Raw genomic sequence first — 70,603 nt, 5'->3', positions numbered from 1 at the left:
AATTTCAATGCTTATGAGATTTAAATAAAGAGTTAGAGAAAAAAAAATGTAAAACTGGAGTGGCTAGTCATACTGTTATATTGCAAACACTGATAAATAGGCTTTTCTTTCACCCAAATTCATCCACTAATTTGGAATTCAACTACATGGAAACCTTTAAATTACCAATATTTACGGCATAATCAAGAGATTGTGGTTTTTTAGAGTTTGTATTGTTCAACTCCAATAAAAGCAAAATCGTGTAAAAAAACAAAGAGAGCAAAACATCACTTGTTCATTCAATACTCATTTGGCTTGTTGTGAGAAGCCAAAAACCAAAAACATTGAGAGCCATATCCAATCCCATCATGAGATAAAATAAACAAAAAAATCCAATCTCATCAGTATGCAAAAATTCAAAACCTTAGAGCAGAGGAGATGCCGCCATGTAATCCCTCAACTGGTATTCAAAGCTCGAATAAAAAAAAAACGCCTTTCTTCAACCTTTAAATTTTTTTTTTTCAATTCAATTTCAACCACCAAAAAAGGTATAGGCTTTTTATTACCTGAGAATGCTCTGTAGACGATGAGGCAATAAGAGATCGAAAATGAAAAAGCTCATTTGCTAAAACCAACTTCCATGACTATAATAAATAATGCATCGCTGAAGCAAGACAAGATATAGGAAGAGGAATTCAAAACCGAAACGGGAAAATCTGAGTTGTGGTGATTCCTTCCTTACCACTAAATTAATACCAAATTCAAGTTCGTAAAAGAGGCACAAAAGTATATACAGAGCCGTTGGTTTTGAATCTAATCCAAAAGTATATACTCACTTGTTGGTGGTGGAGATGCCGTACTTTTCCTGGAGCTTGGCGAGGTCTTCTTGGAGGGCTGTTAGTAGAGGACGATGAGGTAGCGATTGGCGACGTTGAAGCCGGAAAGGCGGTCGACGGTGGCCTTGGCGTCCTCAGGGATGTGGTTGCAGACTTTGTGCTTTCACAGGTGTTTTTGGGGGTTTTGGGGTTTTGGGGGGACGTGGTTTCAGACCTTGTGCTTTCATTGTTTCACAGGTGTTTTTGGGAGGGTTTTGGGGTTTCAGCCTGTCCTTTAGGGGTTTGGTTCGTTCAAATCAGTAATTATCTTAACTTTTAAACTATAACCACTTACTGTTGTAATTATGTTTCGACCTCTTCTTTTCTTTGCCTTTTTTTTTCCCTCATTCCATTTCCCTCCTTTTTCTATATACAAGTTTGGTGCCGCTCGGTATTCTATATCTTTAATCTATATTCATACTTACTAAATAATTTAAAATAAATTGTCAAATGTTAAAAAATCAGAAGGAATATGATAGTAATATAGAGGTGGCAATTTTACAAAACCACCTTATTTTTTCAATTCATTAATAAATTTCATGAAGAACTCATCAATACATTAATTTAGACTTTATAACAAAAGTTGTTGATTAAAGAACATCATAAAATCGACTAATTTATTATTTTTATTTATAATATCTTAATAATTAAATAAAAAAATTTGTAACCAACGATTTTCCAAACTTATTTTAAGATTTTAGTAAAATAATTATTTTTATTAAAAGCAGATAGCCCATCAAAACCACAATAATTTAATTAAATAAAAAATAAATTGTAAATTAATTAATTAAGTAGTAATTTATTTTATCTTTTAGCTAATTAAAATAGTGCGGACGTGGTGGACTATTTAAAGAAAAAAAAATGTGAGCTATTCTTTAAAAAAAGATAATGATAGAGTGTTTGACTACTTGTTTAATTGTCTCATAATTAAATTAGTTTTTAATGTTTTGACTATTTTTCTTATCAATTAATTTCTTTTTGAATGACTACTTGATAAAATTGATTTCTTGGTAAATTTCAATACATTTTAAATAATTAGCATGCAATAGTTGATATCGTTTAAATATTAAAAAAAATGTGTCATATATTATATAAAATGCCATTTTTCCTATCCATAAAGTTAAAATATAAGTTAAGCACCTTGAAATGATAATTTAAATTGATAGTCAATGGTTATCAATTACTTTAGCCAAAAATTTGTAAAGCATTACAGTAAATTAGTTGTAATTTTCTTACTTAAGAAAAAATAATTATTCCAAGCACCTAAATAGTCAATAACACTTTTAGCTTAATATTCCAAGAACAATAAAATTCTTATAAATAGCAAGAATAAAACTATAAACTTATTACAATAATGTTCCAATAAATTTAAATCTTGATGATCGTTATAGTTGAAGAATGAATGAACATAAAGTGCTCATAAACCCGTCAAGAATCATCATGGTTTGTCGGTTCGGCACCACAAAGAAGGAAGGAATTTCGTGAGGTGCGTGTGCCTCATGGTAATTCTGTGTACCGTGAAGATGGCAGACGGAAGACTTCCTTTCGACACGTAGCGGAATCGACAGAGGACGTGTCGAAAGTGTGTCAGCGTGTGTGTGCCATTGGAGTCGAGGAAAGTGTGTCATGCGTGTGTGTGTGTGTGTAACGTAAACAATGGTGTTTTTTTTTTATTAAATCTCAACCGTTAGATCATCAACTGTTATGATCTGGGCGGCTGAAAAAATTTGGTCGTTATTTGACCGTTTGACCTCTGAATTTACACAATTTCTTATATTTTAACGCACTTTTTCTTTATCCTATAAATACATACCATTTCAAACCATTTTAATCCATGGTTTCAAATGTCGACGAAAATCGTCGATTTCTGGCGAAAAAGTCGCTGCCGGAAGGTCTCAGGCCGACGAAAGGTTTTTTTCGTTTCATCGTCGTTTTTTGTCGATTTTCGTCGTTTTTCATTTTTTGTCGTTTTCGTCGATTTTCGTCGTTTGTCGTTTTGTCTATCGTTTTTTTGCTGTCGTTTTTTTTTTTGCTGCTATCGTTTTTTTTTTTTCTACCGTTTTTTAATGTCGTTTAAAAAAATTAAAAAAAAATTATATATATCAATAGCCCACATTTATAGAATATTATATATATTTTCTATTAGAAAAGATTATATACCTAATGTATTTTCTTTATATATGTTTAAAAATTTAAAAATATATGTATGTATTACATGTATATATTTTAAATATATTTTACCACATTTTTTCCATTCGGTTTTCCATCGGCTTGTCGGTTTTTCATGGAAAACGGTAGATCGAATGTCCTTTTCCACATTTTTTCTTTTTGGTTTTCCATCGGCTTGTCGATTTTCCGTAAATTAGGTGGCTCGAAACAGCAACGAAAACGGCATTTCGAACCTTGTTTTAATCACAACTCAATCTCTCAAACTCTCAAAATCTCTCAAATTCTCTCCAATTCTCCACAAATATATTATCTAAGTTTGTATTCTAATTTTATTTATATAGTTATGTCTAAAAAAATGGTATATATTTAAGTTTCTATTCTACTTAATTTTAGATACATAAGTTTGTATTTTATTTTATTTTTTAGATAATTAAGTTTATCAATTTTTATTATATACTTAAGTTTTCATTCTATAATAAGCAACCGAAACTCTAAGAATTGCTAAATAGCCAACCTTTTGTAATTTTTTTGTAAATAGCTACCTCAACTTATTTACGGCATTCAAAAACACAAAAATACCCAAAAACATTCCCGCCTATTTTGGATTTTTTTTTGTCTTTTTGAGTATCGTAAATAAGTTAAGGTGGCTATTTACAGAAAATTTACAAAAGTTTGGCTAATATACAAAACGTTATAAGTCAAATGGTTATATAGCTAAAAGACTTTTTTTTATATAGTTACATTTATAAGAAAAAAAATTTGTATACTTAAGTTTGTATTTTGATTTTTTTAGATAATTAAGTTTATAAAAATTTATTGTACACTTAAGTTTGTATTATAATTTTATTTATATACTTACGTTTATAAAAAAAATTATTATGTCTGGAGAGTCATCATCTCACCGAGGTTCACTAGAATCGCGTCGAAGTTCTAGTCGCGCTCTCACGTTGTCGCAATCACAACAACAAGATGAGCAACACGAAGAGGTTCAACAACCCTCTCCACCAAACCAATTTCACAAAACTGACTAAACCTTTCTCAAAATCTCAATTACATCAAATTCCAACGACCGCAATGGCATCCACCAAATGTCCCTCAAGAACTAGCCTGATTCACCCCTGATCTCCCCTTATCAACCTGAATATCTACCACGATTTCTTTTACAACAACTTCCACTTCATCCTCGTCCAATTCACGAACAATATCATACACAACATCTTTCTCCTCACGGCCAAACTTCTAGCTCTCACCAACATCCACCCGAAGACCCTTACCTCGTATACCAAGACCAACTTCGTAGATTTCAAGACCAACAACACGAGACACCTCCGCACAAGCCACCTCCTCCACCTCCTCAACACGAGCCACCTCATCCATCACTTCAAGACGAAGCTCCCGAAGCACAACAACCTCCAAAGCTGAAGACGAAAAGAAAATCTCGTTCCGAAATGTGGAAATATTTTCTCGAGATCAACGACGACGAAGGAAAGAAGGGTCTATGTAGCGACTGCGGGAAGCATATCAAAACCAACTCTTCCTCTCATGGTACTTCCTCGTTGTGCCACTATTACAAGATGTGGATCTTGAAGGGATCCTCATCTCAGGTAAGTACCCACGATCCCATAGAATTTAGAAAAGATCTTGTAAAATACATAGTTTCTACCGACCAATCTTTTTCTCACGTAGAAAGCGAAGGCTTTGATAGATTTGTGCATTACCTAGTTCCTGGTATTAACATTATTTCAAGAAAAAATCTTTGAAGTGATATTATGATAAACTTTTTGGAAAATAAAGACACACTTAGAGGCTACTTCATGTATGCAAAGTTTAACGTAGCGCTCACTTCTAACATATGGTCGGGAAATGCCAAAATGGACTACATGTCTGTTGTAGTTTATAACATAGACGAGGGTTGGAATCTAAACAAGAGGATCGTAGCCTTTAAAAAAATAGAGGGTAGTCATACAGCTGATGCCATACTAGGAATCCTGCTATATGTAATAGAAGAGTGGAATTTTTGTGATAGAATCTCAATAACTCTAGAAAAAGCCACCAACAACGACGCCATGGTGAGAGCTTTACGCCTTAAGATACCCAATCAAAAGTGTCTTTTACACCAAAGGTGTGCTACCCATATCATAAACCTCATAGTGAAAGTTGGGCTTAAGCATTTCGATGAGTGTATCAATAAGATTAGAGAAGCCATAGCTTGGATAAACAGTTCAAACCAAATGGTAGACGACCTCAAAATGAATTTTTTATTTAAAGGTCTTGACGAGAGGCAATTTCACACCGATAACAGGATTAGGTGGAACTTAACATTTTTAATGTTTAATTATTTCTTTGCCGATAGATATGTAGAGATTACACGTGAATTCATGAACAGAAACGGATGCCATGACATAACCAAAACAGACATCGCAGTGGCTAAAGTCTTTACAGTATTTAAAACGCCGTACTGGACAAGAATATGTTATACATGATCATGCTAGGGTGGTGGAAGAGTTTTACTCCTTTTTCAGCTTTTACCAGCAACAAGCTCGAGCGTGTCCCGAGCCGAGTCCACCCCAACACTCATCGAAAAGCAAATGAATGTTCAGAGATATAGCACGTTTTGCCCCAGGCGGAACTTCATCTCCAAGATCATCACCAACCCACTGAAGATACATCTTCCAATGACGAGATCGCGTTATACGCCTCTCAACAATTTGCCTCCATGAACCAAGACGACCTCAACTTGCTAGCGTGGTGGCGTTTGTTGGAAATTGAGTAAAATTAAATATGTGTTTTAATTAGCTCAATTTAATTTGTTCACTAAAAGACAAAATAGTGTGTTGTTGATTGAGAAAGTGAGTTTGTGTGTGGGAAAGAGTCCCACATGGAACAAAATACTAAGGTGAATGAGAAAGTGACGATCTGGACTGGACGAAGTGACGAAGTCATTTCAGCTCGACTGGGCGAGGTCGACTGGACGAAGTGACGAAGTCATTTCAGCTTGATTGGGCAAGGTCGACTGGACGAAGTGACGAAGTCATTTCAGCTCGACTGGGCGAGGTCGACCTCCAGGTGAGCTCGACCTCCAGGCGAGATCGACCTCCAGGCGAAACGGCACGATCCGCGAGCTTCTCGCGGCGATTCTCGCCAACGGTCGCGTCTCCTCATTTAGTAGTTATTTTTAGTTACCGTTCGAACTAACGGTCACGTCGCTTCGAAACGAGCTATCGTTTGGCCAACGGTCGTGTCGTTTGCGACTATAACCGTAGTTCGACCGAAACAGTGCGTCTGTTCGTCGAACCTTTTCGCGAACAGGTACGATTGCTTATATAATCCGACTTTGGATTCAGTAATCAACACAGGGTTTTCGAACCAACTTTCTCAATTCTCGAAACACTAATCCAGAAACACAGTTCTTGCTTATTTTCGGATTTTCACTCTGTCTTGGTGCAGTCCGAACCAGGCTTGTCGTATCCTGCGGTATTCTTGTACAAAAACCTTAAGACACTTTGGGGTACTCGAAATACTATAAGGAAAGCGTTCCTATGCGTGATTCAAGCCTCGAAGTCTTCAATTTCGAAGAATTATCTAACAATCTTATAGTATCTTGTGCTATGGCTACCGAGGCGTCTGTTTCAAGTCTGAAAGTGATGAGCCAGGACTTCGTCGAGTTAGATCGCTTCGACGGCATTAACTTTACTCGCTGGCAAGACAAGATGCGTTTCTTCCTCACCGCCATGAAGATCTTCTACGTGCTCGACCCGACGTTGGTGCCCATCCCAGAGCCGACGGACGAAGATGATGACGAACTCAAGGCGGACCGGAAGAAGCGTCAAGAGGATGAGCTGCTGTGCCGGGGTCACATTTTGAACACATTGTCAGACCGACTCTACGATCTCTACACCGACAATCCATCGGCGGTCGAGATATGGAAGGCTCTCGAGTACAAGTTCAAGGCCGAAGAAGAAGGTGCCAAAAAGTTCCTTGTCTCGAGTTACTTTGATTTCAAGATGTTTGATGACAAGCCTATACTTGCTCGAGTTCATGAATTGCAAGTTATAGTCAACAAATTGAGGACTGTGAAGATAGATATTCTGGAGTCTTTCCAAGTTGGTGCAATTATTGCGAAGTTGCCCAATTCGTGGAAAGGCTATAGGAAAAAACTTCTTCACAACACCGAGGACTTCTCTCTGGAGCAAATCCAGAAACATCTTCGAATCGAGGAGGAATCGAAGATGAGAGAGAAGACGACGGATGCCGGTACTTCCAAGGCCAATGCGGTGAGCGCTAAAGGCAAGAGGAAGTGGAATGACAAGGAAGGAATTTCGGGTTCCAAAAAGGACTCGAAGAAATTCAAGCATTCTGGTCGAGCTGGGTCCGGCAACAAGCCCGTGTCCAAGGGGTCCAAAGGGGGCTGCTATGTGTGTGGCAAACCCGGGCACTATGCTCGAGATTGTCGACATCGTAAGACGGATGTGAAAGAGGTCGACGCCACTATGACCGATACTAACATAGTCGCTACGTTGAGCGAACTCATGGCGGTCAAAGGCAAGGTTCAAGGGTGGTGGTACGACACTTGTGCTACCGTTCACGTCGCCTATGATAGGGCTGCCTTCAAAACCTATTCTGAAGTCAACGATGGACAAGCGGTTCAGATGGGAAACGAGCATCGCTCTCAAGTTGTCGGCATCGGGAACGTGGATCTCAACTTCACCTCTGGGAAGACGGTCACTTTGACCAATGTTCTCCATGTTCCGGATATGTGTAGGAACCTAGTTAGTGGCGATCTCCTAGGCAAACCGGGGATCAAATCTGTATATGAGTCGGGCAAGCTTATCTTGACCCGTAATGGTGTATTTGTTGGCAAAGGCTATTCTAGTGAAGGGATTGTCAAACTTTGTATTATTGACAATGTTATTAATGAAATTTCTCCTTCTGCTTATATGGTTGATTCCGTTTCTTTATGGCATAGTAGATTAGCACATATTGGTTTTAGCACTATGAAAAGATTAATTAAATGTGGTTTAATTTCGTGCAAATCCGATAAATTAGATAAATGTGAAATATGTGTGAAATCTAAAATGATAAAGAAACCGTTTTATAGTGTAGAGAGAAATTCTAAGTTGTTAGATCTTATACACTCTGATATATGTGAATTTAATGGCATGTTAACCCGTGGGGGAAATAGGTACTTTATTACCTTTATTGATGATTGCTCTAGATTTACATATGTGTATTTATTGAAACATAAAGATGATGCTTTCAATGCTTTTAAGGTGTATAAGGCTGAAGTAGAAAATCAATTAGGAGTTAATATTAAAGTCATTAGAAGTGATAGGGGCGGTGAATATTTTCCTAGTGATTTTAATGCTTTTTGTGAAGAAAATGGTATTATTCATGAATGTTCCGCACTTAGAACACCCCAACAAAACGGTTTAGCCGAACGTAAAAATAGGACACTTCGAGAGATGATAAATGCCATGTTAATGCATTCTGAATTACATTTTAGTTTGTGGGGTGAAGCTTTACTTTCCGCATGTCATATTTTAAACCGTATTCCTTTAAAGAAAACCCAAATATCTCCATACGAGGTATGGAAAGGGCAAAAACCTAATATTGGGTATTTCAAAGTGTGGGGGTGTCTAGCCTACTACAAAAACATGGATCCTAAAAGGACCAAGTTGGGTCCTCGAGGGATACGAAGTGCTTTTATTGGCTATGCTACGAATAGCAAGGCATATAGACTTCTAAACTTAGAGTCTAATGTCATAGTAGAATCCCGAGATGTGGAATTCTTTGAGAATCTTAACTCGAAAGGAAAAGAATCTCAAAATTCCACTAATGAAGAACCTCGACTAGGCGAGCTCGATCTCCAGGGAGGATCGACCTCAAGGCGAGCTCAAATCCCAGGCGAACTCGACCAGCAGGAAGGCTCGACCTCAAGGCGAACTCGAACCTCAGGCGAGCTCGACCTCCAGGCAGGTTCGACCTCCAGGCGAGCTCGACCCCAGGTGAGCTCGACCCCAGGCGAGCTCGACCTCCAGGCAGGCTCGATGCCTCGAGAGGAAAGTTCTTCTAGGGTAGTTGTAGAACAACCCGAACTTCGGAGAAGCAAAAGAGTCCGTAAGACTAAGGAAATAGATTCTCGCCTCATTTCTTTTTACCTAGTAGAAGGAAATAGAGAGAGTTTTGCTCGAAAAGTTCCTATTATTCTTGTTATTGAAGATGATCCTAAGACTTATAATGAAGCTGTGGCTTCTCGAGACTCTGCCTTTTGGAAGGATGCTATCCAAGATGAAATGGATTCTATTATGTCAAACCACACTTGGGAGATTGTCGATCTACCCAAAGGATCGAGACCTATTGGGTGTAAGTGGGTGTTCCGAAAGAAGTACCATAGTGATGGTACTCTTAACACTTACAAGGCTAGATTAGTAGCCAAAGGATTTCGACAACGGGAAGGAATTGATTACTTTGACACATATGCACCGGTAGCGAGGACAACAACAATTAGAGTGTTGTTTGCCTTGGCTTCTTTGTATAACCTCAATGTTCATCAAATGGATGTCAAGACGGCATTCTTAAATGGAGATCTCGATGAGGAGATTTACATGGAGCAGCCGGAAGGTTATGTGCTTCCGGGTAATGAACAAAAGGTTTGCAAACTTGTTAAATCCTTATATGGATTAAAACAAGCACCCAAACAATGGCATCAAAAGTTTGACTCAGTCATACTTTCGAATGGTTTTGTTCCTAACGTTTGTGACAAGTGTTTGTACTCAAAGGTGCGTGGTAACCTTGTGATCTTCTTATGTCTCTATGTTGATGATATGTTGATCATTAGCAATGAGATGAAAGGAATATTAGAAACGAAGAGGTTTCTATCTTCTACTTTCAAAATGAAAGATCTTGGACAAGTTGATACTATCTTGGGTATCAAGGTTCGTAGAACCAGTGGGGGTTATGAACTTAGTCAATCACACTATGTTGAAAAAGTGCTTGATAAGTTCAAACATTTAAATTTCAAAGAAGTGAACACCCCATTTGATCCAAGTGTAAAACTTGAAAATAATGATGGAAGGACTGTGGCTCAATTGGAATATGCTAGTGCGGTTGGTTGTCTTATGTACTTGATGCAATGTACTCAACCAGACATAGCATTCGCCGTTAGTAAAATGAGTAGATTTACTAGCAATCCAAGTGCCGAGCATTGGAAGGCCATTGGGAGAATTTTTGGATTTCTTTTGAAAACCAAAAATCTTGGACTTCAATACGGTCAGTTTCCTGCCGTACTAGAAGGATATACTGACGCAAGTTGGATATCGAGTGTCGGAGATAACAAATCTACGACAGGATGGGTGTTTACACTTGCCGGTGGGGCGGTTTCTTGGAAATCAAAGAAACAAACTTGTATCACTCATTCGACCATGGAATCAGAGTTCGTGGCTCTTGCTTCCGCAGGTCAAGAGGCTGAATGGTTGAGGGATCTTCTTTTAGAAGTTCCATTTGCTAAAGACAATATATCAACCGTGTCGATACATTGTGATAGTCAATCAACTTTAGCTAGAGCATACAGTGAAGTGTATAATGGAAAGTCTAGACATATTAGTCTTAGACATGACTATGTGAGGAAATTGATTAAAGATGGAATCATTTCGCTCACATATGTGAGATCAAGCTTCAATATTGCTGATCCGTTCACTAAACCTCTTGCAAGAGATTTGGTGAAATCGACCTCGAGAGGTATGGGTCTTAAACTCCTTGAGTAGCGATCTGACAATGATGGCAACCCAACCTAAGGTTAGGAAATGACTAACAATAGGTTCAATGGGTACGAACAAGTCATTGAATTGGATATTCGTAACATTAGATAATAATGTTGACTGTTACAATCGGGAGGTTGAGTTTCTTAACTCTTAATGAAGTTCAGTCTTGAGGACAAGTATCTATACGTAACAGAGATACTGTAAGAACTTCACCTATGTGAATTTCGGGATGGTGCCGTCCCAAAGTGAGAGTTGGAGTTTTCTCTCATGAAAAATTCACGAGACAGGATGAGCACATGGCCATTAACGGTGCTAAGCGTGTGATATAGGCGAAGAACACTAAAGGGTGTGTGTTGAGTAACACCGATTTTATCACAAGGAAAATAGGTTCAAAGCCTGGCTACCTAATTTCCGATAAAGTCTTGTGTTGCTTATACTAAGGATAAGTTCAAATCGAAAGATATTTATCTGTACTAACACTCTTTGTTTCTTTTCTGGATTCTATTTTGACTTTTCTGAACAAGTGGGGGATTGTTGGAAATTGAGTAAAATTAAATAGGTGTTTTAATTAGCTCAATTTAATTTGTTCACTAAAAGACAAAATAGTGTGTTGTTGATTGAGAAAGTGAGTTTGTGTGTGGGAAAGAGTCCCACATGGAACAAAATACTAAGGTGAATGAGAAAGTGACGATCTGGACTGGACGAAGTGACGAAGTGACGAAGTCATTTCAGCTCGACTGAGCGAGGTCGACTGGACGAAGTGACGAAGTCATTTCTGCTCGACTGGGCGAGCTCGACCTCCAGGTGAGCTCGACCTCCAGGCGAGCTCGACCTCCAGGCGAGATCGACCTCCAGGCGAAACGGCACGATCCGCGGGCTTCTCAACTTATCTAACAGCGTTAACACGAGCACATGTTTCCGATCTTATCGAAGATGTCTCAAGATGTACATTTGGTCCTGGTTTCAACGGTGTGTCCGAGTATGCATTTAGTAGCTCGGATTGCATCATTGATGATCGAAGGCAGATTTTGAAACCCGAAATGGTCAAGGCTCTCACCATATATAAAGATTTGTGTCAACACGAACAACGTTCTCAAGAAACATTTGTAAACATTGATCTTGTTGATAACTTTGATATGAATTTTCAAAACATGACTATTAATGAAACGTAGTCTTATTGTAATGTTTTACCCATAATATTGTTGTAATGTTTTTACTTTCGTACTTCTCTAAGTTCGTCATTTTTTCTGTTCCAAGATTTGAACCGACCGTAACCTTATCTATAAGCTTGTAGAATACACATGATTGATGACACTTTAGCTTATGTGTGACCAGCTCTAGGGATGCAGACACTTTAACTAAACATTTATTTTTAAAATTTTTCTACTTGTAAATTAAATTTTATTTTCAAATTAAATATTTATTATTTTGAAAACATATTGTTTATAAATTAAGTATTTTTTATTTATAAACTAAGATATATTTTAAAAAATTATTTATTTATTATATTTGAACTTAAAAAATTATTTTATGAATTGTTTAATTTGTGAATTAAAATTTATTTTTAAATTAAATATTTATTATTTTGAAAAAAATTTGTTTATAAATTAATATATTTTAAAAAAAAAATTATTTATTATATTTGAACTTAAAAAATTATTTTATGAATGATTTATGTTTGTAAATTAAATTTTTTTATTTTAAAAATTAAAATTTATTTTATTTGACAACTAAATGTTTGTTTTTAAAAATTAAATAATTGGAATTTATGATATGTTTGTAAATAAATCAGCGAATTCAATGACTTATTTGTCAATAAATCTAGTGATTTATTGATATTTTTTCTATAAATTAGCAAATTTAATAAAATGTTTGTCAAAATCACCAATTAATTTGCTAATATGTCAGTAAATCAAGTGACCACTCGACGTGTTATCCGACACTCAACATACGTCTGTTTGTTGAGGTGTAGAGTCACATCTCGTTCTATGTGGGGAAAGGGTAAAATGTGAGTGAGGTGAGAGATGTTGGAAATTGCATATAGCGATTTAGAAAAACGTACGTTTGACATATAGCAAGTATTGTAGAATAAAAAAAATTTAATTATCTTATAAAACTCGGGTTTAATGAAATCTATACATGATGCAAGAGATTTGACCTTATAAACCGTGCTTGGATCTTGTGGAATAGGGATCCCCATCCTTTTAACATATCCTCCTTCAACTTCTTAGAGTAATCACAAGAAGAGTCTTTAGCTATAGAAGGAAAACTATGTATAACTTATGTGTGGGGCATAAGGGAAGTCTATAGTCTTGAAATCAATTTTCAAAGGCTCTAAATAACTTGAAATTGCTTGACCAAACTGGAGGTCGAGTGCCAAAAATAAAAATAAAATTATTTAATTTAGAAAAGACAATAAAAAAAAAAAAGTGTATTGAGTGTGTTTGGTTGTGGCATATGACTTGCTATTTATTGTCGTGGTAAGACTGTGTTAGGTGTCCTTTGATCCACACAAAATGGAGTCAAAGCTTGCCACCTCTTCTAGGTCGAGAATGCTTCTCATTCTCTTCATTTCTTCAAGCCACGCTTCTACAGACTTTCATTGTTTAAGGATCCAACCCATTGAAGTTTAAGCACATTATTAAATAATTGAATTATCATGGATTGACACATATAGAAGAAAATGATGTCTCCTCTCTCCTATCTCATTTCACTGCCCTTTTGTCTCTCTTTCTCTGACCATCCTTTTTCTCACAAAAACATGGCCGGAAGTAATGTGAATCTCTTTGTCGACAAGTTTAAACTTGAAAACAAGGAATTTAGATATTCGATAGGGAAGGATGGCAATATAGTGAGAATTCAGAAGGATTGCAAAGGAAAGCTCTTCAGCATTTTTGTCCAGAGAAAACAGCAGCATGGATTCGAGACATGAAGGTGGAGATATCAGAAGCCTTTCAGTCAACTTTTTCCGCAGATGATTTTCTATCAACAACGTTTCTCTCATCATTGACGTGTTAGAGAATCAGAGGGGAAGGTGCATCAGAATTTTGAAGGTAGTCAATGGTGATAGGAAGATCATTCTCGTTCTTGAAGGTAAGAATCTAAGGGTTGGCAGCTTTTCGCTCGCTCGCTCTTCAAGATTCTCAAAGACGTGAAGATTGTTCAGCGCGTTCCGAACATCGAAGTAGAGAAGATGGTTTACGGGAGACTTCCCCGCTCTCGATGGTGAACAAACGGAGTTTTAAAGAGGTCACAGTCGGCAAAGTCTCTTTAGTACTCTCTTCCGAGAGGAAAAGAAGTCCTTGAACATCGCAACGCAACGTCTAGGGATGCATGGAGTCCAGAAAAGAAGGGAAGAGTGAGTTTATCCACGCCCGAGATTGGAGTGTAGCCGTGCTTGTTTGTAGACATGAAGGTGTGGACCTATGGAAATATATTTTCCAAGAGATCCAGAAGAGGCTGGGAAAAAACCTTTCAAGGTCTCCGGTAGCAGGAAACAAAGTAGTGGTTTGGAGCACTGACGAAGAAGAGACATCCGCCCTCCTTTCGACTCCGGTGACCGTAAAAAAGAAGAGAGAAGTCGCCAGCCTTAGTTCATGGTCACCCAAAGAACTGCAAAGGGATCGAAGGGTGTTTCTAAAAAATAGTTGGATCGGTTTAGAGGGTCTTCCTCTAGACCGCTGGAACCATGACAACTTGTATGAGATCAGAGCCAGGCTAGAAGGCTTAATTGAGATTGCGAGAGATACTCTCGATTTCTCATGTCTACAATACGCCAAAATCAAGTGTAGAGGAAACACCTCTGGTCTCCTCGAACCGGAACTCTACCTAGGAAATTCCCTGCGCATGGGTATCTTTAATCTTGGTGCATCTACAGGTTTTTTCCAGGAGCCACCAGAGGAGGAATCGCCGGCGACAGCCCCTGTATGCGCACCTAGAGTCGATCCAGTGACTGAGAAGGGGAAGCTTCCAGTATCCTCGGGAATTGACGCTAATCATTTTTCTCTCGGGGAAAGAAAAAAAAATCGGTGCAAATAATGTCAACCTTCATGCCCCAAAAATAGACGCGAGAAATGAAGGAATATCGGCTATTAATAATAATCTTTTTTCTTGAGAAACGTGTGTGTTTTTTCCCAGACTTGCGGATTGGCGATAACTCCTCGCTTTCTTCACGCGCCCCAGAGAACAAGGAGAATGGTTGTTGCTCTTTTGTAGGCTCAATCACATCCAAAGGCCTATCTGATAAATCTGAAGTTTTTCTTAAGACTAAGTCATATTTGGGCTTTTTAGATGATTCAGTTGGGCCTACATGTTGTGTTGAAGTCAGAATAGCCAAGTTAGCCTATGTAGGCCCAAGCTACACTCGAGACCACGTTAAAAGGAAATAGAGTCCCAAAGCGAAGTTCGATTTCAGAATAGCCACGATCTCAAAATGGGAAGACTTCCTGTCCCAAAAGAAGATTGCCCCAAGAATCCGGAAGATAGGAATCGACTACGATAGCGACTCAGAATTGATGAGAGATCGAAACCACGAAATGTTTTTTTTTCTAGGCCCCGTCGAGAGGATCAAGAGGCTATGCCAGTTTTTCGCCTAGAGACGGACTGTGATTATGCCTCCGAGTGCGTCGAGATCGCAGGGGAAGAAGAGATCGGCCTGGAAAAAAGTGATGGTGAATCTGACCTGGATGGAGGTTTGTCCGAGGCTTCTTTCTCGTCGTCTGGCCATGAAGAAAATCTAGAACCGGATGAATGTTTGGACGGGCTATCCCTAGTTTTTGGTGAGGACCAATTGGTTTTGGTCCCACTTGAAGATGAGGCGAGTCTGTCTCCGAAGATACCAATCCCTCTCGATTTAGCTTGCTATCCGAGGACGCAGTTTTACCTCAGCAGGGTTTTGAATCCCCATAGCAGAGCTTCGAGGCGTCTGGTAAACAAAACAGAATCAAGGGCCGAGACCGGGAACTTCGAAACTTAGAATTTGAGATATCCTTTGGCAAAGCTAAGGAGTCGGGGCTTAAGTCAAGTCATCAATGATGATTCTCTCTTGGAATGTTAGGGGCTCGGGGAACTCCTAGAAGAGGAGGGGTATTAAAACTTTGGTTTGCAGCATGATACCGAATATTGTGGTTTTCCGAGAGGTTCGTAGATCGAAAGTGGACAGAAGTTTAGTGGGTAGTTTATGGACTTCCAGATTCAAAGAATGGATTTATCTCCCCGCGCTTGGTTCACCAGGAGGCATTCTTGTGCTTTGGGACTCAAGAAAAATCAGTGTCTTTAGCAATCTTATGGGGTCCTTCTCGGTTTCCATCGAGATAGCTAGAGGAGAGTCTTCTTGGTGGTTTTCGGGTGTCTATGGGCCGTGTCACCAAGGGGAGCGTGGAGTCTTTTAGGATGAGTTGGTTGGGCTCGGGGAAATCTGTGGGGCCGATTGGTGCATAGGGGGAGATTTTAACGTGGTTTGCTTTGCCCACGAGCATACCTCGCCGGTTAGGGCTAGGCGGTCGATGAGTCTGTTCAATAAGATTATAGCTGATCTTCTTCTTCTTTATCCCCATCTGGCGAACAGGAGTTTCACTTGATCTGCGTTCCGAGGCGTCTCGATTTGCTCTCGCATTGACCGATTTTTGTACAAAGAAGGATGGAAGGCCTCTTTCCCTTTTTATGTGCAAGAAACTCGGTTTCGAGGAGTTTCTGACCACTTCCCCATCACGCTAAAGTCCTGCCCGGTAAAGTGGGGTCCTTGTGCTTTCAGGCTCGACAATTCTTGGTTGGCCAACAAGGATTTTATCAGACTAGTGAAAGAAGAATGGGGCAGAGAGCTTCAGCCTGGCTGGGAGGGGTTTTGTTTCATGCGAAAACTCAAAAATCTTAAAGATAAGATAAAGGAGAGGGCGGCAGAAGAAAGGTCTAAGGTGTCTGGTCTCAAGTTGTATGTGTAGAGAGATATTTAGAGGCTTGACATAGCAGAGGAAGAGGCAAACTGGTCGACGGATTTGCGTAACGAGAGATCTCTTCTTAAAATCAAGCTCGCCGGTATTCTAGAGGAAGAAGAGAGAGCCTTTAGACTGAAAGGGAAGATCGCTTAGGCTAAAGAAGGGGACAACAACTCTAGACTCTTTCACTCTCTCATGTCGGTTAGAAAAACAAAAAGCGTTATTCGGAGGCTCGAAATAGTGGATGGCTCTTTCATCGACGATGAAAATCTCATCGTTGAGGAGATCAATGGTTTCTTCACCAGGCTGTTCTCGGCCAACCCAGTGGTTTCGATAGAGTGGGACAAGGTGGATTGGCAGCCAATCAATTTAGAAAGCGCGTCGGAGCTGTCTCGACCCTTTGAAGAGGAAGAGATCAAGGCGGACATCTTCGACTGCACACGAGGTAAATCACCGGGGCTCGACGGTTTTTCAATCGACTTTTTCTAAGATTTTTGGGAAGTGATCAAGGTTGATCTTGTGAAAGTTTTCTCTGAATTTTGGAATAGTGGGGTGGTTAATAAAATTACCAACGAAACACTCCTTTGTTTGAATCCTAAAAAGGTCAATTCGAGCAAAGTGAAGGATTTCGGACCTATTAGCCTAGTCACGAGCCTTTATAAAGTCATCACGAAAGTTTTTTCTGACAGAATCTCCTCGGTTATGGAAGATACGGTCAGCGAGAACCATGGGGCCTTCGTAAAGGGCTGTCAAATCACGGATTTGATACTTATAGCTAATGAGGTTGTGGAAGAAACTAGTCAAGCCCGGAGGAAGGGTGCGGTTCTCAAATTGGACTTCGAGAACGCCTAGGATAAGTTAGTTGGGTTTTCTTGGACTTTGTTTTGGAGAAAAAAGTGATTCCCGATGGAGAAAAGGGATAAGGGGTTGTGCTGAATCGGTCTCTTTCTCTGTGTTGGTAAACGGGAAGTCTCGTGACAGATTCTTCAAGTCAAGAGGAATCCGGCAGGGGGACCCTCTCTCTCCATTCCTCTTTGTCCTTGTGGCGGACGCTCTCTCACGCCGCATCTCCAGAGGAGTAAGTAGAGGATTTTTCAAGCCTCTTGGGGTCGGGTCGGGTGCTCTCAAGATGTCTCACCTCCAGTTTGCAGATGACACGTTGATCTTCAGTGATGCCGAATCGTCGAACTGAGAAGTCCTTTTTTCGATTGTCAAGGAATTTTGTGAGGCCTCCGATTTGTCCATCAACATCGAAAAAAGTAATAACGTTGGAATCAATTGTTCGGATAGAGAGATTTCGACGATCGTCGGGGCTGTGGGGTGTCAAGTTGACTCTTAACCGATCTGTTATTTGGGTATGCCATCAGGGGACAGCCCTAGACGAAAAAGATTTTGGGATCCGGTGCTGGCTAAAGTGACCAAAAGGCTGGCCGGTTGGAAGCGAGGTTTTCTGTCGAAGGGAGGAAAAATGACGCTTATTAAAGCGGTTCTCTCAGCACTTCCCACATAGTTTTTCTCCGTTTTCAAAATGCCGAAGGGAGTGGCCGACGACTTTGAGAAGGTTATGAAAAGGTTCTTTTGGGAAGGGTACGAGTCGAGTCAATCCCGAACGGCTGTGGCTTGGGACATCTATTCGAAGCCTAAAGATAAAAGAGGGTTGGGGCTTCGGAAGCATCGTGGTTAAGAACACAGCGCTCCTCGCTAAATGGCCATGGCGTTTTCCTCTTGAAGAAGATGCTTTTAGGCACAAGGTGATTAGAGCCATCTACAGCCTTCTTCCTAACGGTTGGGACCCAGGGGAGGCTATAGATCGCACTTTTCATAGTCCTTGGTGATCGGTTTCGGTGGTTCGAGATGCTTTTTTTAGTCGTGTTTCTTGGAGGGCTTTTGGTGGTTCGGTGATTTGCTTTTGGGAAGATGTGTGGTGTGGAGAAAGGTGCTTCAAAGAGCGGTTCCCGGGGCTAGCCAGGCTTTGTCCGCTCTAGAATGCTCCCATTCAAAGTTTCGTGTCCCTTTCTTCCGAGATCCCAGAGCTTGTTAACTGGGATTTTTGTTTTCCTAGGAATCTTTCGACTAGGGAATCCTGTGGAATTTCCGAAATGATGGAGATTTTGGAGTCGTTCAGGCTTTGGGAAGGAGTTGAAGATCGGCTAGGCGACAAGGAACGCTTTTAAGTGAAGTCAATGGTGGTAGATCTTTCAGCTGAGGCGTCAACGGATTCTGTCCACTTCTTTGATACGGTTTAGAAGTCTTCGGTCCTCAGGAAGGTTCAAATTTTTGTGTGGAAGTTGGTGCTAAGGAGATGCGAGTTAATACGGCAGATCGTATTCAAAATCTCTATCCTCACATCTCTTTGTTGCCTAGCTTATGTCCCCTCTGTGCTAGAGCGAGTGAGGATGCTGAACACCTCTTCCTTGCGTGTCCCGTGGCAGAGGTGATATGGAAGTGGCTCTTCCATAAGCTGGGTACTTCCACAATACCCGATTCCTTAGAAGGCTTGCTACGCATCCACGAGACGCAAGGACACAATGCCAAATGGCTCGCAGCCGCTAAGACCAGAGTTTTTTCCTCTTTGTGATGTCTATGGAATTCGAGGAATAAGCAGCTTTTCAATGAGGAAGCATGGAATATGAACAGTCTGGTTGACAACATAAATCATTGTATAGCCTTATGGCTTCATTCGAAATGTAAAGATTTTAGGGCTTTCTCTCTTTCCGATTTTGTCAGGGATTGGGCCCGTGTCCTTTAACTCCTCTGCGTAGGGGGTTGGATTGTTTTTCTTGGAGTTTGTTTTGTTCTTTTCATTGTAGTTTCTTCGATTTAGCCGTTTCTATCAATAAAAGATCAGAGTTTCTTTAAAAAAAAAATTAAATAATTGAATTACCACTTTAAGACAATTCAACAAAATGGCACATGCCTTGAATAATCAAATCAAGACTAAGCATGTCAAATGGGTATGCACGACCAAACTTAATCCATGTGATGTTATTATCAATCTATCACAATTTTACAATTCATTAATTCCATTTAATCAATCTAATACTTATAACCTATACTCTAACTTTTAAGTTGCCAATAAGACTTAATGTCAGGTATGATATGGCTTCTTGTCCGTCCTAGAGGTAACGACGACAAGTATTCGCATTAGCTTGTCAATAAGGAGTGAATATGTATGATTTTGTATGATTGGGTAGATTCCTTTATATATGCAATGTTTTTATATCACTCTCGATGCATTCACCTATTATTATACTTTCTTTAAGTGTCACTTGTACATCACATGACATAGACTCTACTTACTTAGTTTTCCGACTGATAGATTATGACATTGGTAACTTAGGTAAAAGAAAAGCTAATGCTAGATAACAAATAGTTTGATAGTAGACTTGACACGTATCTCTCGATCTATGATGCAGTAATGTGTTTTTTTTAACGGATTGAGGGAGAAATATATTTAAATTATTTTATAACTATATAATCAAACTTTTGTCTATATAAAATTTCCACGTACATGAAATACTATACGTGTTACTATGTAGCTATTTTATGTTATTCCGTTATTGTATACATCTATATGAAGGTATTTTCCGTATTATGATAATGTTTAAATATTTATCTTTATGAAAGATGAGAAGAAGCGTGTCGCAGGCAAGCTATTGCTCGCGGATTATGACACAAAATCAAGAAAAAAAAAGTCTGACAAAAAATATATATGTATAATTATATAATTATGTATGTTAAGGTATACTTTGTCATTTTCATTAAACTAGGTCCAAACCTCCTTAAAAAAAATATTAAACTAGGTCCAAACCCAATATATACGTCATTTATCGCGAGTAATTATTTAACATCAATTCAATCATGCCGTACATTTGACACGTCTACATTTGAATCATCTGAGAATGTCTGGGCCTAACCTGAAGCCCATTAAAACATGATGCCCAAAAACAGATACGTTGTAAGCTTGTAAATTCCAATCGCCACAAAGAGTAAATTCTCATCTCGGCTTCCATCTTTTCGTAAAATCCCAAATCTATCCCCGCAAAGTGACCTGACTGACTTTCCTTCTCTCTCTCTATACTCTTTTTCTTTCTTTCTTTATTCTCTCAAGCTAAACCCAGCAACCAGCGAGCACTGCTCAAGCATCGAACGGTTTTTCTCTCTTTCTCCTTGTGTCTCACCACTTTCTCTCTATAGATTCGACAATCGTACGGCCTTAAATCTCCGTCAACCATGACGTTGATGACTCCTCCGCCGCTGGATGTAAATCTCCAACCTTTTCGTATTCGTCTTGGCTCTCAATTCAATTCAATTCAATTTCATCACGTATCTCAATTCAATTTTGCGATCCGCGAAAACGCCTCGTTTCGACTGAATCACTTGTCTTCCATGGTGTCTTTCGTAGATCCGACCTTTGTTCTGAGCTTTTTATTTTGTTTTGCAGCAACAGCAACAACAAGAGGACGAAGAGATGTTGGTTCCACACACTGATTTCCCTCCTCACGGCCCTCAACCAATGGAAGGTCAGATTTTTTATTTTTTGGAATTCATTTCCTTTTCGCTTCGGTTTGTCATTTGTACTAGATGTTAATGTTGCTGCGTTTCTTTTATAACCTAGTTAAGAATTGGAATTTGATTTCACTTCTTGCTTTTCTCGACTTCTCAAATCTTGATTTTTTTTCTTTTATTTGGATTTGCAATTTTGTGACAAAAAGACCGGAGTGTGGTTATCTGATTGTTGAAATTAGGTTTAGCATTTGGCGTTGCTAATGTTGTTCATTCTTTGTCGTCTTAATTCGATATCACTTGGTTGATGGAAATATGTAAAAAAAAAACCATTTTTGATATGGTGGCCTGTGTATAGGCAATGCTGATTTGAACCATAAGGTTTGGTGTTTTTTTTTTTTTTTTTTTCAACTCTAGAATTTGAGATGCTATATCAACTATGACATTAATTGGGTAAGGGGTTAAATGTCCAATGAAAATAATGGAAATCTATATTGCGACAATGAAAGGCAGTCCGTCATGGAAATATAAAGATCTTAAAAACTATGCGAGCACGAGTAGGACAACTGAATTTTTGTATCCTTTTCCGCAATTCTTTAGAATCTTCCTCCTCATGTGCAAATTTGTTCTCTCTTTTTTAGCATGTGTCTAGAACTGCAATTCTGAAACTAAAAGCTTTTGAAAAGGCTATTTTTTATATTATTGATTCTATCGAAAGTAAATAAAGGAGAATGAGGACGTGAGGTTTTGAATCAGGATAATCTAGACAAATCTGATACAGTCAGAAGAAAAGAGTTCCTGAGTATTGGTTTTATTTTCAATTACTGTTCGTAGTTGCTCAAGCGGAACCTGCAAGCACAGTGGATGCTCAGCCAGTGGATGATCCGCCGTCAGCCCGGTTCACATGGACAATTGACAACTTCTCAAGGCTTAATACCAAGAAACTTTATTCTGATTTATTTTATGTTGGGGGCTACAAATGGTAATTGAATTGAATCTTTCTGTTGTTTATAATTGTTGTTTAAGTGCAATACCGGGTTATATCTTTGGGTAATCATGCAAATGTGCTTTAAATCAAACGTGCAGGAGGATACTAATTTTCCCCAAAGGAAACAATGTGGATCATTTGTCAATGTATTTGGATGTTGCTGATTCAGGATCTTTGCCATATGGTTGGAGTAGATATGCGCAGTTCAGCTTGAGCATTGTTAATCAACTTCATAGCAAATATTCTGTTAGAAAAGGTATACCTCCTCAATTGACGTAACTGTATATATACCTGGTAGCAGTTGGCCTATCTTCTCTGCTTTTTATATTCTTGTAGAATATGGTGTGTTTAAGTTTGGTATTCTGAGTATAGATGACCTTGGATAAGTATACTTCTGGCCTTTCGCAAAGTTTGATATATAAAAATCATATTCTTTAAATGATATTCCCATTTGTAGATGCTTCCTTCCAATAAGTCTTTTAAAAAAATGCAAGATTTTATTGAATAGAAAGAAGTAGAGATATTTTGTCGAATAAGATCGTTTTAGATTTAATATGCGTTTTTAATAAAAAGTCCCGCTGTTTCTTAAAGAGAAAGGATCGTTTTAATATGATGTTCATATATCTGTGTATATTACAGCTGTTTCATATTTCACCTTGCAGAAACACAACACCAGTTCAATGCACGTGAAAGTGATTGGGGATTTACTTCATTCATGCCTTTGGGTGAACTATATGACCCTGCAAGAGGTTATCTTGTGAATGATACCTGCATAGTTGAAGCTGATGTTGCTGTACGCAGAGTTGTTGATTACTGGTCACATGACTCAAAGAAGGAGACTGGTTATGTTGGACTTAAGAACCAGGGAGCTACTTGTTATATGAACTCTCTCCTCCAAACTTTGTACCACATCCCGTACTTTAGAAAGGTTGAGTGAATTCAAGTTTTTCAATTTATTAAATTGATGTTCTGCCTTGGGAAAATCTAAAATCTGAATTAAATTTTCAGGCTGTGTATCATATGCCGACAACTGAGAATGATAATCCATCTGGGAGCATCCCTCTGGCTTTGCAGAGTTTATTTTACAAGCTTCAATATAGTGATACTAGTGTAGCTACAAAAGAGTTGACTAAGTCTTTTGGATGGGATACGTATGATTCATTCATGCAGCATGATGTCCAAGAACTCAATAGAGTTCTTTGTGAAAAACTTGAAGATAAGATGAAGGTAAAAGAGTTCAATGCTTTTTGCATCAAAGTTGCTATTTTTTTTTGTTATCTCGCTTAATGTGGGGTTTTGGATTGTTTGACTGGGCCAGGGAACTGTTGTGGAAGGTACTATACAACAGTTATTTGAAGGTCACCACATGAACTACATAGAATGCATCAACGTTGACTACAAATCGACCAGAAAAGAATCGTTTTACGGTAATGATTGAGGTTGCTTTGAATATATCATATTTCACCGTGCATTACAGATGCTGATGGTCCTTTATGCTTGAAAACGTAGATCTTCAGCTTGATGTTAAGGGATGTAAGGATGTGTACGCATCTTTTGATAAATATGTGGAAGTTGAGCGTCTTGAAGGTGACAATAAGTATCATGCTGAACATAATGGTTTACAGGTATACATTCTATTGTTGTAGGAACAGATCAATTTGGACATCTTCACTTTTGTTTAGCATTCTTGATTTAACTTGCATTGTCCAGGATTAAAGATTGATTAATCTAGAAAACAGAATAATGTGTACTAATAGATTTATCTTATGGCTTTTCCTTACGGGAAAAATATTGGCGTGCTTACTTTTTGGAGATTTTTAAACCTGTTTTCCCCATTTATCTGATCAGGATGCTAAGAAAGGCGTTCTCTTTATAGATTTTCCACCGGTCCTCCAACTTCAGCTGAAGCGGTTCGAGTATGATTTTATACGGGATACAATGGTAAAGGTAAGGAATCAGCATATAAAAATTCCTTGCCTTATATTTTTGATTTAGATATGTATGTATACATAAATATTTTTAGTATGTGTTGTAAGTTTCAGAAATGTGTTGTTTGAGAGATTGATTTGAAGAATGCTTTGCTAAAAAGTCTATGGTTTCTTCTTAAAAAAAAAGTTTCAGAAATGTGTTCATGCAAGTGTTGTTTGATGCGTCTGTCTCTAGAATAGCTCAATCAAGAGTTGTTTACATTAGAGTTTGAAGTGCATGCATGCATGTTTAAAAAGTCATGCATGCACATGTTATTTGATTGCTTTTATCTCTAGAATAGTTCAATTAAAGAGTTATTTACATTACAAAGATATGGTTTTGGGCAGTGGTTTATATTGGTGGACCTTTTTGCTTTATGTATTCAAATCAAGTAATTGGACTTCCGGTGCATAGATATGTCTTAAGGAAGTCGTAGTAATTTGACGTGCCTGACTATTGTATAGCACAACCCATACTCACATAATATCTACTTTCTTTAAAAAGTGTTCTTTGTTTTTCTTATTTCAAATTCGCGGACTCTTAGTTTTATTTTTGATATATAGAATAAATGTTTTTTTTAGTATCTTTCCCTAGAAGCAAGTACTTCTTGTTCAAGTTTGGTTTTCGTCGATGAATTAGTACCTATGATTACTTTCAAATTGAATCCGTTATTGAATATGTATTTCCTTGGTAATTAATTGGGTGGCTTTACTACTGCAAATCGTAAGAATATGGGTAACATTTATGCCTTCAATCACATGTTCACACTTATTTCCAACAGATAAATGACCGCTATGAGTTCCCTTTGCAACTTGATCTTGATAGGGAGGATGGTAAATATCTTTCACCTGATGCTGATAGGAGCATCCGCAACCTTTACACTCTTCATAGGTACTGCTGATCTTTTTTACTAGCATATTCTAGGTTTGATCATAGTCATTAACATTTTACATCACTTCACGAACATGTGTATAACTTGAGAATAATTCAATGTTTGTCTTGCAAAATAAGGGAAGTGCAACAGAAGGGCTAATGAAATAGATAAAATCGGCTATAAACTCCTTCAACTGCTCTTTTCCATTAGTTTTCTTTGTAGTTTATTTCCTTCAGCTTTATCAAATATAGTGAATATAGAAATTGTTCATAAAGGCTTTTCTTGTATACCCAAAATAATGAGAAGACAAATTATTTTACCTTCAAACCCTTCTTTTTCTTTTTTAAATATTTTGTTTCTACAAATTATGATAAGAAGAAATGCAAGTAATGAGCTCTAAGTTTAAGACCTGTCTATCTTTCTGGTAGGGTTTTAAACTTTCTAACCCATCAGATAGTTCCTCTGTTTTTGTTTTCTTGCTTTGATTCTCATATCTATAAAAACAATAAGTTTTTGTAACTGTTTCTTTCTTTGTCAAAAGTATTCAGATCTTTAATTAATGCTACTTCACTGTTTGCAGTGTCTTGGTGCACAGTGGAGGTGTGCATGGCGGACACTACTATGCATATATCAGGCCGACCTTATCAGATCAGTGGTATGCATAATGTATTTTATTATTCTTACATGAGACATGGTCTATATTGCAACCTTAAATTTCTCTTATTAGCTCAACAGTACACGTAGATTTATTGGGTTTTTTCATCTACTTTTCTTGTCACTCAAGTCGGATTTTGCATTGTTATTTGTTCTTTAAGGTTAAAATTTGACGATGAACGGGTGACAAAAGAAGATATTAAAAGGGCTTTAGAGGAGCAGTACGGTGGTGAGGAAGAGGTATAAATGCGTAGACATTCTTTCTTGATATTCAGTTTTAGGTTTCCGACTTTTTCATTGCTAATTTTTTGTTTGTTTTTCTTGTGACTCAACAGTTACCACAAACAAATCCTGGATTCAACAATGCTCCTTTTAAATTTACAAAATATTCAAATGCATACATGCTCGTTTATATACGTGAAAGTGACAAGGATAAAATAATTTGCAATGTTGATGAGAAGGACATTGCTGAGCATCTCAGGGTAAGATGATTATAGAGTATGCACTTGAATGTTACTTTTACTTCGTTACGATGCAATGCCGTATTCATTCACCCTACATTTCAGATAAGGCTGAAGAAAGAACAAGAAGAGAAGGAGCTAAAGAGAAAGGAAAAGGCTGAAGCGCATTTGTACACCATCATAAAGGTCATAACTTAGAAATGCTGTCCTATTCACTAAAAGCAATCACAACAACATCTAATTCAATTTTTTTTTGTTGTCGAAATATGCAGGTTGCACGTAATGAAGACCTACTTGAACAGATAGGGAAGGATATATACTTTGATCTTGTTGATCATGACAAAGTTCGTAGTTTTCGCATTCAGAAACAGATGCCTTTCAACGTTTTTAAGGTACTTTGTTCTTCAGTTCACTATACATTTTAACTGGAAAATTGTAGTTTTATATGGTATTGAGTTATTGAAGGCTCAGCGAGTATTTTTCATGTATATCATCTTTCTTGAGAAATCCTGTTTTCTCCCCCAAAGTTTTTTATTTATTTATTTATTTTTATATATTTTTGTGTGCAAATATAACATAGAAGCATAGAAGTTTCATTCCAATTCCTTCAATGCAGGTTTATATACTCAAATTTATATTTTTTTTTTGTTATGTTTGTAAAATCTCAGGGATTGTACTTACAAGCGGAGTTTCTTTCAGTTGATGTTTTTTTCATCATTTATAACCATTTCCCAAACATTGTTGTTTCACTTAATGTGTAGCTTGAAGAATATTTATTTTAATCTTATCATTGCTGTTAATATAATAATTGGTTTTTTCTGCAGGAAGAGGTTGCTAAAGAATTCGGCGTTCCAGTGCAATTTCAACGGTTCTGGTTGTGGGCAAAGCGCCAAAATCACACATATAGGCCAAATAGACCACTAACAGTCATGGAGGAAGCACAATCTGTATGTGGTCATAATCGCCACTCGTCTATTCATAGGCTACATTCTGTTTTTGAGGATCTGGGTCCTGCTGCAGTTTTATTTTTTTGGCCATTTATATCGTTTTTTTTTTTTTTTTTTTATCTCATCCACAATCCAGGAAAAAAAAATGTTTTTCGTTTCCCAGGGGGGATCAATTGATCCCTAAATTGAATTGTCCATTCTAAGAGGCTTCTTTGGGAGGAATAAAATTTACTAATAGCATTCTGGGATTTCTACAAAAACCTTGAAATCATAGGAGTTCTATTAGTTTTTCTGTTCTGATGTCTACTTTCTTCTCGTTCTTGCACTAATTAGTTTATGCTTTCTACTCATATGTGTGATAAGGATCTGATTGTTGTTAGGTTGGGCAATTAAGAGAAGTTTCCAATAAGACAAATAATGCGGAGCTTAAGCTGTTTTTGGAAGCAGAACTTGGTCCGGTAATGTTTTCTCTTTGATTCTTTCATCAGCTGATTCTTTGAGTCGGAGAGACTTATCATGATAAAATTATTTGATGGATTCACAAAGTTCACTGTTTCCAATTGTCTTTTCTTCAGGATATGAAGCCAATCACTCCTCCAGAAAAGACAAAAGAGGAGATTCTTCTATTTTTCAAACTTTACGATCCTACAAAAGAGGAAATGAGGTGATCTCTCTCTCTCTCTCCCCCTCTCTCTCTCTCTATATATATATACATATATATATATATACATATATATATATACATATATATATATACATATATATATATATACATATATATATATACATATATATATATATATATATATATGCTGACTATTTTTCTACGTATCAGATACATTGGGAGGCTATTTGTGAAGGGATCTGGAAAGCCTTCTGAGATATTGACAAAGTTGAATGAAATGGCTGGCTTTAGTGCTGATGAAGAAATTGATCTTTATGAGGTAATTCTGACCCTCATTAGTCTTTTACTGTATATCTTGATCTTTCTCTGACTACTAATGTTTTTTAGCAAGTACTGATCCTTGGTTATCTGCGTGTTTCAATAATTATTTATCATTTTGCTGAACAGGAAATAAAATTTGAGCCAAATGTGATGTGCGAGCACATTGATAAGAAGACAACATTTCGTGCTAGTCAGGTAGGGTACTTGTAGTAATTATTTCCATATTTCTTTGTGGGGACAACTAGTGGTGATTCGTACCCCTTTGCTTATTAACTTTTTGATTGAGTTTGATTGGAGGAGAGGAAGGCGGGGTGATATATATTATAGAATTGATTTATTTAATGCGTAACTGATGCATTTTATTCTCTAGCTTGAAGATGGGGACATCATTTGCTTCCAAAAGTCCAATGTGGGAAGCGAGCAGTGTCGCTATCCAGATGTTCCTTCATTCTTGGAGTATGTTCGTAATCGCCAGGTACGCGACGTGTTTCTCATTCCTAGTATCAGTTGATTCTTTATCAATGTTGTGCGTTTTCTTTGTTCGCCTTTTGTAGTAAAAACTTGAGTCTGCATTATCAGTCAATGGTATTTGGTCATGTTTATTTTGTTAGTTGATGCATATAACTAGCACGTGAGAGATTTGTTATTCTATGAATTTTTTTCGTTTCTAAAAAACTAACTACATATGTTCCTTAGGTTGTTCGCTTTCGATCTTTGGAGAAACCGAAGGAGGATGAATTCCTTCTTGAGCTGTAAGTTTCACATAAACATAATTATTTAATAGTTTTAGTGGGTGCTTAAATTTGATTGTATCACCTTATTAATCACTTGACGTGTGTTTTTCTCGGGTCAGGTCAAAGCTTCATACCTATGATGATGTTGTTGAGAAAGTAGCGCAGCATCTTGGGTTGGATGATGCTTCAAAAATCAGGCTTACGTCTCATAACTGTTACTCTCAGCAGCCCAAACCCCAACCTATCAAGTACCGAGGAGTAGACCATTTGTCTGACATGCTCGTGCACTACAACCAGGTCGTTTTACCCTCATATAACATATCCAACACAATTTGCTTCACTTTTTCATGTCTAATGGTGTTCTTCTTTAATCATCAATGTCCTGATGTTTCCAAAATTGTATCGTCTTTTTAGACTTCTGATATCCTCTATTATGAAATACTGGATATCCCTCTTCCGGAGCTGCAAGGATTAAAGACTTTGAAAGTTGCTTACCATCATTCTACCAAAGATGAAGTGAGTCCTGATAACACTACATGTTACTTTCGCATGCCATTCAGTTTTTATATTTTTAGTTCATCATTTTCTTTCCTCTTACATTCTCAGGTTGTGATCCACACTGTTAGATTGGCAAAGCAGAGTACTGTAGGGGACGTGATTAATGAACTTAAAACGAAGGTAACTAAAATGAAGAGTGGTACTTCAACAGGAAAATAGGTTTTCCATGTCTTTAAACTTTTGTTTGTGAATAGTTATATATTACAGGTTATAAAAAAAATTCAAAACTTGATTACACAGCATTACATCCCTTTTTATTTTCTGTTTTATTTCTAGTAATGTACTTCTGGGGATTCTTCTGCAATACGGAATAAGAGAATTCTATTATTTTGAAACAGGTTGAATTATCTCACCCTGATGCCGAAATTAGATTGCTCGAAGTTTTCTACCACAAGATCTATAAGGTATTTAATAATAAAGTTCTGTGCAAGACTCTAATTCAGGAGCGCTGTTGCTTTATGAAGAAGGATATATATATATATATATATATATATATATATATATATATATATATATTTTTTTTTTTCTGATGAATTTATTTTTGCTTCTTAAATCTATGAATTAAAGTAGGCTATTTTTATTTTTTAAAAATATTTATTTATTTTGAGATATTAAACAAAAATAATCAGAGTTTAGATATGCTTGTGATCTAGGCGTTCTTATAGTTGGACGCTTTTAGCCCTCCATGATTTTCTTTTAAGAAAAAATGAAGTTGATTATTTTCTGTTTGTGACACGATAAACCTAATTCCCCGCTTCTTTTTCTCTTCTCTCTCCTTAACTAAATCCTCTTTTTCTCTTCGATTCTCACCCAAAATGATCTGAGAAAACGATTTTTACTTCTCACCACCCCCGTAGATCTTCCAAAAATAAAATTCCGATCTGATCTGTGCCGGTTCTCGGCTCAGATCTGATCCCACGCACCGTCCCACTCTCCCCATGCGCCCGAGTCTCCACCACGCGTGTACCCCGCTGCCCTCCGTGATTTTTTTCCAGTTTCTTTCGGCTTCCGCTGCTTCGTCCACGTCTTTTGGTCTCTCCGTGAGCAGAATTTTTGAAGAAAAAAAAGTTTTTTCTCTCCTGTTCAGAAAGATGCTTCATTTCGTCGCCATTTTTCTTCGTTCTGTCAGCCCTAACCAGGAAGCCTGATCATGGTTATGTCAAGGGACAATGATTACGTAGATTTCTGCGAGATAGAAGATAAGCGTTTCTCGGTGTCTCGCGGAAGAGATGGCGGAACTGTTCGTCTTTTGGAGGATAGAAGAAATTTCTCTTTCAGTGTGCTTCTGAGTAGGGTTGCGGCTTGTTGATTGGTCGGGGGTGTGGAAGAATGTTTGGCATTCGTTTCGGAGGTCAGATTTTGGAGGAGGTACGTCGGAAACGGATTCTCTATAATTGTGGATGTTATGGTCAACAAGAGAGGTTCTTATTTGAGGCTCTTGAATGTGGCCCAAGGAGAAGGCAGGATGATTCTTATCCCGGAGGGCTCACGGAGAAATGTATGGAGAGGTTTTGCGAGGATTCTGAGTTCGACTCTTAAAAGATGGTCAGCAAATTAGTCTTACAATAACAAGGTTCAAAGTTGTGAGGTCAACAAGGAAGTCGGTTTCGTAGAGGCAGTGCATGGCCAGAAAAGAATCGGGAAGGAAGTTCAGTCCGAGCAGTCTTTTGTTCCCCACTCTTCTTCGAAAGATCGGGGGTTCGCAGGAAGTGTTTGCATGAGGTGTTTTCGAAAGATCTGGGGTTCAAAAGGAAAGAAGCTTCTAGGAGAAGAAGGAAGTGTTCGCAGTTCTCCAGTTGTTCCTGTCACTCCGCTCGGCTTGAGGATCTCTGATGACTCCATAGTTGGCAAAGCAGAGGAGGTTTTGGGCATTAATGAGCCCGATCACTCTTTTAACCTAATGAGCTACGATTTGGGATTGAAGAGTGAGGCTTTTCTTTCAAGGACGAGTGACCAAATCGCTCTTATTCACTTCAGCGAATGTGCTCTGTTCTCAGATCCCCCAGATCTTGGCCAAGGGCTGATTTTGGAGACGGCTTCAGGTCGTGTTGATACGCTCGAGGCTTTGGATGGCACGGCGGCTCTTTTCGATTACGATGCGTTATCCTGCAGCGAGGAAGATGGTAACTCTTTTATCCCGGATTCCAGAATCTAACTTCTTCCTTCCACTCTTTCTTGGGACGCCGAGTCTCCAAAGTCTAATGGGATAGAGCAAGGTGGCGTAGAACAGGTGGTGTCTACTACCGATCGGCGAAAAGGAAATGTTGAGAAGATCGAGTTGGATAAAAGAGATCTTCGGAAAATGGCCTATAAACTTAGCTTACGGAGCCGAAGTTCATGAGGATTCGTTCCGGATTTTTATTAAATCTTTCGCTTGGATTGAGAGGAGGTTCGATGCTTTTGGTTTTCGTGGATTTTAGTATGGTGTTTTGTTTTTCCTTCGGAGCAGCAAGCAGGGAGCAGCAGGCGGGTTTTTTGTTTTGCAATCTCTAGGAAGTTTTTTTTTTTTTTTTTTTTTCTCAAATAGGCTCGTATGATGTTTGTTTTTGGGGTGTCCCTTTTTTACTTTATTTTTTTTTTTTTTTTGGGGGCTAGTTTCAGGTTTTTCCTGAAGCACCACTCGTGTAATCGGCTATTGCATGTTTTCAATATAACAGTGTTCTTGTTTCAAAAAAAAATTATGTTCTGTTTGTTTTGCTGCAGATTTTTCCGCTGAATGAAAAAATTGAGAATATTAATGACCAGTACTGGACATTGAGAGCGGAAGAGGTTACTTTTCTTCTCTACCTATTATATGTATCATGATTGAGTTTTTTTTTTTTTTTTTCAGATTTTTCTTTTTGAATTTCTTCTTTGAATGTGAAAATATTTTTGATCAAGATGTTCATTTCTGATTTGTTTGATTTTCAATTTAGATTACCAGTTCACTTTTAAAGCATAACTTCCATGAGGTCGTTTATTTCTTTTCTTCCATTTAAACCTCAGTTACGAATTATTATACTTTGTTCGACAGATCCCTGAAGAGGAGAAGAACTTTGGTCCTCAAGATCGTTTGATTCATGTTTATCATTTTTTGAAAGACGCAGCTCAGAATCAGGTGATTTACTAATTCTACTATTTTCTCTCACAATGGGTATTTGAAATGCATGTCATTTATATGTTTTATGTGTTCATAATTCTTCATTTTTTAACTGTGCAGCAAGTTCAAAATTTCGGGGAGCCATTTTTCTTGGTAATTCGTGAGGATGAGACTTTAGCTGAAGTTAAAGCGAGAATACAGAAAAAACTACAGATTCCCGATGAAGAGTATGCAAAGGTATTGTGTTCTTAGTTTCACAAATTTACATCTGACCATTTTTTTTCCTTCCAATATGATTGAGTGTTTTTGGTCCTGTTTTCTGTTACAAACTAGTCATCTTTCTTCTGATGTATTCTTTTTCAGTGGAAGTTTGCATTTTTGTCGCTCGGTCGTCCTGAATACCTAGAGGATGGTGACATTGTGGCTAGTCGGTTCCAGGTACTCTCTCTCTCTCTCTCTCTCTCTGTATACACACACACACATTATATATATATATATATATGTTACGAAAAGCAACTAGCATGGACATTGAGTTAATTTGTTTATATGATTTCAGAGGAGGGATGTTTATGGCGCATGGGAACAGTATCTTGGACTAGAACACACTGATAATGCTCCTAAAAGGTCATACACGACCAATCAGGTATGAAGTCGCCTCTCAACATCATCATACATCGGTTTATTAGGTTTCTCCATTCTATGACCGAGATAAGATAAAAAGAGTGAAAGCGAAGCCGTACACGAAACATTTAAATGTGCGTTTGTGATTTGTGACCGTGTTTTGACTCTATGCAGAATCGCCACACGTATGAGAAGCCAGTGAAAATCTACAACTAGGAAAGGTGGCAAAAGGAAAAGAAAGAGGCAAGTATTCAAGCTCATTTCACTAAGTTAATGTCTAGTACATGTGCGGTTTTGCGTAGAGAACTGAAGAGAGACAAAGGAAGATTTGCACACTTTAGCTATTATTATTAAAAAAAAAAAATACTGCTCCTCTGAGTGGGCTCCAAATTTTAGTGTGGAAACATGTATTATTGGGCTTAAGGTGAGATAGGTCTCTGCATCTTCAACTCGTTTGTAATTCTAGTACATAAGATTTTGGATTAGCGAATGTATAGAGGGTATAGGTGGTATTTTGTTTGTTTCCTGTGGTTTTTGGTTTTTCTGCTGGTGTTACCATCCATCATGTCATTTCTAGAAGAAAGCATTTTAGGTGATGAGTGACTCTGTGTATATTGGGTGTATCTAAGCTTCAGCCAATAAAAAAGTGTTAATCCTACTTTTTGCTGAGGTTTTCATACGTACGAGGCTCAAATCATGGTCTTAAATGAGTGAGGGAGACGAGAGGCTTATACGAAATCTCGATCAAGTACTTGTTCTGCAGGGTTGACGGTAAAAATAAAATATAGAAATTAATTTACACAAATAAATGGTCATAATAGTCTCGCAATCATATGTTCTATAATCAATATTTTCAAAACATAAAGAAGAGGTTTTGTTGTAATCTCTTCTCAATTGATTTAGACATCTGCCTTGTAATTTACAGTTTCGACAACTTTTTTCTTCTCTCCAGACTTACGCCAAATCTCCACGACATTCAGCAAGTTTTATTCATTAATTTTAACGAAAATTGTCGGTAGTGTTTTTTTATTTTATTTTATAAACGGTGTGTCGTTTCGGCGAATGTCGAATGACATTTTGTGGAAAAACAAAATTTACAGTTTCGTCAACATTTAAAACACTGATTTAGACATCCGCCTTGTAATTTTCACCATATGCAACCAAAAATTTTGTAACGCGTCCTTTGAAAGCTTATGTTGGAGTTGCCAAAGGCCAGCCGTAGTAAATGTCAAATAAGTTGCGACAAATTGACTATGATGATTAATGCTGGTATCATCTTTAATTATTACTTTTATGTTTCATATTCAACGAATTGATGGTATGACCTTGTGTTTTATATGAATTATTACTTACATTTGGTTTGTGTTTGAGCGTCAAAAATTTGATTATTTTTCCGGTATATTTAGACAAAAATATGTTAAATACACTTGGCCACGACATACTGTTGCATCGGTCCTTATATTTTTTGCGAGGAAATGGCGGCAAAAAAACCCAATGTTTTCGGGTTATTACACTTATGTAAATTGGTGGGTAAAGTACCCAAACCCAAGAAGTTATTACTCCGTTGGTACATTGGACGTTAAAAATGAACGGAAGGCAACGTGGCTGCATCTTAGGATACTTGTGAGAATTTTTTGTATATTAATTACCTAAAAAATCAAATAAAATATTGCAAAATACATTGTAAAAAAGAAAAGAAAAGAATTAATCGAAATAAAACAAAGGTCTCCTCCGCAATGGAGAGGAGTCTGATTCCAATACCCAAATCAGTAGAGTCCTATATCATATATACACACACACACACATAGATACCAGAAATGAAAAAAAAAAGAAGAAATACCCAGCAGGATTAGTAGCATCTCTAGGAGTGGTGGTGACAGCGGAATCGCAACTAGCATCCGTGGTGGTTCCGCCGGGTCCCTAAAGAATCAATCGAAATCAAAATCAAAATCAATCGCATCATCCGAAAATCATATTTCGAAATCGAAAATTGAATATCAGAGCTTACGGCGTGGAGTTGCTGGCGCATGAAGCCGTTTTCGCAGACGAGGTGGGAGACCTGTTTCTGGAGGCGGTCGTTCTCCTCCATGAGGAGCTTGTTCATGGCGGACAGCTTGCGGTTCACAGTCTGGAGCCTGGAGGACTCTTTGCGTTGCTTCTCGCGGCACCGCCGGTTCTGGAACCAGACCTTGATCTGCTTCGGCTCGATGTTCGACGGATCAGCTGCTGCCGCCGCATCGACGTCGGCTTCGGGCCCTCAAGTGTACACTCTCTCCAGTGCCTCCACTTGCTCCGCCGTGTAACGCACGTATTTCCCGCCCTCGACCTGGTGGTGGGTTTCCGAGCTCTGATCCTTGGCTCCGCCGTGGCTGTGGTTCTGGTGGTGGTGCTCGTTCATGCTGCTTCCGCTGCTGCTCTCTCCCTCTCTCTCTCTCTCTCTCTCTGGCTCTGTTGCTGGTGACTCATTTCATTTGTTTTATTTCGATTAATTCTTTTCTTTTCTTTTTTACAATGTATTTTGCAATGTTTTATTTGATTTTTTTAGGTAGTTAATATACAAAAAATTCTCACAAGTATCCTAAGATGTAGCCACGTCGCCTTCCGTTCATTTTTAACGTCCAAGGTACCAACGGAGTAGTAACTTCTTGGATACTTTACCCACCAATTTTAAACGTTGGGTACATAAGTGTAATAACCCGAAAATATTGGGTCTTTTTGCCGCCATTTCCTCATTTTTTGCGGACCAAAACAGTCAAGTGTGGAGATTCGTCGGCAAACCGTAAAAAATGCATTTATTCAAGAGAAATTGCCTCAACTACCGGCGTTTGATAAGTTTTTTCCAATTTCCCACCAAAAGGTTAATTTGGCCAAAAATACTACTAAATCACTTGTACAAATCCAATTTTACCCTCAACAATAGATGTCAATTGTTGACATCTACGTCAATAAACAGAGAACCAAAACTCACAGATGTCAACAATAGATGTCAATTGTTGACATTTATATCAACAATAGATATCAATTCTTGACATCATGTTGAGAGTAAAATTGTATTTGTACAAGTAGTTTACTAGTATTTTTGGCCAAATTAAACTTTTGGTGAGAAATCGAAAAAAACTTATCAGATGCAATTTCTCTTTATTCAACGAAAAAAAAAACAATAAAGTTTAAGAGACAATTAGATCAATAACCCAATAATTCACTATCTTCTTAAAAAAATAATCAAAATTTTATTTTATTAAGAAAATAGTCTACCAGACCAAAGTAAATTAAATAGCTGCTTAGGTTAATTTAATTTACTTCGGAAAATAGTCTTCTAGGCCAAAATACATTAGGAAAAATTGTATAAAATAGCAATTTGAAACTTATTGATTAGTAAAATAGCCAAAGTTTCAATTTTTCAGTAAAGTTGTCAAATTTACGTTTTCAAAATTTTCTTGACAGCCAAGATTAAATTTTTAGACAATGATTATTAACAATTTATCACTTTCAAAAAATTAATCTTCGGGTCAAATTTTTTTTTGAAAACAGATTACTCGACATTTTGGCTATTTCACTAAATTAAGACAAACATTGACTATTTTTGCAAATTCATAACTTTAAATTGGCTATTTAGCTACATCACCCAATAAATTAATTAACTTGATTAGGTTAATTAATTTACTTCGACTTGATAAGATATTTTCCTAATAAAATGAAACTTGGACTAGATTCTTAAAAGCACGTAGAGAATTGACTAGCTGCAACAAACACTTGAAAGTTTAATCCATGATTTTATGATAAAAATAATTCAAATTATGTTACAAATGACAAACTAATTAAAATTTAGGGAAGTGTAGCAAAATAGCCAGTTTGAAACTATAGAATTTGTTTTTAACCTATGTTTCATAACTTTTAGGGAAATAGCCAACATGCTTAGGTGTCAATAATTAATAGACTAATTTACCCTTTTAATTAATCAAATGGAAACAATGAATATAACGATATTAAATAATAGGCAATACCGATAGTAAATAATAGGCAATTTCAAAATTGTTAAACGTAGCCTTAAACCTCTAACAAATCTCAACAAAATATTGTATCAAAGATATCATTAATTACGCGACGCACTAATCTAGAACGGCTTCACCAATTTTCAACGCCAACAAATCTCCTGCACTGGACGCGATATTATGGGGAAGCTCATACCAGTTTGGCTCATACACGCTAAATAGCCAAAAGCTAAAAAAAACAATCTTCAACGCCATAACAAAACCTTTCGAAGCTCTGAAAGCAGTCGAAAGTCCACCGAAATCAGTCAGGTAATACATGCTGAGGAAGAAGAAAATTATTAAAAGAGAAAAAAGCCCATAGGACTCGATCAAGATCATCGAAGGTATGTTTTCTAAACACATTTACAAATTGAATGTTTTACATAATTGGGAAAAAAAAAGCGTTCATGTGTTGTCAAATAATATTAGGGATTTGGTAAAAAAAATGGGTTTCGATGATTGGTTAATTTAAATGATTTGGTTAGTTTAAAAAATTTCCGATAATTGGTTATTTCCAAAAACTCATGTTTTAGCATCAACGATTGATATTTTTTATTCCAATAATTTACTACGATAGGATGCGTTTTGAAAACAGAATAACTTCTGAAAAATTGGACTCGGGTTTTGCCCAAATGATTTGAATATTTTCAATAATTTCCAATAATTTTTGTTTTTTTTAATCAATGACTTATGGCTTTGTATTTGAATGACTTCTGTTTTTATCAATAATGTATGTTAATCAAAATTTTATACTGATTTCAGATCCCACTACAAGGAGAAGATGGTTAAGAAAAATGTGCCAGGTTCAAAAGGAAAAAATGTTATGCCTGAGGTAAAAAAATTTCTTGAATGTGTTTGGAAAATATTTATTATCAATAATTAACAATTATTTCCTAAATTTGCAGAAAGGTGATTGAGTTGTGAAAGAATCAAATTGGAATAAGGCACAAAAAATTGTTAAACATAGCAATTTTAGTATTTTCGACAAAATACATAGCGGGTTGAAGTTGTACCGCAATTTGCTGTACAAAGATTCACAGAAAAGTCGTACTCGACTGCGATACCGAGAATGTTGAAGTGGTTGTATCACAATAACCCGGATATGATATTTTAGAGCGGCTTGTTTTAAAAAATGAAGAGGTAATTATGATTAAATTTTTGAAGTTACAGATTCTTTATTTGTTATTAACAAAATTGTTTATATTTGTTTTAGATTGATATCCTAACCATAACACCAACTGAAGAAGAGTTAGCTATGCCATACATGGTGGATACAACATACCCGGGAATCCCAGATTATCAAGGGACCAGAACACGAAAAAAGTGCCAAGATCCAAAGGTACATTTATACATTATTTATATTCATTATCCAAAAATTCCTAAAAAGGATTTTGTTAATTTGCATGATAATTTGATTAATTTAAAACAGGGACAGATGCCGCGAGCAGCTCGAGATCACCCAACTCAACCAATGCTGAATTGAAATATGAAATTCGGAAACTCACTAAAAACTTAGGAGTTGCAAATTCTAGGATTGAAAATATAGAATCCGAGCTTAACATGGTGATCTGCAAACTGGAGTTGCTATAGAAGTTTGTTACAGAGAACATTCAACAATCAAACAACGTACGAAGCGAGGATAGGCCAACAACACCCGTACCCGAGACTGACCATTCTCCTGTGATGGTAATAATGAGAATGATTACTTAATAATTTCCGAGTGTTGTTTATTCTAACTTAATAAAAACATACTTCTAACATGAAGATTTAAATGACAGACACTTAAGTTTAACCTTTATTTACAATAAATGTAAATAAGTATAATTGTTTAATTTGTCAAAATTTAGTTTCAGGAAATTCAGCCTACAACATCAATGTTCACGCCCTCATCTACTGTCAATGCAAACAGTGAACCAGCTGGTCGTACAAGAAGCAGTCAAAGATTAGGCAAATAAGTGGTAAGTAATTTAAGACTCTTTAAATTTGTTAGAAAATTTCTGGAAATAACTGTAAATAAAATTTTGTTCATATGTATAGTCTCCATCTCAGTCAATCGCCGAGAATACTCAAGATGTCCCAAACATACCGGAACCTCAACAAAGCGATTCTTTAATGCTTTGAAACTTATTTAATTTTATTATCAGTTTTAATAGTTGCAATTGATAAATACCAATGCTACTTTTTGTTAATAATTGCTACAGATTTCATGTTACATTATGGAAATAGTTGACAATAATCGGAAATGAAAACCTAAAAAATTTGGGGGAATGAATTAAAAAAAACATATCATTTGAAGATAATATCAACCTAAAAACAACCTTCAATTTTGGACGAGTTGTTATAACTTATGTAATGAATATAGTATCTGCAGAAATGGTAATGACAAATATAGGAAAATACTAACATAGAAACTGAAAGTGAAAAACAAGTCAAAATGTCTACAACCAATAATACTTCATAAAAATAATAAAAATTAAAAGTGCAAACAGGGAAAAAACATTGATCATTAATCATTTGAAGACTTGCATCCTCTCTTATTGTGGCCTTGCTTTCCACATTTGCTGCAACGTTGACGGTATGGGTGAAATAACTCAGACTTTGATCGATACATCTTCATTTTTGGCCTTCCAGCTTGTCTTTTGTAAACTGGTGGATTAATTACATGAGCATCTTCAGGCAAATCCCACTCGCCTACCTCTTCAATAGGAACAATATCTTGAGCGTAGATGGCAGCATAATTTTGACTAGTGAATATGAAGGAACAAAATCAAATGGTTTCAACTTCTTACGGTATAACGCCGCAGCCGCATGAGAGCAAGGAAAATCATCCAATTGCCAAACGCGACATGTACATGTCTTTTCAGCAATTTTGATAATTCGGTGAACGGCACCAACAATAACGTCAAACTGTTGGTCATTGATGATGTTAACCTAGAAAGCAAAAGAATAAATCAAATTATCAATATACGATAATTAACAATAATTTTCACATTTTTCCAGTAATTTTTGTCGTGAAACATACCTCCATCGTGCGAGCATTATCTTCAGAGCTAAAAAGAATACCAAAAGCATGCTCAGTAAGACCATATATATAGCATTCGTGGAATAAGTTCTCTCTTCTCATTAAACCACCTTTGCAACAAATTCCGATAACTCAAAACCAAACAAGCAACTGGCCAGCCACGCGCTTCGTTCATCACAGAATTCAAGCATTCGGAAATATTTGTCGTCATTACATTATACCTCTTTCCCATAAACTGACTCCGCGACCACAATTCAGGCTTCGCATCCAGTAAGTATTGTTTCATGCTAGGCTTAGACTTGGTCATCTTTGCAAGCCAATAGTCAAAATCTTTTTTAGTATATGCCGTTGCAAAATTGTAAAAAAGAGGCCCATAATAAGCTTTTCCAAACTTTGCCTTCACATTCGCCCAAAGATATTGCATACACACTGCAGAATTAGCCTCGGGAAATATTGCATGGATAGCTTTTGGAATAAATGTATTTCGACCTAAGACAATAACCAAACCATCTCTAACTCCATAAACTACCCTGAGATGAGTCATGAACCAATGCCAAGATTTGTCATTCTCTGAATCAATAATACTAAAAGCCAAGGGAAAAAGATGATTATCACCATCTTGAGCCGTGGCCAATAGTAATGTCCCGTGTGATTTACCTTTGAGAAAAGTCCCGTCCACCGAAATGACATGACGGCAAAACTTCTAACCATGCACAGAAGGCCCCATTGCCAGGAAAAAATATTGGAAATTTCCCTATGCATCAGTTTCTGTTACAGTGTAAGAACCTGCCAACACAGATAATAAACGTTAATTACTGGAAATTATCTCATTGTCCACATTTCAGTATTCATAATGGAAATAACTGTAAATAAATAACCTGTACGTCTAAAAATATAAAAAACGGATATATGTATAGAATCAAAACAAAAACAAACAGAAAACTTTCAAAGATAAAAAAATACCTGGATTCTTCTCTTTTATCATATCGCCTACAATGGGGAGATGAAAATATGATTTGTCATAATCACCGCGAATATCTTGCAAAACCTTGGAACGAGCCATCCACACTTTATAATAGCTAATCTCAATTTTGAAACGCAAACGCATGATCTCCACAACTGCTTTTGGTGTATATTTGTCAGCCATTGAGCTTCGGAAATCATTGTTAACAACTTTGCTAATCAATGAAGATGACACTTGTTTATGACGATGTATAAGGTTCTTTCCAAAGCAATTATGATCTTTGTTGAAAGGCCTAATAACCCAAAATTTGGAAACTCAACATACACTAGTATTCAATTTCTACGAGCAATCAGAATTCAAACAAGCAATACAATATCGCGTCTTGCTAGACCTTTTCACCCGGAATTCGAAATTGTTTCTCAACGCAATAATAGTCAACGCTGAAATCATACTTTCTTTACTCAAAAAATGTTATTGACATCAACTTCAACATTCATCGGGTAGTTTTTCAATTGCGTCTCGTCAAAAACAGTTCCACCATCTAGAAACCTTTCATCAACCAAGCGCAGGGAATCACATTTTTCCAAAGACTGACGTTAAAAAATCTTCACTATTAAAAAAACAAATTAACAGTGAGAGTTGGACCACCTCTAACCAAGTTAACGTTTAAAAAAAAAACCAGAATCCACCAACGACCAAGACGCAGAAGCCAACGGAAACAAATTATTTTATCCAGGCGCAGTTTTTTTTCTTCTGCGAAATAGTTTCAGCTGCAACAAAAAAAACGTGAGATTGCTTGTGTTTCAAAATTTCAAACGTTCCAAAATTTAAAAGCTAACTGCTTCCTTAAAAACAGCAAAAAATATTCTGTGTGTACAATAATAAGTCAAATACGTGAATTAAAAAACATATACACAACAAAAAAAACGTGTCATAACACCCTTAAATATAGAAGTTAATTGACCTAATTCTAATTAACCCACACACGCTAAAAAATACCAACACATACGGAAAGAAAAAAAAACGTGTCCAACAACCTTAACACACGCACAAAAAAGTAAAATATATTGAATGATAATTAAAAAAAACTGCCTTAAAATATTGAAGGATAAAAAAGTAAAATATATTTTGCCACCTAATACGTTTGGATATTTTCCTAAAAAACTCCAAACATAGGCTAGATCCCAAACCTAACATTATATGTGACCTAGTTAGTTACAAAACTCTAAAATTTATTGTTTATGGGAAAAAAAAACTTCAAAACTTATCACACATTGTTTCTGAAATTTATGCTTTATTTTTTATATTTGATAGTAGTGCTAAAAATATAGTTGAAATCAAACTGTAAGTCAATTTAACTTATAGGCCTTTCTTTTAAAAATAAAATAAAAATCTAAAATATAGAATAAAAATTTATTAATTTTATATAACATTTTCAATAGTAAAAATTTATTAATTTTATAAAAATCTAAGTCAATTATTTTGTAAAGTCACTACAAAATATTTTCAATAGTTTTAATCTTTGAGAATATTTTTCTTTTTAATTTTATATAACACTATTCGTATTTTTTATTTATTTTTTATTTTATCAATTTTCTCATTCATATTACATAGATTATACATTATTTATTAAATATATCATACATCTTATCTCCTACTAACATAGATAAGTAATGCATGTCTTACTTTAAATACGGTGACCATTTCGTCCCGAGTTCAGATTTTCTTTTTCTACAGAGATATATCATCAACTATATTTTCGATGGTATATCTTCTTATCTTGCGATATCCCTTAAGCTTATACGAGATAAGAGTTGATAATTATTAATGCCATTTAAGATCAACACTTGAAACTACACATGGTCCTCGACGATGGTGTTGTGTCCTCCTATCCTTTCTTCGACGCGCGCTCCGACCCTCATTATTAGTCAAGATCGAGGTCTAAGTCTCGTCTATAGTGTCGAGAAAGAATATTAATAGTAAAAGTAAAGTGAGAGAGACATAGTTTTTTCGAAGTTAGAAACTTCCCTTGAGTTTTGAATGACATAATATCTATAGGAATGCCTTGAGATATATAGAGGAGCTTTACTAGACCTTGGAGACAAGGGGTTTGACAGCAACGCTGGTCGAAACCGCAGATTGGCGGCGAGCAATTCAACCGCAGGCCAACGGCCCAAGTCGTTGGCTTGTACCTTGTGTAAGTCTTTATTGTCATTTTTTAAGTAAAGAGTGTTATTTTTTCATGATGAAAAAATGACACTATAAAAATAACTTATCGAGCCTCTTCCAAAAAGCTAGATCTCACGGATATTTATGGACGGGATTTAGAACTTAAGTACCATAAAGCCATATTGTCTTTTTTTTTTTTTTTTCGTTAAAAAGTTAAAACTTAAGTTGAAAAATTATTGTCTCCGTATCTAGGATATCAGCATTGTATTGTAGTCATCTTATATTGCATATAAATAAATTCAATTATACGCGGATTCAGTATAAATGTTCCAAATTTCTTACCACATTTTGGATTTATCGTGATATGAATTTTCTCATTTTATTGGAGTAACTTGGATTAATTATACACGTATATGAGAGTATTTGTTACCATATTTGACGCACACGCACAATATACAGTGTTAACTATTTTTTTTCCTTAATTTTTTTTTAGTTCGCCCAAATAGCATATGAAATTTTACGTTTGGACCCTAATCTTTTTTTGATAGTACCTTGGTCATTAAACAATCTAAATTAAAATAAAACAATAATCCTAAAATTTAAAGTTATTTTAGCTTTTATTTAATAGTTCAAGGGTCTTAGTACAACTAGTTTCTTTATAAATAGTGCATTTCAAATCTGAAATATAAAAGTTGTTTAGAAAATAATTTCATAGATTATTTTTTTATTTACAAAAATAACCAAAATCTACAAAATCAATAAACAGACCAGAGTGCATAAAAACATAATTAAGGACTAAAGTGATTTAACAAAATAATTAAGGACTAAAGTGATTTAACAAAATAATTAAGGACTATGGCATCACAATCATAAAAATTACAGGACTATGTAGACAATTATTAATTTGTTTATTTTTACAAGAGAGAGAGAGAGAGAAAGACGGAGGGACCTTGGTTGACTCTCTTGTTCACACGAATATATTTTCTTTTGTTTTCCGTCTCCTCCGAAAACCACGTCCCTCCCTCCAATTTCCTTTCCCTCCAACTCTCCATTCTCTTTCTCCTCCCTGAGAATTACCCCTCCACGTGTCACCCATTCGTACGGCCTTCTTTCTTATTCCCCTCCCTCTCTAACTTTCTCTCTCATTTCGATCTCTCTCCCTCTCTTCCGATCATACGACGATATGATCTTTTCAGAGGGGAAAAAAGCTTAGCGTGTTCGTACACGTATAGATAGATACACACATAAATATACATTACTGAATTCAACTCTGTATCCAATACAACACGTAAGCTTCGATAGCCTTTGATCTCTGTTCTTCTTTCGCTCTCTTTCTTTCTTGGAACCTCATTCCATTCTTCTTTGCATGTAAACCGACAATGTATATCTATATGTGCTATTAATTGATCTTTTGCTGCAATCGGTCTCGATTCTAGTTTTGTTTCGTTCTGGTGGATGTGGAGACAATTGATAATTCGAAATCGATCGTTAATTGGTTGCCCGATAAAACCGTGGGAAAATTCATAATATCTCTTTTTCTCTCAACGATTTTCTTGTTACAATTTTCTCAGCTACGAAATTAGCTGTATTAATTATTTTAACAAATTCCTTCGGTTTCGAAATCAAAATTCTGGAAGAGAGACCAATTACAGAACGGGGAATCGAGAAATAGTCACATTGCGCTTAACCGTCCTGTTTGGCTGGGCGAGAAAGTAGTTTCACGGAAAATGGTTTGATTTTCCTATTTCTGGTCCAAATCAACAGATTAAACGAAATGTCGAACTTGGAGTCGTCGGGCCCACAGGGACTCACTCGGAGGCCGTCACGGAGCGCCGCGATGACGACTTTTTCGACGGAGGTTTTCGACAACGACGTCGTTCCAGCCTCGCTTGCCTCCATCGGTCCGATCCTCCGAGTCGCCAAAGAAATTGAGCATGAGCGACCTCGTGTTGCCTATCACTGTAAGAATCTTGCTCTTAATGTTTTTTTATTTAAGAATTTTATTTTATTTTATTGCTTTTGTTGTTGATAATCTCAAAGCATTTATTGTATCCCGAATTTTTGTCTTATCTTATACATTGACGATTGATCATTATGATATTTAAGTAAAATGTTTATTATTTTTTAGTTTCAAAGTGGAATAATAGAGGAAAAAAATATTTGCTTTAAGTAAAACGTTTTCTCTATTTAACTGTTGAACAAAAAGGAGATTTTTTTTGGTTGTTGAAGTGTTTATGGAGGAGGATTTACAAAGTTGGAATAAATATATAGAATATCTTATGTGAATAAAGAGTTTTGGCTAACTTTTTTATTTTATTTTTTTGTTTTGTGAAAATAAAAGGCCGATTCTATGCGTTCGAGAAAGCGCACAGGTTGGATCCCAGCTCTAGTGGGCGTGGTGTGAGACAGTTCAAGACCTCACTCCTTCAACGATTAGAAAGGGTAACTAAATATTCATTGTTTATTTATTTAGGTTTTTTCCGAATATATTTTATTTTATTTTTGTTGTGTTAAGGACGCCTTACAATATTTGTGCGAATATCTTAAAAAATAGTGTGACTGAGGAGTATTGAACAACTCTTACACCCTTATAGCTCAAAAACAAATCTCTACATTAGTATATAGAGTCTTGAGGTTAGAGTCTTGAGGTTATGTGACGTGTTAGTTTCATTAATTTTTTTTACCCAACCAAATAGAATCGAGTTAAAGATAATTCTACTATGGCTTATGGGGAGAGTTGAATTTTTGGTGATAATATCGTTGTCTGATAGTCATATAGACTTGCACACACGAGACAAAAAAAAACTAGGGTATTAAATTATAGAATCACGTTGGATTTTGCTTAGACTTTAGATGGTGGGACCGACATAATTTTCAGGTGGTCAAATTTCAAATGAGGCCCTCCCTGGCCGAGGATTTGTCTTTATTTATTTATTAGATGTTACAAAGGAATTTCACATAGGCAATTAAGATAAAACGTACGGATTACATTTTCCTTGATAATGACAAAGCTTGAGCCTCGTGTCTATTTATTTTGCTATATTTTAACTGTCCCAAAACAAATTAAAAGTAAAAATTGTTTTTTTTGTTGTCGTCCTTGTACAAGGAAACAAAAATAAAAGTGAAAAGTAGTCTTTACAGAAATAGTAGTTGCGAACAATTTATCAACCAATGGATATGTCCTTAGATTAGCCAAAAGGAATAATAGGATTTGCATGAATTATTTTTAGAAAGGAAATAAATGATAATCCTTATGCGATGTTATCATGATCCATGGAGTTTCATATCTTCATAATCTTGTCTTAAAGCCTTTCCTGGGAGTACTTCAAATTTTATGACACGTAGTAGGGGACCCACATACTTTTTCCTACTAATACATTCGTTGGGTTAAATCAGAAATTTCATGGATTAAAAAAAAAATCAGAAATTTCATGTCTACTCTCGTAATCTAATTAGCCAAAAACACAAAAAAGTCCCCTTCTTTCATGTACGGGCGAATTTGGGTGCTAGCGAATTCCAAGTTCATTATCATCTCATTTTAATTGATCACATTCATCCCTAACTAACGAACAGAACGATATTCCTTGATGGGTATGATTCAGTATCAGTTCGATACCCTTTGCTCTGTTAACTGGGATTTTAATGACGTTTATCATCTGACGAAGTACTTGAGCGAAATCCAAACGAGTTGAAAAAAACGAACTATCTGTCTGGGCTGATAACATAAATAGGGTCGAAGTGACTTGAAAACTGCTAGGGCTACCAACTTGCTTTATTCGTAATTCTTGGAAAATGATGACCAAATCCCTATGGAAACTTTTGTAAAAAGTGGTCAACTTCGAGTTTTCCATCTGCAAAATGATTAAGAACTGACCTCAAGCATGTAACTCAGGAAAATGCATCTAGTCTTGCATCTCGGGTTAAAAATACGGATGCCAGGGAAATTGAGAGCTTCTATCAGCAATACTATGAGCACTACGTTAGAGCTCTTGACCAGGGTGAACAAGCAGACAGGTTAATTCCCTCTGCTATAATGCCCTATTCTTACTATTTCGATTTTGTATCTGCTAGTCTATGATGCCCGTGTGTGTACTTGTAAGCATTAACTTGTATTCTTGATCAGAGCTCAACTCGCTAAAGCTTACCAGACAGCCGGGGTTCTTTTTGAAGTGCTTTGTGCTGTTAACAAGAGCGAGAAGGTTGAAGAAGTTGCTCCCGAGGTTAGTCTAACTTATTCTACTCAACATTCTCTGTTTAAATATTCGTAGATGTACAAATTGGATGCGTGTGTAATACAAAACTTTTGATGAACAGATTATTGAGGCTGCAAGAGATGTTCAAGAAAAGACGGAAATTTACATACCCTATAACATTCTTCCTCTTGATTCAGCTGGGGCTTCGCAGTCTGTTATGCAGCTTGAAGAGGTATGCATCGTCTCTTCTTGACATACTTAAGAGTTATCTTTCTTGTCACTAAAAAGATTTATGTACATCCTGCTTCTACCAGGTTAAGGCCTCCTTGGCAGCCTTGCGGAACACTCGAGGTTTGAATTGGCCCAATGCGTTCGAACAGCATAGGCAAAAGGCTGGAGATTTAGACCTCCTTGATTGGTTAAGAGCCATGTTCGGATTTCAGGTATGTGTTTATAGTTATAAATATAATAGAGGATAAGAGGATGTAGACGAGATCTTATATTTTATCACACAAAAGCGACTTATTCTGTTTTTTCTCTCCGCCTTTTTTGATTGATCTAGCGAGACAATGTCAGAAACCAAAGGGAGCATCTGATTTTGTTGCTAGCTAACAATCATATCAGACTCCATCCTAAGGCTGAACCACTAAATAAGGTAAGACTTGATCTTACAATATCTGTTTCTGTATTTTATAACAATGTTGGTGATTTTAGTATACTTGTAAACATCTAAGAAAATAAGTGTGAACTCATTTGATTAACTGAAATGTTTGCGCAATATTTGATTTGATTTGGAACTCATTTCTGTTTTACTCAAGCTGGATGATCGAGCTGTCGATATAGTTATGTCCAAGCTTTTCAAGAACTACAAAACTTGGTGCAAATTTTTGGGGCGAAAACATAGTTTACGGTGAGAAATAACAGTATATACTCTTTTGTTCTTGAAGCTTTTATACTTTTGGATCTTAAGCTTGACTGGCTTTCTTGTAACTCTGTGTAGGCTCCCTCAAGGCAATCAAGAGATACAGCAGAGAAAAATATTGTACATGGGACTCTATCTTCTCATCTGGGGTGAAGCAGCCAATGTCCGCTTCATGCCAGAATGTCTTTGCTATATTTTTCATAATGTGAGTAGCATTAGTAGAAAAAAAACGTCATTGCTTATTTTTGTTGGGGGTTTCACTGAATTTAATTCGAACTACGTATTTTATTTGTGAACGTTGTAACAATTTCCAGCGTGTATGTTTAGATGGCGTACGAACTCCATGGCCTTTTGGCTGGAAATGTCAGCATTGTTACTGGGGAAAATATAAAGCCTTCGTATGGTGGGGATGATGAAGCCTTCTTGCGGAAGGTTATAACACCCCTTTACCGTGTTATTGATAAGGTAATATAACTGCGCGTACACGTATTCGGATTCTCGAAATTCTATTTTTGAATATGTGTTTGAGTATTGTGTATTTTTTTTCCTTTTCGATTTCTATTTCTTAAACGTAAACATATGAATGTATACAGGAGGCAACAAAGAGCAGGAATGGAAAAGCTCCTCACTCGGCATGGTGCAATTATGACGATCTCAATGAGTATTTCTGGTCTGGTGACATAAACTCTGAAAAACCTACTATTTTCAGGGATTATCTTAAATCAATTCTTTCATTTGATCATTATTATAAATATGCAGGTCATCTGATTGCTTTTCTCTTGGCTGGCCGATGCGTGACGATGGTGATTTTTTCAAATCAACTCGCGATCTGACACTGGTACATTTTAAATCTCGAGTTTCATTTATATCCTTGTTTTTGTGTAAAAAGTTCTCTTTATGTTCTTACGCTTTATACCCTGTGCTTATCAGAGAAAGGGCACTCGAGGAAAATCTGGAAGTACAGGAAAGTCATATTTTGTTGAAACGAGAACATTCTGGCATATTTTTAGAAGTTTTGACCGGCTATGGACATTTTATATCCTTGTGCTACAGGTATTGAATTGCATATTTACAAGTTTAGAAGGTTGCCGCTGACTTTTATTTATGACTTCTCACATTGCACTCCGACATATGCTTTGTTTATATTACAGGCAATGATCATTATTTCATGGAAAGGAATTTCACCGTTGGACATTTTTCAAAAGGATGTGTTGTATCACCTGTCTAGTGTTTTCATCACCGCAGCATTTCTTCGCGTAGTTCAAAGTATGATGTTCTTACCTGGAAGCTGAATTATCAATTGCTCTTGATTATTTAATTCTATCATAGTACTGTGAACTTTGTTGTGGATGTACCGATGGTTCTAATTTTTCAAGCAATGGTAAAATGAGATAAACCATGTTTGGAGAGTTCAGATAAAATAAACTGAGAGCATCTTAAAGTAAACAATGTTAATTGGTAAATTTATGAATGTACATTTACATTTGACTGTCCGCTATTTGTATGATTCTCAGTTGATTTTATATCCAGCTTCGCTAACGGCATTTATTTATGTTCCACAAAATACAAATAGATTGTTGCATGTGGCATTCATATTATGTGCGGTGAAAATTTTATTCATATCATATATTTACCTTGTTTCCCTTCAGGTACTTTGGACCTGTTTCTAAATTTCCCTGGATATCATAGGTGGAAGTTTACTGATGTATTGAGAAATTTACTCAAGATATTCGTCAGTGTTGCATGGGCTACAATTCTTCCGATGTTCTACGTGCATTCTTTCAAGGGGACCCCAAACCAAATCAGGGACATGCTCTCATTTCTCAAGCAAATAAATGGTGTCCCACCTTTGTACATCTTGGCGGTTTCTGTCTATTTGCTTCCAAATTTACTAGTAGCAGCATTGTTCATTTTTCCGATGCTCCGGCGTTGGATTGAAAATTCAGACTGGCATATCATTCGGTTCCTTTTGTGGTGGTCACAGGTGATTTGTTGAACTCTACTTGTCCTTTTTTTTTTTTGTCTTTTTGTATATATATATATATATACTGTATAGAGTCTCCTATGATTGTTATAGCAAAGGATCTAGTGCAGGTCCTCAATTGCTCAGTACAAATATTTATGTATATTCTTTTTGTGTGTTCCATCTTATCTTCTATTCGGACGATAGACAAGATTACTTCTTACAAGAATAATATATAAATATGTTTTGATTCCTGCGAACATATAAGTCGATTTATAACTTTGTACGATCATTTGCAGCCAAGAATATACATTGGGAGAGGAATGCACGAAAGTCAATTTTCACTTATAAAGTGAGCCACAAAAACAACGTTTCTCTGTGATCTACACTATTTGGTTCAATTTGTTTTACTCATAATTTAATTTCAGGTATACACTTTTCTGGGTGGTGCTTTTGAGTTCCAAGTTTGCATTCAGTTATTTCATCCAGGTTTTGATCTTTCTTACCTCATTTTTTAGAACTCCTGTTGTTGGATGAGATATTTAGTTTATTCTTATTAAATATTCCATTTATCTTTTCCTAGATAAAACCTCTGGTGAAACCAACAAAAGACATAATGACCATTCGCAGAATCAATTACGAATGGCACGAATTTTTCCCCAATGGTACTAATTACTGCGTTTTACGTAACTTTTGTAAAAAAAAAAATTTAATTTTTTATTTATTTATTTTTATTTATTTTAAATTTGATTCTTTTTTACTTATTGCTTTATTCTCAACATTCTCTTGTTAATACAGCTGAAAACAACTATGGAGCAGTCTTGTCTCTCTGGGCACCAGTTATCTTGGTTTGTTTCTATATGTTTCTTCATGTTTTACCTGATCAATGAGTTTGTTTGTTTCTTCTAGTCCTTCCTGATATAATTTTCGTGCAGGTTTATTTTATGGACACACAAATATGGTACTCAATCTATTCGACTTTGTGTGGAGGTATTATTGGGGCCTTTGATCGTCTTGGAGAGGTAATCTTCTGGACCATCATCTTGTATGGGTGGCTCAGCATTGATCTGATTTTATTGTTTAAACCATTAGGATATTTCCACGTACCATTCGTATACATTTGTATTTGAAGATGAATCATTCTTGCCGATACTACGTCTAAAAACTGTTTCACACATTATTATAGCATTTCCCTTTAATTGATGACTTAGTTGTAGAGTTTTACAAGTCTATGAGTGTTTGAAGTGAACATTAATAAATCAGAAAAGAAAATAAGATTACTAACAAGTTAATAACATTAATCGCATATAAAATGATCCTGCCCTTAACCAAAAACTTCTCTTCATACAGATAAGAACTTTGGGAATGCTAAGATCAAGGTTCCAGTCCTTACCAGGTGCATTTAACACACATCTGGTGCCTTCAGATAAATCACAGAAAAGAGGATTCTCTTTCTCTACGCATTTCGCTGAGGTCGATTTCTGGAACTTTAATGCCAGTCAGTAGCAGCTATGTAATTCTGTCAGCATATTTTTTTTTTATTAATTATTTTTTTTTCCGAACTTGCAGATTACGGCAAGTAGGAGAACTGAAGCTGCGAAATTTGCTCAGCTGTGGAATGAAGTTATTTGTAGCTTTCGCGAGGAAGATCTAATAAGTGACAGGCAAGACAATTAGTTTGAATGTTATACTTCTTCGGGTCAGATTTTGTTCTGCATTTTATTGAAAAGGAATCTTTGTGTACTTTATTTCAGGGAGATGGACATGTTGTTGGTTCCTTATTCATCAGATCCTGGATTGAAGATAATTCAGTGGCCACCATTTTTACTTGCCAGCAAGGTTAACATAATCTTTGACACCACAAATCTCTAGTTCTTTTTTCATTATCTAAACAGAAACTACTTATATTAAGGATTTTTTTCCCTCAAACTCTTTTATCTTTTTATTCCCTCTCTAAACATCCAACTTTCCTGGAAAATTCATCGTCGAAGGTGCACTTGTTTCTTTGGTCCTGTTTTGACTTTCTCCCACTTCTACAGATCCCAATAGCATTGGACATGGCTGCTCAATTCAAAAACAGGGACTCTGATCTCTGGAAGCGCATATGTGCTGACGAATACATGAAGTGTGCTGTAATTGAGTGCTACGAATCTTTCAAGCATGTCTTGAATACTCTTGTCGTTGGAGAAAATGAGAAAAGGTTTTATATTCTACAATCTTGACTAGCATAGTTATTTTCTATAAAGTTAAATGTGCATACTTCTTGCCTTCGAATTTGAAACCAATTACCTTATAACGCACTTTGTGATTTGTTCCACATTTTTCCATATCGAAGATGTTAAAATAAACAATAGTTTAAGGTACTGTCATTTGATGTCAGTAACAATGTGTCATATCTTTCAGTTAGTGTTCCAAATTTCAGGTCTGAGTCATATCTTTCAGTTAGTGTTCCAAATTTCGGGCCCGAGTCATATGTTAGTTACAAATTTAGGACAAAACTTCCTTGATTTGCGAAATCGCTTGTGCCAAGCCATATATATATATATAAGCAAGACTTCTGCAGTATTATAAGGATTCATCTCCCATATCTATTATGTGAGGATGCCAAAACTAACAATCTACTTGAACTCGTACAACGAATCATGACAGATTATTCGTTTTAACAGGATTATTGGAATCATTATCAAAGAAGTTGAAAGCAACATATCAAAGAACGTGTTCCTTGCAAATTTCAGAATGAGTCCTTTACTCACTCTTTGCAACAAATTTATTCAGCTGGTGGAGATCCTGGTAAGCAATACAAGAGAGTTGACACATAAATAACTCTGCAGTTTGTGTCTGTCTAAGAAAGTATAACAATTTCGTTTTGGTTGCAGAAAGAGAGTGAACCATCTAAAAAGGACACAGTGGTATTGCTTCTGCAAGATATGCTGGAAGTTGTCACTCGTGATATGATGGTCAACGAACTCAGGTAGTTACAGTTTTTTATTTTTTTATTTGATCTGATCGAAGTTAAGCTGGAAAATTCTGATGGTTCACGGACAAATATTCAAAGTAGTCTCATATTTTCATGTACTACTATTTCAGGGAACTGGTTGAACTTGGTCATAGTAGCAAGGATGGGGGAAGACAACTTTTTGCTGGTACAGATACACGACCTGCAATAGCGTATCCCCCTCCAGTTACAGCTCAGTGGGAAGAACAGGTTGATAAATTTGGAATCATATAAAGTACCATAAAGAATCTGTTACCATCTGTTCTACTTTTTAAGAAAGCTGCTAAATGATATGTATGTGTGTGTGCTTGGTTTTTTTTTTTTTAGATACGACGCCTATACCTCCTGTTTACAGTGAAAGAATCTGCCATTGATGTACCAACCAATCTTGAGGCACGTAGGAGAATATCGTTCTTTACGAATTCACTTTTCATGGATATGCCTCGTGCCCCAAAAGTTCGGAAAATGTTGTCCTTCAGGTTTGATAAAAGATCTTTTTATATCCGATGCATATATATGACTTTCACGTAGCATACTTACCAAAGACATCTTATTTACGATAACCATATCAGGAGGCCAAAGATTTTGATTTGCACAAGTCTCTTATTAATAAGCACTGACAAGTGATAATTTGCAGTGTCATGACTCCATACTACAGTGAAGAGACGCTCTACTCAAAAACTGACCTTGACGTTGAAAATGAAGATGGTGTATCTATCTTATATTATTTGCAGAAGATTTTTCCAGGTGTGTGATTTTGTAGCTGCTGACTTTAATTAAGTTGATTGTATATTTCACTTGATGAACCGTAAAGAAATAACTTGCAGATGAGTGGAATAACTTCATGGAGCGAATTGAATGTAAGAAAGATGGTGAAATATGGGAGAACGAAGAGCATATTTTACAGCTTCGTCACTGGGTCTCCCTTAGAGGGCAAACTCTTTGCAGAACAAGTACAGAGATGCATCATTTATCTTTAAACTCATATTTGGTTTCAGTATTATTTACCCAAGAAGTTTTTGCTTTGCAGTCAGAGGAATGATGTATTATAGACGAGCTCTGAAGCTTCAGGCTTTCCTTGACATGGCTGATGAAAAAGGTATTAACCTGCTCTCTAAAATTATTTAGCTTCATGAGTATCAGTCATTGATCAGGAACTCTTTTTATTCTGAACAGAGATACTTGCTGGATACAAGGCCATAACAGTTCAATCAGAAGAGGACAAGAAATTCCAGAGATCGCTTTATGCCCAACTGGAAGCAGTCGCTGACATGAAATTTACGTATGTTGCCACCTGTCAAAACTACGGAAATCAGAAGCGAAGTGGAGATCGTCGCGCAACTGACATCTTGAATCTGATGGTCAAGTATGTTCTCATCGTATGACACTAATTGCTTTTCTGCAACTTGACATCTTAAGTTGAAAACACTGTTCCTGTGATACAGCCATCCTTCTCTTCGAGTGGCATATATTGATGAAGTTGAAGAAAGAGAGAATGGAAAAGTACAGAAGGTTTATTACTCGGTATTGGTCAAAGCTGTTGACAACCTCGACCAGGTAACATGTGGATAAGATTTTCCCATGAGGTATAATTTTAGAACTATAAACTGATTATTTGGTTACTATCCCAAAGGAAATATACCGCATTAAATTGCCCGGTGCAGCCAAGGTTGGAGAAGGAAAGCCTGAAAATCAGAACCATGCCATTATTTTCACGCGAGGGGAAGCTCTTCAGACAATTGACATGAACCAGGTTACTATCGGAAGTTGAAATTACAATGAATTGTCATTTCTCTTTTACACTCAACTTGGTAGCTTGAAACTCTCTGATTTTCATGAAGGACAATTACTTGGAAGAAGCTTTCAAAATGCGCAATCTTTTGGAAGAATTCAACGAGGATCATGGAGTTCGTCCACCTACAATTTTAGGAGTTCGTGAACACATATTTACGGGAAGGTAGAGAGAGACATCTTTTCCGTCTTCAGTTATAGAGCTAGAATTTTGAGAATCTTGATTTAGCTAACATGAATGATATCTGCACCAGTGTTTCTTCTCTGGCTTGGTTCATGTCAAACCAAGAAACAAGTTTCGTCACCATTGGTCAAAGAGTTCTTGCAAGACCTTTGAAGTAAGTTTGTTTGTTGCTTTTAATATTAAATTGTTATTTTTACATGAAATGTCATTCTTTGATACGTGTGACTTTTGAATATAAATCGCAGTAGCTAATAGCATGCTGTGTAGGAGAGTTATTTGTCATGTTATTTAAAGGTTAATGGTTGGCAGATATCTTACTAAACTCTGTAAAACTCTTTCCTCCATGAATATACTTGGCTCAGACTTATTTTGTCCTTGCCTATTATAAAATTGGATTTCTATTAGTGAAATGAATGTAGATATCAAACTGGAACTGGAAGTAATAGGTTTCATTTCTGTACCTTAATATTCATTTCCTATATCTGACACTTGTTTCTTTGGTTGTTCAGGGTTCGTTTCCACTATGGTCATCCAGATGTCTTTGACAGGATTTTTCACATTACCCGTGGTGGCATCAGCAAGGCTTCTCGTGGCATCAACTTGAGTGAGGATATCTTTGCAGGTACAGATCTTGTTAAAATAATGAATGATAATAACCACAAAACTCCATTTTCAACAACGGATGATGCTAGGATATTTATTTAATTCTGGAGAAAACTGTTGCCTTCAGGTTTCAACTCAACATTGAGACGAGGGAATATTACTCACCATGAGTATATTCAGGTTGGAAAGGGTAGAGATGTTGGACTCAACCAAATATCTCTCTTTGAAGCGAAAGTGGCTTGTGGTAATGGAGAGCAGATCCTCAGCAGGGATATATATCGATTAGGCCACCGTTTCGACTTCTTCCGCATGCTGTCATGTTACTTTACTACTGTTGGATTTTACATCAGCTCAGTGGTAATGTTTACTTACTGTGAATTAGTAAATAAAACAAAAATATGAACAATGCAAGCTTTCTGTATTAATTGAGACAGCATCATAGTAGCCAATATTTGTGTGGTCGGTTACTTAACCAATCAAAACCTGTTGGTAAAGTCCGTGCTAAGATTGAACAAATCAGATAACTGTGACTTTGTTTCTGTTATATATGCATGTTTATTCCATTTTCCCTAACCAAGTTCCGATTTCAAAGTTCTAGATGGTTATATGTGGAAAAAGTAACATAAAATGACAGATTTCATCTTTCTCGTCTTCCTTTTTACTCGCTGACACTTATCTCTATATTTTTCTCAGTTGGTTGTCTTGACCGTGTATGTATACTTGTATGGGAAGCTCTATCTGTCATTGAGTGGGCTCGAGAAGGCGATAGTGAAATTTGCCAGGTCCAAAGGCGATAATGCTCTAAAGGCAGCCATGGCTTCTCAATCTGTCGTTCAGCTAGGTCTTTTGATGGCCTTGCCTATGATTATGGAAATCGGACTCGAGAGAGGGTTTCGGACCGCTCTAGGCGACATGGTGATAATGCAGCTCCAGCTCGCAGCTGTTTTTTTCACCTTCTCACTCGGGACAAAGGTCCATTACTATGGCCGAACCATCCTCCACGGTGGTGCAAAATACAGAGCAACTGGGCGTGGTTTCGTGGTCAAGCACGAGAAGTTTGCCGAGAACTATAGGATGTACTCGAGAAGCCACTTTACGAAAGGATTGGAGCTCATGATATTGCTCATAGCTTATCAGATTTACGGTTCCGCAGCACCTGATTCGACAAGCTACGTGTTCCTGACCTTTTCGATGTGGTTCTTAGTTATCTCTTTTCTCTTCGCACCTTTCCTTTTCAACCCCATGGGATTTGAATGGCAAAAGATAGTGGAAGATTGGGATGACTGGACCAAGTGGATCAACAGCCGCGGTGGTGTCGGAGTGCCGGCAATTAAGAGTTGGGAGTCCTGGTGGGACGAGGAACAAGAGCACCTTCAACACACCGGATTTTTAGGGCGGTTTTGGGAGATTTTTCTTTCAGTGCGCTTCTTCGTTTATCAATATGGAATTGTGTACCATCTAAACGTGGCCAGAAATGAGAAGAGTATTATGGTATGTCTTTTGTTACCTTTTCTTTTCCTCCCTTGGAATTTTTTTTCTTTAAAAAAATGATCTCGAGGAAGTTTGACTACGCATAAAACACGCAATCGAGAATGCTCAATTGATTTTCTACATCCAGGTTTACGGTCTCTCCTGGCTTGTCATAGTGGCTGTGATGATCATATTGAAGGTTTGAACAAAATACCAAAATAAGTTTTATCCATATGAAAGTTTGATTTGTTCGGGTAAACTGAAATGAGTTTCTCCGAATGCAGATAGTATCCATGGGAAGGAAAAAGTTCAGTGCAGATTTCCAGCTGATGTTCAGACTTCTGAAACTGTTTCTCTTCATCGGGTCCGTAGTCACTCTCGGTATCCTCTTCACGGTTCTCAATCTTACTGTTGGGGACATATTTGCTAGCCTGTTAGCTTTCATGCCAACGGGATGGGCAATACTTCAGGTACACAGCAAAGAAAGTCCAATATCTCTCAGTCTCCATGTTTTTATTATGTCTTTAGCTACTTGTTGCTTAGGCCATTTCTTTGACTTAATCGCGCTCTTGTGTATGTGTGCGCGTGATCACAGATATCGCAATCGTGCAAGCCGTTGATGAAAGGGCTTGGCTTCTGGGCATCAGTGAAGGCGCTTGGAAGAGGATACGAATACGTGATGGGTTTAGTGATCTTCGGCCCGGTGGCTATTCTGGCTTGGTTTCCATTTGTCTCAGAGTTCCAGACACGCCTCCTCTTCAATCAAGCTTTCAGCCGAGGCCTCCAGATTCAACGTATTCTTGCCGGTGGAAAGAAAAACAAGTAAAACATAAAATGCCTTGTTTCATTTGTTGAGAATTTGTTGCAGATGTGGTCACCAAAGGCCTCTTTGTGACAAAACAGTGATAATGAAATGGCAACAAGATCAACTACAGAAATGTTGTTGTGTTCTCTCTTTTATCCTTATTTTTTACTTAACTTCTCAGGACTAACAGTGTATCTTAGTTTTTAGCCGAAATACCACATGATCACTCATTCATACTAATTTCGGTAGCTCATTGCGGTTTGACACATAGAGAGTTCAGGAAGAAGGTTTTGATTTGGCTGCATTTGAAATTGTATCTTGTTTGAAAGTGCTTTAGAAGTAGTTAGTACTTGGTATACATGATTTGTATTATGAATGCGTACAAAAAATACTGTAGTTTCGTTGATCTACTTAAATCAATAGAGCCATCTTGGTAATTTTTTTTTTGCTTTTATTAAACACATATATTAACCATTGGATGCAACGGTGCTCAGATATCACGAAAGCATTCACAAAGAGAAAGAACACATACACTGCTGGAATTTTTTAAACAAACGAACAGTGGTATAACTCATGGTGTATTTTTAAAATCACTCGATGGTTAAGAAAAGCATAAAAAGCATGAAAGGACATTGACCTTGATAGCAACCTATAACAACCAGGCATCTGGGTCTTGAACCGAAGAGCCCGCCAACCATGTTTGTTGTATGTGCAACCACAGGAACTCATTTAATTCCTCGACCTGTGGACCGTTAAACAAAAATGTAACCTGAATGATTCACTATAAAACTTAAGAAGATATCCTTGTTCTCTAAAAGAAAATCCCGAGTCAAACCTTTGAACTCATTAGGATCGTCGTCAAACAGCATTGCCGCTCATCCCCTGCAATGTTAAAGTATGAATGAGGAAAATAAAGACTGCCCTGAAAATAATCAGCTATGTTACGCCAACATTTCCGTTCTAGTAGTTGTTTGGAGTGTAAGCTTATAACGAAGTCCCTAGTCGCATTTACTCGTCTCACGAATATGAGCCAAGCAATATCAAGGAACGTGACAATGAGGAGAATGTAAGCTTACCAAGGGACTCCCACTTATCGCATTTCACGAGCCATGTGTCTTTGGCTATCTGTGTTGTGGATAGTCGATCTACCCATACCTTGAAACGTTTTCCTTTCATGTCCCCGTGACACTTCTCCATTGCATCTATGCACCGGTGAACAGACCACTCGGTTCCCGATGGATGGACAAAAGAGCCGAGGGAGTACTGACAAAATAAATATATACCAAATTAGGAGATTTCGTTAACCGCAGCAGACTTTTAATCTGCAAAATGGGTTTGACAACACACCAAAACCGCATCGCATCATTCAACTTTTGGATTGAGAAAATTAATCACAATGGCTTTCGGGCTCTATATAAATAGTTAACCAAAGAGGCTATCTGGCAAAGTATTACAAATGGTGAAAACAGAAAAAGTCAGCTAAACTTACGAAAGCCGATTTTATATCCTGTAGATGACTCTCAGACTTTGCAACTTCACCGCGACGCCATCGCTCGTAAAACACATAAAACTTCACTGCTTCATAACCGGGATTGACGATTTCCACTTTGCGATTCAGGAATTCCTTGCTATCTCTCGGAGATACATTTGGGCCGAGACCAAACCTACCAACCGCTTGTATAATCCCCGCCGCGCATCTCTCATCCGCGAGAATGATGTTCGGATTATTTCCCGCGTTCGCCGAACGCCATTGCAACAGCTCTTCTTGTGCGTTACTGACCTGTGTACAAATTCAAAAACCCACATTTCAGTTCCAAGACACGTAAAAGTAGAAGCCGATGGACCGAAGCAAAGAAATAAGATGAGGACAATGAGCCAACAAACCATCACACCATAGACCCCAGGAACTCCAAAAAGCTCCGCATCATTGCCAGAGTCGCCGCAAACTAGAGTCTTGACGGGTCTTTTCCCATCGGATTCGAGTGTCTTGAGCAGATATTCGAGGGCTCGTCCTTTTCCGGCACCACGTGGCAGGACGTCCAAGGCAGTACCGCTGCTGTAGACGATCTTCACATCCAACTGCTCAACCATCGCCTCAATCAGAAAGGAACATTAAAGTCACAAACTTTGTCACGAAGAACACGAATCTTACCCCCCGATCTCCTAAAAGTTCCGATAGGTCATCAATTATCCTCGAAGCACTGGCCTTGTCTACGAAAAAGCTAACCTTGTAAGGGCGTTGATCCATTTCGGGCTGAAAAAGTCAATGGAAAATGCGTTGACTCGAGCATATTTTTGTAAGAAAATAATTTCAGAGCCCCAATCCCAACGTTGTATGAGACAGAGAGAAAAAGGACCTGAGGAACAAGCTCGGGGAAGCGTGAGGTCTGTTGAACGACGACGTTTCTGTCCCAGCCCCGACTGAGAAGCTCGTCCCAGCCCGAGTCGGAGAGCATGGAGTCGCCGTGGAAGATCTCGGTGCCGACGGAGGTGATGAGGATGTCCGGAGTGGGAAGCGGCTTGCTTTCCCTGAGGAGGGCGTAGGACTCCGGCGACCTTCCGGTGGAGAAGACGAGGAGGGAATGGGGACGGTAGTGAGTTTCCCAGAGGGCGTTGAGGGCTAGCAGAGACTTGTCTTCTGGGTCGTCGTGGTCGACCTGCACGGGAAGAGAAAAAACGCCATTGTTTCTGTACTCAAAAGTTAGGAGGAAGAAGAGGGAGAGAGTAGTAATGTACGAGAGTGGAATCGAGGTCTGTGACGAGCATCAGAGCTGCTGATCCATTCAGACGGTCCATTTCTGTGATGAGCACTATTTGCGTTGTGTTTCCAGGTCTGTTTTAATCCAACTCATGAACATGTCACTGAACTGAAGCACTCGCATACCGTTATTACTTGTATTGTACACATACATAAGTATAGCAGTGACTTGCACGCCCTCTTTTTTTTTTTTTAAGAGAACAAAATTAATAGCTCACATCTTAGCTATTATGAGCATGTTTATGAAACCGTCTCGAGTTCCACTTGATCTATAATTTAATTTACCAATTGTGTTGCAGGTTCTTCATGTCTATATTATATGTAGAAAATGTAATCTTGACCAATTTTCCGTTTCAAAAATATCATTAAACTCGAGTTATTTTGCGAAAACTGGAGTTTCAACATTTCAATGATATCAGACTCAAAATATTAAATCGCAGTCCAACTAGCGTTCAAAACTAGCAAATTCACCCCGATGCCCAGGTACGGTGTCGCAGTTTCTTTGTGTAATGTCGTTAAATGACAGGAAAGGGAGCAGGTCATCAATCTCCACTCTGACTCACATTTGTTTTTATGCCAAGAAATGAAAATTTTGAACTCTTCTTTCTCACCAGTTGAATAAACGCCCCAACACCACGAATGCTAACTCAATTTGCACCGCATCTTTTGACAGTAATACGATATCAACACACTACATTTCAATGTAACCTCTACGTTCATAAAGAGTACAAATCGTAAACGATAAAACAGAATCTTTGCATTAACATCAGCGCTGCGAATTCTACTCAGTCGCGCTCTGCATCTTCAATTTCTTCATCTTCCGGTACTCCACGAAGATAAAGAACGTTGTTGCATCTGCAGAGAAGAAAAAAAATAAGGATTACTTATTCAAGCCAATAAAAAAAATAATCTACAAACAGCACTTATGTGAGAAAAAATACTCATCAACATATAAGTTCTCCTAACAAAGGGGCCTTCTTTTGATGCATTGATGCAAAAATCGAATGATCCATTTCTGAAGTTAATTTGTTGATTTATTAGCATCAAATTTGTAAAGTTTGACGAATAAACATTTTGGAAACTTAGCATCAAGTTAAACTGAGTGCAGGCTTGGAAACAATTGGATCAAATTTACACGTTTACACATACTTTTGGAAACTTAGCATCAAGTATGTGTAAACATTTTGGAAACTTAGCATCAAGTTAAACTTGGCATCAAATTTCATCTATGATTTATGCAAGCATCTGATATCACCGAGGGGAGAAGGAAATTATTTCAATTACAGTGACGCAACAGGTAAAATTCTTTCTATCTGTGCAACTTTCTGAGAGCCTTAGCAAATACTACTCAGGTTAACGAATATCAAAATATAAAATCATATTTAATTCTAAAATCACCCATTTCTTACACATTCACAGCAAAAACACTAAGAGTTCAAACAAGAACAGTATTACCCCAAAACCAGAAGTCGCTTAAACATACAACAAAAGACATTCACAGCAAAAAAAATAGCATACATTTTTTAAAAAACAAAAGTAGTTGATATCTTCAAGTGTTACAAGAGAAAGTTACCTGATCAAAATTTCGCCGAGGTTTCCAGTGAATTGTCCATCGATAAACTCCTCGGTATTGGCCAACTGTACACATATTTTATTCATGGAGGAATATTTATAAATCTTTTTTTATCTTTTAACAAAGCATATTCATGTTTTATTAATAACACGGCAAAACAACAATATTTATAAATCTAGGTAAAAAAACTTAAAATCTAGCATCATAACCAAGAAAACACAAGAAATTTGAAGTATTTTAGCATCATCAATAACACTAAATCAATAAAAAAAAAATGTCAGAAAAAATTTAGAAATCTGGAGGGAGTACCTGAAGGTTCATGTATGAGTCCACTGAGACAAGGAAGCCTGAACAATTAAATTGAAATAAGAGCTACGAAAATGGCATTCAAAATCTGACATAACTTAAAAAAAAAACCGCCACACTCACACCTTTGTATTCCATTCCCCACTTAAGTTTCACAATAACGGTCTTCCCAGTCAAATTGTTCAAGAAAGGCTTCGGGTTCACTGGTATGGTCTGCGAATATTCAAGAACGTGTCACACTCATTGTATCAGAGAAACTCAATCAAAAAATGCAAAGCACTCGCCAAGGAGCAATTCGAGATCTCCTTACTGATCGAGGAAAGCCAGAGACTCGTAGTTTGTACAAATAGTTTGGTTGCTAAGTCGAAAACAAAGTTGATATTTAGTTTGCACAAATAGAGAGAGTGAGAAGACACTAACCGCCATTGACGATGAGAGAAGCGAGCTTGGTTTGGTTTGGTTGCTTGTCTCTGCTCCGCGCCAGTCTAGGGTTTGTGAAGAAGTACAGAGTCTTGTTTAGGTTTAATTTGGGGATAAATCACACGTATACCCTCTCATAGGAATTTCACGCTAACCCACTTAGACTTTTGCTGTTATTTTCAGTAAATATTAAAGAGATAACCATAGGGGGAATTTACTAGAAAAATACCAAACGAACAGTCTTACCATATTTAGCCCAAAACCCAAAATTTGACACATATAATACCTAGTCTTTTATTCAAACTCAACCTAACCCATTTAACCCGTTCATCTTTTTTATTCATAAAAAAAAAAAAAAAAAAAAAAAAAAAAAAAAAACTATCGCTCGTCGAAAAACCTTCTGCTCAAAAAACTCTTTCTCGCTCAACCCTCTCGACACCGCCAACCACCACAACCCGTTTACGCTGTCAAATCCATTTACCCATCAAACCCATTTCTCGCACCCTTTAACAAAACTGTAAACCCTCAAACCCGTTTCTCGCGCCGCCTCCAAGAGTCTGTCTATTTCTTCTCGCCGAAACTCAAGAGTCTCTTGCAGATCATCTTTTTCCTCTTCTCTCATTCTCTCTGTATTGCTTCTCTTCGCTTTAGGGTTTTTATGGATGTTTCGGATTTTCTAGGGTTAGGATTTTTGTGTTATTTCGAGTGTGTGTTCGTCTGGGTTGATTAGGGTAAGGCTTTTGTATGATTTCGAGTGTGACGGTCTGGAAATGGTTGATTGGGTTAGGGCTATGTGCCTCTGAATTTTTTTTTCTATTTTTGTTCGTACAGAGTATTAAATTGGGACTTTGCAAGAATGGGTTGGTAATGGTAGGTAGGTACATATGGAAAGAGGGGTGTTGAGATTTTTATGTGTGAACCATTAAAGTCGGTGTTAATAACTTTGTGATATGATATCGTGTGCTTATTTTATGCCCATTCGTTTTCATGAAAAAAAGGATAAGATACTTCATTCAACTTCTCTAATTTGTTTAATATATGTTGGTGATGATATGAACTTAACTTGTAGACATATTAGAATCTTCTTGTTGATTGAGATTAGAATCTGAGTGTTGTTACTATTATAATCTGATTTCTGTATTGAAGATGTTTGTAGACATATTTTAGTGTTTCTCACATGTTATGGTTCTTTTGACTTGATTTCTTTTAGGTTTTATCTTCAATGACAAAGCTGAACGAAATCAAGGTTAAGGAGGCCTCAAAAAGTGTTCGAAAAAGTCCTAGGAACACGCACGGTTGGTTGTCTGATCATGTATTAATGTGTGATCAGTAATTTTTAAAATAACTCATGTTTTCAGTTCAGTTCGTGACAGATGTGTCACGAAGTCAATTCACTATTTGTTCAGTCCGTTTACCATTTGTCCTTAATTTCACTTTCTTAGGCACACATTTTAATTTACGCATGTTTTTTATGTTCCTTCAGGAATGATTATGGCATGTTTTTTTATTAAGACTGGTCAGTTTTTGGCGCACGACCTTCCATTATCTGACTTGAAACAAGATGACATGAAAATGTACTGACGGAAGCTGATCATCGAATTATACCGACTCGGAGCGCTAAAATTACACACACGTGGGATGACGAACGTTGAGGCAACTTAAAATTATTTTTGTATAATTATACATGTGTTTTTTTTTATTGTACGTGTATGTTTAGGCATTAATGTGTGTATTTATAACTTTATGTATTGTTTTGAAATCAAATAATTAGTTTAGAAATTTATATTGTTTCGAAATCAATTTACCTTTACCTTTATTTATCAATAGTATCAAATAAAAGTACTAATGTCATCCAAACCAATAGTATCATTGCTGAAAGCATCCGGACTTGGTAAGTCCTATTCACGTGACTCGGATATAGGACTCGGCATGTTTGGAATGATCCTGCTTCGATTGCAAGCGAATCCACGCTCGTTTGTGTTTGGTGTTGGAGTAGATCCAACACGTGGAGAAGAGGTTGCATCCGCTTTTTTATGTGGATGAGCAACCGGAATAATCTCAAGTACAAGATTCAACTTCGCTCGGTTAGGTTCGTTCTTCCTCAAGTACAAATAATATCGCAAACTTTCATTGTCGTCTATGATTGGCGGTATGAGCCCGCCAGCTTCATATTTGACGTTGATTGAATGCGTTGCAGGGGTCAAGTTCAGTATAATGTCTCCATCAAACTTGGATAGTTCAAGTTGGTAGGAAGTAAAAGCGTAAGAGTAATATACGCCCGGTTGTACCCACTTCCCGCTATGCTTAGCATATAAACATATTTCCGCAATCGCTGTATACGTTCGGTCATATTAGATATAAGTATTAAAAAACGGTAATTAACATTGGAAAACATACGGTTCGTGACACTTGTGTCACGAAGTGAAGCCAATCAGTCACTGTGTCACGAACTGCATCCAGTCCGTGACACTGTGTCACGAAGTGAATCCAGTTCGTGACACTGTAAATTCACTCCATGACATCCTGGAAAAATAGAAAATTCAATCAAAAACACCATTTTTGACAAACAAATCACACCCAAATGCAATGAAACTATCAAAACAAATAAACATGTTCTTATAGGCTAAAAATAAGAAGAACTTACCAAAATTTGTTTGAAGAATTTTGGTTCTTTGATTTGAACGAAGATGAGCTTGGATCTTTAATATTGAACAACCACTTTTGATTTTCAGAAAACAAACTTCAAGCTTGGGTTTTAGATAAGTTTATCATTATTATATTGAGAGTTAGGTTTCAAATGGGTTTCAGAGGAAGACGTAGAGATTCCGGCGACAACGTGTGCAGATTCCGGCGAGGAAGAAGAAGAAAAACATTGGGTTTCAAATGGGTTTCAAAGGAAGAAGAAGGAAAACAAAAAATACCATCTCTGTTTTGTTGGGGCGTTTTTTTTAGCGTGAGAAGTTCCTGACTGATGTGTTGTTGAGTGTGTATTGAATATGGTTGGGAGTAGTTGGGTCAACATTTATTTCTCTCACCTAACTCTAGTATTAGTTTTGTCAATATATGAGTTTTGGGCTAAATATGGTAAGACTCATTCATTTGGTATTATTAGTGTCAATTCCCCTAACCATAGACTTGATGTTTTTACACATACTTACACATATTTACACATTTTTAATTGAAAAATTACACGGACTAACCCACTTGAAACGTTGATATTGTAATTTAGCCAACGTTTCATATAAGTTTCAAATGTAACAACAAATAATAACGTGACTTTATTAGTCATTTAACAAATTACTACATTAACCTTTATTAAGATGGCTAAACATAAACATGTAGCCAACATTTTGATCGCAGTCAAATAATGCAGCTTTAATACACGTTAACTTTATTTATTCCATAATATTTTCTTTCATTATTTGTAGTCCAATTAGTTGCAATATCAAGTTTTTTTTTGTTAATTTTAGCTAATTTTGTTTAATCTGCACGAGATATCAAACGTTAGAAGAGAAACTTTCGGTAACTGAGAAGAAATAGAAAGTGAGGTGGTTATTTCCTTCACGAGTGTCCTCCAACTTTACTTAGTAGGTCCGATTTAGACCGCATTAGGCGGGAATTTCATATTCTGTCGGAAATATAACTTTTATTGCATGGTCCCGGCGAGACGACCAAGACCGTACAAGATGAGTATCTGTGTGTCCATGAGATTTTTCTAGAGGAGTGTTGGGCTTAGGTTTCCGATACCTAGGCTCCTCTTAGGTTACATGGCGCAAGTGGAGGTCACTCTTCCGCATCTCACTCCGTCTTCCTTGCGGATCGTGTGCGGGCTGCTTACCCTGGCCGATGAATTGGGTGTAAATCTTTACGACTATGAGAAACTCTTGTCATCCCAAGACTTTCTATCTCTCGTGGAAGCCCGCAATGACCATTATTCAGGGATCCCTACGAGGGACGATAAGTGGGCAGAGATATATTTTTATGTTAGGATCTCTGAGCTCACCGTTGGTCGCTACGCCAAAACCATTATTCGTTAGATGGAGGACGAAGTCTAACATCAACAGTTACCTATTACATTTTTGTATTAATTTTAATAATGAATTGCCTTTTAAATTTTCGCAACCAAATAATGCAGCTTTAATACACGTTAACTTGATCCCCCTTTATTTCATAATATTTTCTTTCCTTTTTTGTAGTCCAATTAGTTGCGATATCAAGTTTTCTTGGGTTAATTTTAGTTCATTTCCGTTTATTTTACACGCGATAAGTTTTGGCTAGCTGAAACATTGGCTAGTAGGTAGTTTCTATGATTTATGTTACATAAGGGTATTTTCGATATTTTTTAACCGTTTATGTATGTAAATGGCTACATTATAAAATTTACCGAACGTTGGCTACATCCTTAAAACCATGTTTGAAATTTACTATATTGCTAGATTACCCTTTTTAATTTCATTTTTATTGTTGCAGTTAAACTTTTTGAACATGTAAATAATGGCTTATGACTACTTATCAAAAACTTCCTAAAAGTTGGATAAATAGCAAATCAAATATATAAATCTCATATATAAATAAGATTATATATCTAATGGACCCTATCGGTCTCTAAACATGTTTTTGAACTGGAAATTCTATCTAAAATGTTTTTTTTTTCTTTCTATAAATCGCTTTAATTCTATTGAGATTTTTAGATCGGTCTCAAATAGTCTAATCCCTATATAAAAATTGAAACCAAGGTTAAGGTTAAGAATGGACATCACCATCACCATCACCGATTCTAATATGATTTGCATAGAGACGAAAAAATAATGATAAATGACGAGCAACGCGTAACAACATTGTTGTGAGTTGTTGCCGTTCAAGCCATATTAGGTCTTATTTGAGCTTGAGATAATAAGGTTTTTCAAAAGCCTAACATAAGCTCTAATATTATGATTTGCATTATATTTCCAATGTTTTTCTCACACTAATATCATTTTTCTTGGTTTTATGAAACTTAAATTGAAATTAATAGAAAAAATTACACGCATGCAAGTTTTTCAATATTTTTACCAAAAATTACATTATTTTAAGGGCATTTGTATTCGGTGAGAATTAAACTCCACGATCTCCCCTTTAAAAGTGGTGCGGAATTACCACTAGACCAAGTTAAGTGACAAAAAAAAAAAAATCATACGTTATCATGTCTTTCAAACGATAGAAAATTATTTTTCTTCATGTTTACATTTATTTACCATGTTATAATGTTAATTATTTCACTTATACATGGGTTTTACAATTTTAGTTTAAAAAATCGGTAGAAGATTTTGGAAATTTACACTTTTGGAATGGGCATAAAAATACAAAATTGGTATCTGTTGAATTTCCAAAGACTAATTTTCCGTTAGTCAAGTTTATAACTAGTGTTGGAAAAATCAAGGTTCTTACTTGTTTAAGCCGCTCATTTAAACTGTTTAACGTCACTAAACCAAACAGCTCTGAAATCATTTACCATAAAATATCAATACAATGAAATATTCTGTTTTTGCAAACCAAAAAAAATGTCTAAGAAAATTGTTTAGACATTGCCACTAATTAAACTTCTCTGTTGATTCGTTCATACTCCATATTACATCGGCTAAATAGTGCACATTGTTACAATAATATCTCTATAAATAAGGTGATATTTTCTAACTTCTTAACAGCCAAACAGATCTACTATCTTCTAAATAATAAATAATAAGCTAATTTACACATACTTTTGGAAACAATTGCGTTATTGTATTAAACCATAGATGAAAATATGCTCTCCATTGAAAGAAGAAAATATTAAACCATAAATCTGATATGATCTCGGCACAAAGAATTGATGTTGTGATCAGAAACTGTATCTTCTTATTTTCGAATGAGAGATTTGAAAGCCTTATAAAAGGACAACGTCACGGTTTGCTTTTTGACCCTCCAAGCAAAAGAGGACACTTTTCTTTTACAAAAAATTGGTTGTATAAGCCACATAAAAGGTAGATTTTGTGATTTAGTCAACTTTTGATAAATACGCCGCTGTGCATACATGGCAGTTTATTAATTTATTTTTATTTTTTTTTTAACTTTTTTACCCTTATTAATTACGGCTTATTGTTTTAAATTATTCATTTTTTTAAAAATATTTTAGATCACATGTGAAACCGTTTTGGAAGTTTCAAATTTAATACCAGCGGAAATTCAAAATTTAACCGCTTGATTAATTTGAATTTGATTCTATTTTCGGAAATTGAAAGTTAATTGATTCCTGATTAGATTTTCCTGTTATTTAGTGATTTGTTATTTCCGAATATTGCATTTACAGTATATTGGTGTATATTTACCTCTTAATTAGTGATCTGTTATTTTATTTCGGAAATTAAATACACCATTTGGCTGCCAATTTTTTTGTTTCAAATTGTTATCAAATTGTCTTTACCAAAATTCTTGAAAGTAAACAACGTTCAATACTCAAAAAAATTCTTCTCTATTATTTTTGTTTTCGGTTATTAATCCACAATGGATTCTGGATCGTCCTCTTCCCTCATCGAATCAGGTATTTATAATTTTCAATTATTGTTTCATGTTTATTTTCGGACGGTCATTTTAAATTTTTTGGTTTTTTTTTCAGTGAAATTGTTTTAGCGACAGTGCTATGAATCAATGAAATCGTTGTTACCAGATTTTGAGGAAGTCGTTAATAATTCCGGCTCTGAGATTGTGTTGTATGATGAGCCCGATTTGAGGAATTTTCCTATGAATTTTGATATTAATGTCAATAATTTTTTTACTCGCAAAAATGTTCTGCAAACCGCCATTGGTATTATAGCTGTTCGGAAAAATTTCGAATTCAAGGTGTTTAGATCTAGTAAAATACGTTATTGCGTTGGTTGTTCGGATATTGTGTGTTCAAGGAAAGTTAATGCTTCTGTTTGCAAGAATTCGGGATTGTGGGTTATTAGGTCGTATGTTAATGAGCATACATGCTATGGACAATCAATTGTGCACAAAAATAAGCATGCGTCTTCAGTTCTTATTAGCAAATGTGATTTCGGTCGTAGATCTTCAAACGCTGGTTAGATCCCCTGGTTTATGTCGAATCGCTGCTTATCGCACTACTACAAAACTGAGATTCTACAACGCTTAAAAACAGTTGTAGAATGATTCTACAACGCTTATTAAGCGTTGTAGAATCCTGCGTTGTAGAAGCTTCTACAACGCTTAGATATCCGTTGTAGAAGCTTGGCTTCTACAACGCTTACACATCCGTTGTAGAAGCTTCTACAACGATAGAGTTCCATTGTCCAATTTTAAAAAATTCCAGAATTCTCGCCGCGGCGATGTATATTTCTCGCCGCGGCGAGATATTCTACAACGGATAA

The 70,603-nt window shown here is 36.7% G+C and overlaps 5 protein-coding genes and 1 long non-coding RNA gene across 8 annotated transcripts; 2 read left to right on the top strand and 4 right to left on the bottom strand.

The window, feature by feature from the left end:
- The first annotated feature begins 20,703 nt into the window (after positions 1-20,703).
- LOC149378791 (ubiquitin C-terminal hydrolase 12-like) lies at positions 20,704-33,465 on the top strand. Of its 3 annotated transcripts, none has more exons than XM_089603507.1 (32): positions 20,704-20,979; positions 21,161-21,239; positions 22,057-22,204; positions 22,309-22,466; positions 22,873-23,138; positions 23,219-23,437; positions 23,529-23,637; positions 23,720-23,835; positions 24,059-24,157; positions 24,960-25,069; positions 25,633-25,707; positions 25,868-25,946; positions 26,042-26,188; positions 26,273-26,353; positions 26,440-26,559; positions 26,992-27,114; positions 27,495-27,572; positions 27,699-27,778; positions 27,950-28,058; positions 28,187-28,255; positions 28,431-28,535; positions 28,757-28,812; positions 28,914-29,094; positions 29,209-29,310; positions 29,401-29,472; positions 29,691-29,756; positions 32,056-32,121; positions 32,366-32,449; positions 32,552-32,668; positions 32,795-32,869; positions 32,988-33,074; positions 33,227-33,465. In XM_089603507.1, the coding sequence occupies exons 1-32, from the start codon at positions 20,950-20,952 to the stop codon at positions 33,266-33,268; spliced, it is 3,348 nt and encodes a 1,115-aa protein (XP_089459633.1). In that variant the 5' UTR covers positions 20,704-20,949; the 3' UTR covers positions 33,269-33,465. The 3 variants fall into 3 exon arrangements, with proteins under 3 accessions (XP_089459633.1, XP_089459631.1, XP_089459632.1); XM_089603505.1 differs by having other exon boundaries at positions 27,690-27,778; XM_089603506.1 differs by having other exon boundaries at positions 20,705-20,979; positions 27,690-27,778; positions 28,914-29,091.
- Positions 33,466-34,780: 1,315 nt separating this feature from the next.
- LOC149378790 (uncharacterized) lies at positions 34,781-35,677 on the bottom strand. Its single transcript, XR_016294194.1, has 3 exons — positions 35,061-35,677; positions 34,893-34,972; positions 34,781-34,800 (listed from the first exon to the last, which is right to left on the bottom strand). It is a non-coding gene; the product is annotated as an uncharacterized LOC149378790 (long non-coding RNA).
- A 3,264-nt stretch (positions 35,678-38,941) lies between these two features.
- Positions 38,942-41,252, bottom strand: LOC149378789 (uncharacterized). The gene is made up of 7 exons (XM_089603859.1): positions 41,069-41,252; positions 40,984-40,991; positions 40,881-40,891; positions 40,216-40,689; positions 40,106-40,133; positions 39,873-40,014; positions 38,942-39,000 (listed from the first exon to the last, which is right to left on the bottom strand). Exons 1-7 carry the CDS (start codon positions 41,250-41,252, stop codon positions 38,942-38,944), a joined length of 906 nt encoding a protein of 301 aa, XP_089459985.1.
- A 3,760-nt stretch (positions 41,253-45,012) lies between these two features.
- Positions 45,013-58,462, top strand: CALS5 (callose synthase 5). The gene is made up of 42 exons (XM_089602828.1): positions 45,013-45,199; positions 45,580-45,680; positions 47,131-47,252; positions 47,362-47,458; positions 47,553-47,663; positions 47,746-47,874; positions 47,994-48,086; positions 48,250-48,341; positions 48,432-48,558; positions 48,681-48,818; positions 48,947-49,023; positions 49,113-49,191; positions 49,284-49,406; positions 49,505-49,619; positions 50,003-50,337; positions 50,616-50,668; positions 50,745-50,805; positions 50,900-50,981; positions 51,115-51,164; positions 51,252-51,338; positions 51,667-51,789; positions 51,886-51,980; positions 52,071-52,155; positions 52,356-52,516; positions 52,983-53,106; positions 53,193-53,287; positions 53,404-53,521; positions 53,639-53,790; positions 53,949-54,058; positions 54,139-54,264; positions 54,342-54,410; positions 54,488-54,677; positions 54,757-54,868; positions 54,945-55,064; positions 55,153-55,268; positions 55,357-55,440; positions 55,796-55,908; positions 56,017-56,246; positions 56,583-57,380; positions 57,508-57,558; positions 57,644-57,829; positions 57,955-58,462. The coding sequence occupies exons 1-42, from the start codon at positions 45,013-45,015 to the stop codon at positions 58,183-58,185; spliced, it is 5,748 nt and encodes a 1,915-aa protein (XP_089458954.1). The 3' UTR covers positions 58,186-58,462.
- A 176-nt stretch (positions 58,463-58,638) lies between these two features.
- LOC149378787 (sucrose-phosphatase 1-like) lies at positions 58,639-61,087 on the bottom strand. Its single transcript, XM_089602826.1, has 8 exons — positions 60,901-61,087; positions 60,522-60,821; positions 60,317-60,418; positions 60,049-60,243; positions 59,654-59,944; positions 59,241-59,427; positions 59,000-59,046; positions 58,639-58,906 (listed from the first exon to the last, which is right to left on the bottom strand). The coding sequence occupies exons 1-8, from the start codon at positions 60,958-60,960 to the stop codon at positions 58,814-58,816; spliced, it is 1,275 nt and encodes a 424-aa protein (XP_089458952.1). The 5' UTR covers positions 60,961-61,087; the 3' UTR covers positions 58,639-58,813.
- Positions 61,088-61,351: 264 nt separating this feature from the next.
- RUXF (small nuclear ribonucleoprotein F) lies at positions 61,352-63,427 on the bottom strand. Its single transcript, XM_089602359.1, has 5 exons — positions 63,222-63,427; positions 62,927-63,014; positions 62,805-62,842; positions 62,496-62,560; positions 61,352-61,777 (listed from the first exon to the last, which is right to left on the bottom strand). Exons 1-5 carry the CDS (start codon positions 63,225-63,227, stop codon positions 61,708-61,710), a joined length of 267 nt encoding a protein of 88 aa, XP_089458485.1. The 5' UTR covers positions 63,228-63,427; the 3' UTR covers positions 61,352-61,707.
- Positions 63,428-70,603: the final 7,176 nt, after the last annotated feature.

The sequence above is a fragment of the Urtica dioica genome, chromosome 12 (genome assembly GCF_054948205.1).
Source record: "Urtica dioica subsp. dioica isolate 48M chromosome 12, U.dioica_male_clone48M_v1_H2, whole genome shotgun sequence".
NCBI classification, from domain to species: Eukaryota; Viridiplantae; Streptophyta; class Magnoliopsida; order Rosales; family Urticaceae; genus Urtica; species Urtica dioica.
The sequence above is the reverse complement of the archived record's forward strand: the minus strand, read 5'-3'. Positions and strand labels throughout refer to the sequence as shown.

Coding starts and splice junctions, on each gene's coding strand:
- LOC149378791 (XM_089603505.1), top strand. CDS start 20,950: ATGACGTTGATGACTCCTCCGCCGCTGGAT. Junction 27,573..27,689: donor TGGAAGCAGAACTTGGTCCG/GTAATGTTTTCT, acceptor TCTTTTCTTCAG/GATATGAAGCCAATCACTCC. Junction 28,059..28,186: donor AAGAAATTGATCTTTATGAG/GTAATTCTGACC, acceptor TTTGCTGAACAG/GAAATAAAATTTGAGCCAAA.
- LOC149378789 (XM_089603859.1), bottom strand. CDS start 41,252: ATGGCTGACAAATATACACCAAAAGCAGTTGTGGAGATCATGCGTTTG. Junction 40,134..40,215: donor TATCGGAATTTGTTGCAAAG/GTGGTTTAATGA, acceptor TATTCTTTTTAG/CTCTGAAGATAATGCTCGCA. Junction 40,015..40,105: donor ATAATGCTCGCACGATGGAG/GTATGTTTCACG, acceptor TTTGCTTTCTAG/GTTAACATCATCAATGACCA.
- CALS5 (XM_089602828.1), top strand. CDS start 45,013: ATGTCGAACTTGGAGTCGTCGGGCCCACAGGGACTCACTCGGAGGCCG. Junction 50,806..50,899: donor CATTCAGTTATTTCATCCAG/GTTTTGATCTTT, acceptor ATCTTTTCCTAG/ATAAAACCTCTGGTGAAACC. Junction 53,522..53,638: donor CAGCTCAGTGGGAAGAACAG/GTTGATAAATTT, acceptor TTTTTTTTTTAG/ATACGACGCCTATACCTCCT.
- LOC149378787 (XM_089602826.1), bottom strand. CDS start 60,960: ATGGACCGTCTGAATGGATCAGCAGCTCTGATGCTCGTCACAGACCTC. Junction 59,945..60,048: donor CTGGGGTCTATGGTGTGATG/GTTTGTTGGCTC, acceptor ATTTGTACACAG/GTCAGTAACGCACAAGAAGA. Junction 58,907..58,999: donor CGATCCTAATGAGTTCAAAG/GTTTGACTCGGG, acceptor AACGGTCCACAG/GTCGAGGAATTAAATGAGTT.
- RUXF (XM_089602359.1), bottom strand. Junction 62,843..62,926: donor GTGGGGAATGGAATACAAAG/GTGTGAGTGTGG, acceptor TTAATTGTTCAG/GCTTCCTTGTCTCAGTGGAC. Junction 62,561..62,804: donor ACTCATACATGAACCTTCAG/GTACTCCCTCCA, acceptor ATATGTGTACAG/TTGGCCAATACCGAGGAGTT.